At 43.3% G+C, this 72089-nt stretch overlaps 2 protein-coding genes across 8 annotated transcripts; both read left to right on the top strand.

The window, feature by feature from the left end:
- The first annotated feature begins 25423 nt into the window (after positions 1-25423).
- Positions 25424-40819, top strand: nos2b (nitric oxide synthase 2b, inducible). 2 transcript variants are annotated; one of them, XM_014214976.2, is made up of 26 exons: positions 25424-25590; positions 25864-25920; positions 26017-26115; positions 26304-26443; positions 26887-27049; positions 27218-27309; positions 28181-28322; positions 28476-28615; positions 29418-29592; positions 29816-29917; positions 32742-32936; positions 33077-33159; positions 34862-35006; positions 35344-35448; positions 35557-35606; positions 37255-37429; positions 37666-37798; positions 37929-38007; positions 38114-38304; positions 38433-38602; positions 38851-39061; positions 39244-39331; positions 39479-39600; positions 39722-39870; positions 40037-40231; positions 40345-40819. In XM_014214976.2, exons 2-26 carry the CDS (start codon positions 25864-25866, stop codon positions 40393-40395), a joined length of 3252 nt encoding a protein of 1083 aa, XP_014070451.1. In that variant the 5' UTR covers positions 25424-25590; the 3' UTR covers positions 40396-40819. The 2 variants fall into 2 exon arrangements, with proteins under 2 accessions (XP_014070451.1, XP_014070450.1); XM_014214975.2 differs by lacking the exon at positions 25424-25590 and having other exon boundaries at positions 25813-25920.
- A 4654-nt stretch (positions 40820-45473) lies between these two features.
- On the top strand, positions 45474-49916 carry LOC106613080 (28S ribosomal protein S23, mitochondrial). 6 transcript variants are annotated; one of them, XR_006771204.1, is made up of 7 exons: positions 45499-45717; positions 46029-46208; positions 46310-46387; positions 46545-46668; positions 46811-47361; positions 47449-47651; positions 49384-49916. XR_006771204.1 is itself a non-coding variant. In XM_014214978.2 (5 exons), the coding sequence occupies exons 2-5, from the start codon at positions 46042-46044 to the stop codon at positions 46946-46948; spliced, it is 507 nt and encodes a 168-aa protein (XP_014070453.1). In that variant the 5' UTR covers positions 45474-45565; positions 46029-46041; the 3' UTR covers positions 46949-49916. The 6 variants fall into 6 exon arrangements, 3 of the variants coding, with proteins under 3 accessions (XP_014070453.1, XP_014070452.1, XP_014070455.1); XR_006771203.1 differs by having other exon boundaries at positions 47449-49916; XR_001330436.2 differs by having other exon boundaries at positions 46811-47651.
- Positions 49917-72089: the final 22173 nt, after the last annotated feature.

Raw genomic sequence — 72089 nt, 5'->3', positions numbered from 1 at the left:
CAGGACGTGTACTCCAAGCATGTGTGGACCAACTGGCAACTGTCTTCACTGATATTTTCAACCTCTCCCTGACTGAGTCTGTAATACCTACATGTTTCAAGCAGACCACCATAGTCCCTGTGCCCAAGGAAGCAAAGGTAACCTGCATAAATGAATAACGCCCCATAGCACTCACGTCGGTAGCCATGAAGTGCTTTGAAAGGCTGGTCATGGCTCACATCAACAGCATCCCCCCGGATACCCTAGACCCACTCCAATTCGCATACTGCCCCAACAAATGACGCAATCTCAATCGCACTCCACACTGCCCTTTCCCACCTGGACAAAAGGAACACCTATGTGAGAATGCTGTTCATTGACTACAACTCAGCGTTCAACACCATAGTGCCCACAAAGCTCATCACTAAGCTAAGGACCCTGGGACTGAACACTTCCCTCTGCAACTGGATCCTGGACTTCCTGATGGGCTGCCCCCAGGTGGTAAGGGTAGGCAACAATACGTCTGCCACGCTGATCCTCAACACTCTTGCCACTCAGGGGTTTGTCCTTAGTCCCCTCCTGTACTAAGGACAGGAGGGGACTAAGGACTGCGTGGCCAAACACGCAGGGGGGGACCCACGACTGCGTGGCCAAACACGGCTCTGACACCATCATTAAGTTTGCTGACGACACAACAGTGGTAGGCCTGATCACCGACAACGATAAGACAGCCTATAGGGAGGAGGTCAGAGAACAGGCAGTGTGGTGCCAGGACAACAATCTCTCCCTTAATGTGAGCAAGACAAAGGAGCTGATTTTGGACTACAGGAAAAGGTGGGCCAAACAGGCCCTAATTAACATCAACGGGGCTGTAGTAGAGCAGGTTGAGAGCCTCAAGTTCCTTGGCATCCACATCACCAACGATCTATCATGGTCCAAACATACCAAGACAGTTGTGAAAAGGTCATGACAAAACCTTTTCCCCCTTAGGAGACTGAAAAGATTTGGCATGGGTCTCCAGGTCCTCAAAAGGTTCTACAGCTGCACCATCGAGAGCATTCTGACCGGTTGCATCACCGCCTGGTATGGCAACTGCTCGGCATCTGACCGTAAGGCACTACAGAGGGTAGTGCGTATGGCCCAGTACATCACTGGGGCCAAGCTTCCTGCAATCCAGACCCTATATAATAGGCGGTGTCAGAGGAAAGCCCATAAAATTGTCAGAGACTCCAGTCACTCGAGTCATAGACTGTTTTCTCTGCTACCGCACGGTAAGCGGTAGCAGAGAAAACAAAAGGCTCCTTAACAGCTTCTACCCCCAAGCCATAAGACTGCTGAACAATTAATCAAATGGCCACCGGACTATTACATTGATCCCCTCCCTCCATTTGTTTTGTACACTGCTGCTACTAGCTGTTTATTATCTATGTATAGTCACCCCTACCTACATGTACAAATTACCTTGACTAACCTGTACCCCCGCACACTGACTCGGGAGCGGTACCCCCGTATATAGCCTCATTATTGTGTTGTTTTTATTATTTTTTACTTTAGTTTATTTGGTAAATATTTTCTTAACTCTTCTTGAACTGCACTGTTGGTTAAGGGCTTATAAGTAAGGTCTACACTTGTTGTATTCGGTGCATGTGACAAATAAAGTTTGATTTGATTCAATGCTGTTCTAGATTCTGCACAGATTATTATAGAAATGGTGAATATCTCCACTGACCTGCAACATTTGCATGCTATCTTGAACATGCACGTGTTCTATGATCACATAAGAAGACATTTGTAGTTACAGTAACCCCAAAAATGTGGCCATGGATGTTTGTAAGATTACATTCACTTTGGGCTATTTACTGTATTACAGAAGTAATATTGAATTGTTTGGTTGCAAACCAAATATCAACATTTGAGGGAGATGTATACAGCTTGGATAGCCACTGGCTTAGTCCTATTCTTTAACGTGTATTTTTGGTTGGGATGGGGACATTAATCCCACAAACATTCATGAACTTGTCAACAAACCGAAATGCAATTTGAAATCTTTAAACCTTAGGCCTATACCTCTTGTCTATTTTAGTTGAATTCTGGGTTAAGTTGAAACAATAGCTTTTGATAGCTTTTTGCAAATGCTTTAGCCTAAATAGTATCATATTAAAATTATATAATTTATTTTGCTCTGTTAAACCTACATTTTTGCAAATTCAATGTATTTTACAAGTTGATTCAATATCACAATATGTTGACAAATGATGTTAATGGTGTAAATAAACAAATGCATTCAACACTAACAAGTGTCTGTGTTTCAACTGATTAAATATTTTGTTTTTCCTATTCACCCTCAGAATGGCACACATACACAATCCATGTTTCAATTGTCTCAGGGCTTAAAAATTCGTATTTAACCCGTTTCCTTCATGTACACTGATTGGAGTGGAATTAACAAGTGACATCAATAATGAATCATAGCTTTCGCCTGGTCAGTCTGTCATGGAAGATGTTCTTAATGTTTTGTACACTAAATGAAAAGGCACATTGAAAGAGTGATTCTGAAAAATCAGTGGACCTGCGTGAGGGGTGTAGGATGAATTAGGATGTTTTGAACACGCTGTTGCACAGGCAAAAGCGCAAGCTTGAGGCTCCTTTTACTTTACCCAGATTACATTTTATGGTTATGGCAGACAGACAAGAAGTCAGAGAAAGATGCAGTAAGTAGCCTAAGCAACGTGGGAAAAAAGGATGAAGACTTCATCGGCCTAACATCATGCAGCTGCACAACAGCAAACCACTGTCGACTTAACATTATATTAGTACTAGAAACAGCCTACTTTAGACCAAAGTGTTTAATTGATTGATTTGTGTCAGGAAACTACAGTCAAGCTTATTATGGCCGACTGAACTTCAATTAGGTCTGCGCATATAGGCCTATGCGATAATAAGCGCGTATTCATATGGACGTTTATTATATGCATAATAGGCTAGGAGTACCTATAGATAAAATTATAGGCCTACATATATATCGACAAAACATATAGGCCTATGTATACCATGCAATTACGTTTAGTACCTTAACTGCATATTTTTCTGTAGGCTACCCCGGCATCATTAACTTGCGATATGTTTTGCGCATGGAGACAACAGGTGCGTCTTTCTGCATGGGTTCTGTTGGCTACTTGCGAAGAATACTGTATTTTCTGAAGGTGAAAGCCAAATCATGGCACAGCTGCTCTATTTGGATAGGCGGTGAGAAATTCTGTGCATCTCTGTCAGAAATATGCTGTGCAGAAGACCATTGCAATACATGTGCGGTTATGGCCATTAGGCCATATGCGGGTAATGGGTATAGGTGTTGAATTGCCACATAAAAGGTGTAAAATGTTTAAACAGAGTATTTATGAGATTATAGATGCTCCAATATCAATATAACAATTTTTATAAAGATTTACATACTTGCAGTTGTTTTCACACCGTGAAGCAATAGAAACTTTGAGCATGCTAGAGTTTCTTCGAGCAATGTAATGACCTTCTAGCGCGAAGTCCAACGCGCTATCGACGTTGCCTTTAAAAGCATGCTCGAAAGAAACTACCAGAAACTCTATTGTAACAAGCCATGTTTGGTCATGGAATCCCCCCCATTATATATATATATATATATATATATATATATATATATATATATATTTGCAGTTCAGACCAACATCGTTGGGATTCATCAGACATATTAGTGCAATATCATACCGCTGTTGGCTATGGTGTGTTGAGTCCCCCCTGCAAACATGGCTTTGTAAATCAAGAACAGATTAACATATCCAAACTTTATATGACATGAAGGCTCCCTAAGGTACCCATATTAAATAATGTTGGACCCACATTCCAAGCTTGAATATCAATGACTGCAAAACCCATTTCAAAAAGCACAACTTCAAACGTTGAATTGGCATGTACAGATTTATTTTGGTATTAATATAATTTTTCACCTCAGAATGAAATTGGTGAAGATATAATTGATATTCCTAACACTTATTCATTCCAGGGGGTTTCTTTGTTTACTATTTTCTACATTGTAGAATAATAGTGAAGACATCAAAATGATTAAATAACATATGGAATCATGTAGTAACCAAAAAAGTGCTTAACAAATCAAAATATATTTTATATTTGAGATTCTTCAAGGTAGCCACCCTTGACCTTGATGACAGCTTTGCACACTCTTGGCATTCTCTCAACCAGCTTCATGGAGGTAGTCACCTGGAATGCATTTCAATTAACAGGTGTGCTTTGTTAAAAGTTAATTTGTGGAATGTCTTTAAGTCTTAATGCGTTTCAGCCAATCAGTTGTGTTGTGACAAGGTAAGGTTGGTATACAGAAGATAGCCCTATTTGGTAAAAGACCAAGTCCATATTATGGCAAGAACAGCTCAAATAAGTATCATTACTTTAAGACATGAAGGTCAGTCAATAGGGAACATTTCAAGAACTTTGAAAGTTTCTTCAAGTGCAGTGGCAAAACCATCAAGCGCTATGATGAAACTGGCTCACATGAGGACCGCCACAGGAAAGGAAGACCCAGAGTTATGTCTGCTGCAGAGGATAAGTTCATTAAGTTACCAGTCTCAGAAATCGGCATTTAACTGCACCTCAGATTATAGCCCAAATAAATGCTTCACAGAGTTCAAGTAACAATTGTTCAGAAGAGACTGCGTGAATCAGACCTTCATGGTCGAATTGCTGCAAAGAAACCACTACTAAAGGACACCGATAAGAAGACGAGACTTGCTTGTATCAAGAAACACGAGCAATGGACATTAGACCAGTGGAAATCTCTCCTTTGGTCTGATGAGTCCATATTTGAGATTTTTGGGTTCCAACCTCCGTGTCTTTGTGATACGCAGAGTTGATGAACGGATGATCTCTGCATGTGTGGTTCCCACCATGAAGCATGGAGAAGATGGTGTGGGGGTGCTTTGCTGATGACAATGTCGGTAATTTAATTAGAATTCAAGGCATACTTAACCAGCATGGCTACCACAGCATTCTGCAGCGATACACAATCCCATCTGGTTTGTGTTTAGTGGGATTATCATTTGTTTTTCAACAGGACAATGACCAAGAAGGAGAGTGATGGAGTGCTGCATCAGATGACCTGGCCTCCACAATCACCCGACCTCAACCCAATTGGGATGAGTTGGGCCGCAGAGTGAAGGAAAAGCAGCCAACAAGTGCTCAGCATATGTGGGAACTCCTTCAAGACTGTTGGAAAAGCATTCCAGGTGACTACCTCATGAAGCTGGTTGAGAGAATGCCAAGAGTGTGCAAAGCTGTCATCAAGGCAAAAGGTGGCTACTTGAAGAATCAAAATTATAAAATATATTTTGATTTAACACTTTTTTGGTTACTACATGATTCCATGTGTTATTTCATAGTTTTGATGTCTTCACTATTATTCTACAATGTTGTAGATTGTGTTGAGGCACAGACCTGGAGAAGGGTACCAAAACATTTCTGCTGCATTAAAGATCCCCAAGAACACAGTGAACTCCATCGTTCTTAAATGGAAGAAGTTTAGAACCACCAAGACTCTTCCTAGAGCTGGCTGCCCAGCCAAACTGAGCAATTGGGGGAAAAGGGCCTTGGTCAGGGAGATGACCAAGAACCCAATGGTCACTTTGACAGAGCTCCAGAGTTCCTTTGTGGAGATGGGAGAACCTTCCAGAAGGACAACCATCTTTGTAGCACTCCACGAATCAGGCCAGATGGAAGCCACTCCTCAGTAAAAGGCACAAGACAGCTAGCTTGGAGTTTGCCAAAAGGCACCTAAAGGACTCAGACCATGAAAAACAAAATTCTCTGCTCTGATGAAACCAAGATCGAACTCTTTGGCCTGTATGGCAAGCATCACATCTGGAGGAAACATGGCACCATCCCTACGGTGAAGCATGGTGGTGGCAGCATCATGCTGTGGGGATGTTTTTCAGCGGCAGGGACTGGGAGACTAGTCAGCATAGAGGGAAAGATGAACATAGCAAAGAACAGAGAGATCCTTGATGAAAACCTTCTCCAGAGCACTCAAGACCTCAGATTGGGGAAAAGATTCACCTTCCAACAGTACAACGACACTAAGCACACAGCCAAGACAACGCAGGACAGGTTTCGGGACAAGTCTCTGAATGTCCTTGAGTGGCCCAGCCAGAGCCTGGACTTGAACCTGATCGAACATCTTTGGAGAGACCTGAAAACAGCTGTGTAGCAACGCTTCCCATCCAACCTGACAGAGCTTGAGAGAATCTGCAGAGAGGAATGGGAGAAACTGCCCAAAAACAGGTGTGACAAGCTTGTAGCGTCATACCCAAGAAGACTCGAGGCTAAAATAGCTGTCAAAGGTGCAAAAAACAAAGTACTGAGTAAAGGGTCTGAAAACTTATGTAAATGTGATATTTCAGTAGAATTGTTTTTAACAATTTGAAAAAAACAATTTAATATATTTTAAAATAAGGCTGTAACGTAACAAAATGTGGGAAAAGTCAAGGGGTCTGAGTATTTTCCGAATGCCCCGTATGTAGGGGTGAAATACTGTTATGCTGTATGATGTACTGTTTCATCTTTTGTTTCATTTGTGATGGAAGTACCTGAATGTGTTTGGACCCCGGAAAAAGCTAATGGGCGATCTCTAGTAAATTCAAATACAAATTCCATGATAACATCAATGTCATAACTATTCTTCCCCTCCCTGTTCCTTCCCTCCCTGTTCCTTCCCTCCCTGTTCCTTCCCTCCCTGTTCCTGTTTCTGTTCCTTCTCCTCCCTGTTGTTCCCTTAGATTCCGTTTCGATTAACATCCCTAACTCTGGAATTCACTATGTCTCCACTGTTCTTATGGAGTTCTTAGCCTTCCATTCTGAAATATGAAAAAGGTCATATATTTCAGTCATCATTCATTTTGTTCTTACAGCTGATAGAATGGTAGAAATTTAAGAGAAGTCCATGTATCTTTGTACTTCTTTGGTTCCGCACTGCTCTCCTGGACTCTTCTTTCTATGCTTCTCTAAATAGTAATACTTTTTAGTGTCAAACTGCCTGAGTTTTTGTGTCACACTTTTTGACTGTGCATTAACATCTCATGAGAGGAAACATTAGGGGAGCGGCACTGCCGCCAGACCCTGATCTTACCTGCATGATTTGTTTGTTTATAGTTATATCGCTCAATTTTGTTTTGTTTTGTCTAAATCCAAGTGGATTGTATGTGGCATGTGTGACTCTCTTAATCCTAACTGCTGTAATATGTTTCTTCTCTCTTTCTGAGATATAGCTCACAATCTCCAAAACAGCATTGCCTTGCCTGAGGGTTGTTCTACAAAGTCAAAAAGGGAAAGTAAGCAGAAACAAGGCTCGAGGTGGTGTTATGAACAGACTACGGAGGTGGAGGCGGGGAAGCCGTTACCCGCTCCCAGTGATCACCCTGTCAAATGTGCGGTCATGCAATAATAAACTGCATGAGTTACCGGCAAGGGCTGCTTTTGAAGAGGACTTTAGGAGATGCAATCTAGTCTGCTTTACAGAAATGTGGCTCAAGCAGGACAACATTGATGTGAACGTTGATGGATACACCATTATTAGAGCAGATCGATAAAAAACAACATCACATAAATCAATAGGTAGGGGGGCTATGTACACTGAACAAAAATATAAACGCAACATATAAATTGTTGGTCCCATGTTATATGAGCTGAAATAAAAGATCCCAGAAATGTTCCATAAGCACAGATTTGTTTATATCCTTGTTAGTGAGCATTTCTCCTTTTCCACGATCCACATGACAGGTGTGGCATATCAAGAATCTGATTAAACAGTATGATCATTACACAGGTGGACCTTGTGCTGGGGACACTAAAAGTGCACTCTAAAATGTGGCGTTTTGTCACACAATACCACAGATGTCAACATTTTCTATGGAGTGTGCAATAGGCACTCTGACTGCAGGAATGTCCACCAGAGCTGTTGCCAGAGAATAGAATGTTAATTTCTCTACCTATATGGCGTTGTGTGGGTGAGCGGTTTGCTGATGTCAATGTAAACAGAGTGCCCCATGGTGGCAGTGGGGTTATGGTATGGGCAGGCATAAGCTACGGACAACGAACACAATTCCATTTTATCTTTGGCAATTTGAATGCAACGAGATACCGTGGTGCGATCCTGAGGCCCATTGTCATGCCATTCATCCGCCGCCATCACCTCGTTTCAGCATTATCATGGTGGCAGATAATGCACAGCCCTATCTCGCAAGGATATGTACACAATTACTGGAAGCTGAATATGTCCCAGTTCTTCCATGGCCTGCATACTCACCGGACATGTCACCCATTGAGTAAGTTTGGGATGCTCTGGATTGACGTGTATGACAGCGTGTTCCAGTTCCCCCCAATATCCAGCAACTTCACACAGCCATTGAAGGGAGTGGGACAACATTCCACAGGCCACAATTAACAGTCTGATCACCTCTATGCGAAGGAGATGTGTAGCTCTGCACGAGGCCGCGCTGCACATCTACCATGTGAGTTTGTACAGATTACCATTATTCTGGTCAATGTGCCTGAACCTAACATTAAGGAAGCTGCTGACAGGATTACAGACAATTTCAATGATTGTCTGACCAGCCAGTATTTGTGCTTGGGGATTTGAATACGCTCTCCCTCTCAGTGCACCTCCCCACTCTGCAACAGTACGTTACCTGTCCGACTTGCTCAACTCGCATCCTGGAACAGTGTTATGGCAATGTAGATGATACATACAAGGAAGTGTGCAGAGCACCCATCGGGAAATCAGACTATAACGTTATCCATCTCCTACCGAGATACAGGTAGAAGGTGAAACGTGAAAAACCTGTAGAGAAATCCATTCAGGTATGGACAAAAAGCAGGGAGGAGCTCAAGGACTGCTTTGATGTGACACACTGTGAGGTGTTCTTTGACTCATGCAGGGATCCCCAGAAGTTGACAGACAGCTTCACATCATACATCCAGTTCTATGAGTATACTGTTATTAACACAAAAACTGTCAGTGTATTTCCCAACAACAAGCTCTGGGTGTCTAAGGACTTGAAAATGTGCTTCATTTAAAGGAAGTTTGATTTTTCCTGAAAGGAGATGCTGATGCTGTAAAGGAGAAAGAAAATTAATTCAGGTCAAAAGTTTGGAAAGCTAAAAAGGACTTCAAGGATAAAGTGGAGCAGAGGTTCTGTACAGGCAATCCAAGATACGCATGGGAAGGGCTTAATGCAATGATGGGAAGAGAAAGGAAAAGAGAGAACAATAAAATGACAGACTGTTCATCCTTTGTAAATTACCTTAACTGATTTATGGAAGATTTGACACCTTCGATTTAAAGACGAATGTGAACAAATCTGTGACAGCATTCCCAAATCCTCTCCTGTCCAGATAACAGAGAATGAGGTGGCCACATCATGTTTGTGACATTTCAAGCCACACAAAGCCCCGGGCCTAGACGGACTACTGAGCAAAGTACTGAAGGTCTACCCCGACCAGCTCAAGGTAGTCTTCACACAACTGTTTTAACTCCTGTTTTAACTCCGACGTAACCGTAACTGTAGTGGTTATTACCCACGTTGCAGTATGAAGCCGAAAGGACAGTGACCAAGCGTTAGATATCCACCTAATTTTCAAACGCTTTTAAAACACGGAGCCCAAACCCAGAAACTATGGATGCAACTTTCTCCAACCTTGCTTGACATCATGGGAAAATCAAAAGAAATCAGCCAAGACCTCAGAATAATTTTTTTAGACCTCCACAAGTCTGGTTCATCCTTGGGAGCAATTTCCAAATACCTGAAGGTACCACGTTCATCTGTACAAACAATAGTACGCAAGTATAAACACTATGGGACCACGCAGCCATCATACCGCTCAGGAAGGAGACGCGTTCTGTCTCCTAGAGATGAACGTACTTTGGTGCGAAAAGTGCAAATCAATCCCAGAACAACAGCAACGGACCTTGTGAAGATGCTGGAGGAAACAGGTACAAACGTATTTATATCCAGAGTAAAACGAGTCCTATATCGACATAACCTGAAAGGCCACTCAGCAAGGAAGAAGCCACTGCTCCAAAACCGCCATTTAAAAAGCCAGACTACGGTTTGCAACTGCACATGGGGACAAAGATCATACTTTTTTGAGAAATGTCCTCTGGTCTGATGAAACAAAAATAGAACTGTTTGGCCATAATGACCATCGTTATGTTTGGAGGAAAAAGGGGGAGGCTTGCAAGCCGAAGAATACCATCCCAATCGTGAAGCACGGGCGTGGCAGCATCATGTTGTGGGGGTGCTTTGCTGCAGGAGGGCCTGGTGCACTTCACAAAATAGATGGCATTATGAGGATGGAAAATTATGTGGATATATTGAAGCAACATCTCAAGACATCAGTCAGGAAGTTAAAGCTTGGTCACAAATGGGTCTTCCAAATGGACAATGACCCCAAGCATACTTCCAAAGTTGTGGCAAAATGGCTTAAGGACAACAAAGTCAAGGTATTGGAGTGGCCATCACAAAGCCCTGACCTCAATCCTATAGAAAATTTGTGGGCAGAACTGGAAAAGCGTGTGCGAGCAAGGAGGCCTACAAACCTGACTCAGTTACACCAGCTCTGTCAGGAGGAATGGGTCAAAATTCACCCAACTTATTGTGGGAAGCTTGTGGAAGGCTACCCGAAACGTTTGACCCAAGTTAAACAATTTAAAGGCAATACTACCAAATATTAATTGAGTGTATGTAAACTTCTGACCCACTGGGAATGTAATGAAAGAAATAAAAGCTGAAATAAATCATTCTCTCTACTATTATTCTGACATTTCACATTCTTAAAATAAAGTGGTGATCTTAACTGACTTAAGACAGGGAATTTTTACTAGGTTTAAATGTCAGGAATTGTGAAAAACTGAGTTTAAATGTATTTGGCTAAGGTGTATATAAACGTCCGACTTTAACTGTATATTTTGCACACTGCCTGTGACTGTTGCTGGTGGTGAGAGAACTTTCAGTAAGCTAAAACTGATAAACTATTTGAGGTCCAGTATGTCCAAGGGCAGGCTTTGCAGTCTTGCCATGCTGTCCATTGAAAGTCAATTAGCTAGAAAGCTGGACTTCAAAGACTTGATCAGGGACTTTGCTAGCAAGAAGGCTTGGCACTGGGCTCTTGGTGAGTAAGGCTGAGCAAGGGCCAGTGATAACTGTTAAATGGCATGGCTATGACTGAGAACAAGATATATCTCAAAGTAATGGCTGATTGCCCAAAAGAATTGTTGTGCACAATCAAGACCCCGAGTGGAAGAAACCTATTGATTTGGTGATCACTTGACCTTTCCTCTAGCGCCACCATCAGGCCTTTATACAGCTGCTTATTTTCTAGTTGGTATGTATACTTAGTTCGAAAATCTGCTGCTGATTTTATTATTTTGTTCTATCATTCTATAGATGATCATGTTAATTGATTTTATTTGAAGAGGTTAATGTATATTTAAGTTATATTTATTTTAAGATATTCATTAATGTTAAGAGAATTTTCCATTCAAGAATTTTACCATTAAAATTACAATTAGACTGTAAAAGGTCTTTAGCGCATTTCTTATAGAGGGTATCAGTCTTGCATCAAATAGTGAATTCCACTGTATGCAGAATGTTGCATGCATGTCTGCACAGTGTTATATTTTCACAGCTCACTGTCAGTAAATATCAAACAGTAAATATTGGACTACAAGAGCAAGCCTGCAAAGGTATAGTTATTTAAAACTTTGAATGGGTTGATTGGGTTCTGGAGGTGTGTGGTTACAGCAATTGCGCAGGGTTGGTGTGGTCTGTGGTGGTGGGGCCTAATGTGATATCTTTTCATGGCGACGCCCCTGGCTATACATAATGTCAGAGCTCTGCCTCTGTGTTTCACAGCACTGTATATGTTTTGACTGACAGCCGTTCTGAACTTGAGCCCCACGTACAATAAGAAGTTGCACCAACCCTCCCAGAATTGGGAACTTTTGCACATTTTTAGTTGTCTAAGTGAGGGAAAAGCTGTAAAGTAAGATGACTATGTATTTTGAAAGATGAGACGTTGAAGATTATAAGAAATACCGCTTTGATGTCATACAAGCAAGCCAAACACCCGTGGGTCCAAATGTGCACTTCACATCTCCAAATCATAAAACTCATGTAATATACTGTACAGTATCAATGTTTCTGATCACTGTTTGATGTACAGTTACAAGACGACATGTCTTCATAGCCTGGGTTGCTCTGAACAGAATGAACCTATGTTTGTTTATTGTGAAGAACATTTTCCTACCGCTCTTGCATCTGAATGCACTCATGACTCCTTTCTATGCGCACCAATTACAATCTGTTCCTCTGAATTGCCTTGTGTAAGATCATATTTTATAACTTAGCTATTCATGTTGGCAATAGAACAAGCTTTCAAATCCTGCCTACTGGATTGTGATTTATAATGGACCATTTTTGGATTGCGTAAAGAAATTGTGTGATGCAGGGTTGTGTTCCAAACGAAACAACTACAAGTGTGCTTGCTCTAGTTCCTCAACGGCACAGCTAGGAGAGCAAAAAAAAAAAAACTTTATAGTTGAAGACTCTTCTTTGAGTCATAAAGGTGCATTGAAAGTGCTGAGGAACTGGTCACACTGTGGAGAGGTGTGTGGCCACTTAGAGACACCAGTTAGTCCTCGCACTCAATCCCTTGTATTTATTTTTTCTTCTGTTTCACCTATCCCACATTTTAATGTAAAAGTCTTATGCTACTGAATTCATGTTTCAGATTTCGTTATCAACAAATGCGGCGAAAAGTACAGCAAATGTAAAATAAACAAAATCAACATTAATGTTTGGGTGCTTTTCATATTTCTCTAAGAAACGATTAAATGTAGGCCAAGTGAACAATACTAAGATATAACAGTATCTTAAAACTACACACGATACCCTATAATGACAAAGCAAAAACGGGTTTTTAGACATTTGTGCAAATATCACATTTACATAAGTATTAAGACCCTTTACTCAGTACTTTGTTGAAGCTCCTTTGGCAGTGATTACAGCCTTGAGTCTTCTTGGGTATGACTCTACAAACTTGGCACACCTGTATTTGGGGAGTTTCTCCTATTTCTCTCTGCAGATCCTCTCAAGCTCTGTCAGGTTGGATGGGGAGCATTGCTGCACAGCTATTTTCAGGTCTCTCCAGAGATGTTCGATCAGTTTCAAGTGGCTGGGCCACTCAAGGACATTCAGAGACGTGTCCCGAAGCCACTCCTGCATTGTCTTGGCTGTGTGCTTAGTGTCGTTGTCCTGTTGGAAGGTGAACCTTTGCCCCTGTCTGAGGTCCTGAGCACTCCGGAGCAGGTTTTCATCAAGGATCTCTCTGTTCTTTTCTCCGTTCATCTTTGCCTCGATCCTGACTAGTCTCCCAGTCCCTGCCGCTGAAAACATCCCCACAGCATGATGCTGCCACCAGCATGCTTTCCCGTAGGGATGGTGCCAGGCGTGACGCTTGGCATTCAGGCCAAAGAGCGCAATCTTGGTTTCATCAGACCAGAGAATCTTGTTTCTCATGATCTGAGTCTTTAGGTGCCTTCTGGCAAACTCCAAGAGGGCTGCCGTGTGCCTTTTACTAAGTTGTGGCTTCCGTCTGGCCTCTCTACCATAAAGGCCTTATTGGTAGAGTGCTGTAGAGAATGTTGTCCATCTGGAAGCTTCTCCCATCTCCACAGAGGAACTCTAGACCTCTGTCAGAGTGACCATCGGGTTCTTGGTCACCTACCTGACGAAGGCCCTTCTCCCACGATTGCTCAGTTTGGCCGGGCGGCTAGCTCTTGGAAGAGTCTTGGTGGTTCCAAACTTCTTCCATTTAAGAATGATGGAGGCCTCTGTGTTCTTGGGGACCTTCAATGCTGCCAACATTTTTTGGTACCATTTCCCAGATCTGTGCCTCGGCACTATCCTGTCTCGGAGATCTACAGACAATTGGTTCTTGCTCTGACATGCACTTTCAACTGTGGGACCTTATATAGACAGGTGTGTGCCTTTCCAAATCATGTCCAATCAATTGAATTTACCACAGGTGGACTCCAATCAAATTGTAGAATCATCTCAAGGATGATCAATGGAAACAGGATGCACCTGAGCTCAATTTCGAGTCTCATAGCAAAGGGTTTGAATAAATAAGCTATTTCTGTTAAGAATTTTTTATAAATTAGCAAAAATGTCTAAAAACCTGTTTTTACTTTGTCATTATGGGGTATTGTGTCTAGATTTTGCTGATACATTTTCTTTAGAATAAGGCTGTAACGTAACAAAATGTGGAAAAAGTCAAGGCGTCTGAATACTTTCCGAATGTACTGTATATAAACATTTATGGCAATTTAGCTAGCTAGCTTGCTGTTGCTAGCTAATTTGTCCTGGGATATAAACATAGGGTTGCTATTTTACCTGAAATGCACAAGGTCCTCTACTCCGACAATTAATCCACAGATAAAACAGTAAACCGAATTCGTTAGTCGTCATCCCTCCTTCCTTCAGGCTTCCTTTTCTTCTTTGGACTTTATTTGGCGGTTGGCAACCAACTTTACAGCATTACTACAACCGACCAGTGTGGACCTAAGTTCATCTTTCAATCACCCTTTGACTTTTTCCTCATTTTGTTGTGTTACAGCCTGAATTAAAAATGTATTAAATTGAGGTTTGTCACTGGCCTACACACAGTACCCCATAATGTCAAAGTGGAATTATGATTTTCAAAACTTTTACAAATTAATAAAAAATTTGAAGCTAGAATGTCTTGAGTCAATAAGTATTCAACCCCTTTGTTATGGCAAGCCTAAATAAGTTCAGGAGTAAAAAGGTGCTTAACAAGTCACATAAGTTGCATGGACTGTTTAATAATAGTGTTGAACATTATTTTTGAAGGACTACCTCATCTCTGTACACACACACACACACACACACACACACACACACACACACACACACACACACACACACACACACACACACACACACACACACTTATCTGTAAGGTCCCTCAGTTGAGCAGTGAATTTCAAACACAGATTCAACCACAAAGACCAGGAATGTTTTCCAATGCATCGCGAAGAAGGGCACCTATTGGTAGATGAGTACAAAATGAAAAGAAAAACAGACATTGAATATCCCTTTGAGCATGATGAAGTTATTAATTACACTTTGGATGGTGTATCAATACACCCAGTCACTAGAAAGATACAGGGATTTCACCATGAGGCCAATGGTGACTTTAAAACAGTTACAGAGTTGAATGGCTATGATAGGAGGAAAAACTGATGATGGATCAACAAGATGGTAGTCACTCCACAATACTAAAATAATTGACAGAGTGAAAAGAAGGAAGCCTGTACAGAATAAAACATATTCCAAAACATGCATCCTGTTTGCAAAAAGGCACTAAAGTAATACTGCAAAAAGTGTGGCAAAGCAATTACATTTTTGTCCTGAATATAAAGTGTTATGTTTGGGGAAAATCCAATACAACACATTACTGAGCACTGCAATCCATATTTTCAAGCATAGTGGTGGTTGCATCATGTTATGGGTATGCTTGTAATCGTTAAGGACTGGGGAGTTTTTCAGGATAAAAAAGAAATGGAATGGAGCTAAGCACAGGCAAAATCCTAGAGGGAAACCTGGTTGCCTGCTTTCCAACAGACACTGGGAGATGAATTCACCTTTCAGCAGGACAATAACCCAAAGCACAAGGCCAAATCTATACGTGAGTTGCTTACCAAGAAGACTGTCAATGTTCCTGAGTGGCCTAGTTACAGTTTTGACTTAAATCTACGGCAAGACCTGCAAATGGTTGTCTAGCAATGATCAACCACCAATTAGATAGAGCTTAAAGAATTTAGAAAAGAATAATGGGCAAATGTTGCACAATCCAGGTGTGGAAAGCTTAGACTTACCCAGAAAGACTCACAGCTGTAATCACTGCCAAAAGTGAATCTGACATGTATTGACTCTGGGGTTGAATACTTATCTAAGATAGTGATTTATGTTTCATGATTATTTTTTACAAATGTTAGTATTTTGTGTAGATCGCTTACAAAAAAAAGACAATTAAATCCATTTTAATCCAGCTTTGTAACACAGCAAAATGTTTAAAAAGTCAATTCGTACATTCGGAGGGGTGTGTAATGAAGGTACCTGACCGGTGAGACAATAGCCCTGAATGTTCAGAGGCATTGAACTTTTGATGGACCGATTGGCGTTGAGGGGAAACAAAATGTCACCTGTACGTTGTTCTGTGGAGCATGACTGTACAGTATGTTTCCACTGAAAGAAGGCGATCGATTGAAGAAACAATAGGGCTATTGTTCATCAATGGGGCTGTTGTTCATGTTGTTTGCCATATCACCTAGGTCAGGGTTTCCCAACCTTCTCCTTTGTCCCCCCCCAAGACATTTCAAATGTTTGTTTTAACCCTAAACTGGCACACCTGACTCAATTAGTCAAAGACTTGATGATTAGTTGACTAATTGAATCAGGTGTGCCAGTTTAGGGTTAAAACAAACATGTGAAATGTCTAAATGGGCCAGAGAAGAGGGTTGGGAAACCCTGACCTAGGTGCTTTTCGACAGTTCTTGGCTATGTCACGGCGTGAACAGTACAGTATTTTAATATTTAATTTAATATTGCATGTGCTTTTTATATTTATTCTATATTTAAAATTGTGTGTGCTATTTTCTATGGGCTTGATTATTTCTATTGTACTGCATGATCACGTGTGATGACTTTTTCATTGCATGGACTTTTGTTCGACATTGAATAAAACTTTCCTGATGACACCTCCCACTGCATTAACTACCTGCAAAGCCATTTGCTAATGCCATTCCTACAGCCCTATAAAAAGAGACTATCAGACGTACCCGAGGGCTCTTGGATTTGGGGGTGGAAACCCTGTTGACCGCCTCCTTCCTGGCGGGCAGCCAGCTCTTGCAGCAGCACGTCCTCGTCTCCCGTCATCCCAGCAGGTCCAGACAACCAATGACTCCAGAAGTCCGACTCTTCACTGAAGGATGGATCCTTCAAAGAGCATCTGAACAATCAACTAACATTCAAAACACTCAACCTATGTATCCCAATTTTTTTTTTTAAGGGATTTAGTGAACAGAATTCCAAGAAATGTCATTCACTGGAGGTTTCCTCCGCTTATTTGATTTCAGTATCTCCTCCACCATGAGGGCTCGAGGAAGCTTGTGGCTTGAGTAAAACCTGGACTGGTCTGCACCATCTGAACTATTCTCTATCCACTCCCAACGAACTGGACTGTGAGATTCTACCCACTCCCACACTCTGGCCAATACAGTCGCAAACCCCGGGACAGTGCACAATGGACTAGACTGAGTTGTACCCACTCCCACTCTCTGGCTGATTCGGTCGCAAATACCAGGATGAAGTTCTCTGGATTGGGCTACTTGCACAGCACCGGTGTTTCTATGTCAAACGGTTTTGTTATATTTAAGCCTTCTGTGATGTTGTGTATATAAATACATTTCAACTATCTGACATGGTACAGGCGTCTTCTTTCTCTAAGCCCATAACCATGTGTGTGAAGTGTATACTTTTGTTTCAAAGTATATTTGCATAAAACTACCAAGAAACACTGTGTGACCCTAATTTAGCCCACTGCAGTAAAAGGTTAAGCTTTTTTTTGTAATGGGTTTTCAAGCTTCTGAATCTGGCGGGTAAATGCTGCCAGTAGATGGCAATGTTTCAAATAGGCCTAGCTTGTGCATCACTATCATTAGCGTGATTGGACCAAGTCAGAGCAGCTTGTGAAGTTGCTTGAGCCGTTCGCAATCCACACCGACCAACTTCAAACTGACAGCCAATCGCTGTCTGATGTGGTGCCGTACCTTCTCTACCTCGAGGCAAACTTGCAGTCAAATACTGTTGCAAAACAGTTGGCACATGTCCTCCTGAAGTCACTACATGATCGCGTCGCCTGCATACTGACTCCTCTAGCAACTAACTTCAATCCAACCCCTGCAGCAGCTTGCCTGATGGACCCATGTGTGTGGCTGGTACTGCGCTCAACAGAGATGGAGCCACTGATGAGGGAAGCAGAGTCTTTTGTATTCAGAAAATCTCAGCGTACAGCCGTGGAGCAGCAGGACCCTAGTCCCTGTGTGGGCTGCGAAAATACCTGGAAGAGGTAAAGGGAGGCATGTTTACAGAGTCACCTCTCCAGTTCTAGCAGGCAAGGATGGCTGTTTATCCAAAGCTGTGGCACTGGAATTGGTTTCTGCCCCTGCATCCCAAGCGTTCGTGGGGATAATATTCTCCGTCTGTGAACAACTGTCATCCAGCTTGAGAAACTGAACGCCCACTTCTCTGGAACGTAGAGCCTTCTTTAAGATAAACCAGAACCCACACACAAGCTGGCTGGCTATTAACTAATAATGTTTTTGTTGTAGTCAGGGATACACAACATGTTTAATATTGCGTAAACAAAACTTCATTTGTTTTTTCCCCTCTCTTTCTGTCAGATTAAGGTAAAGGTACTTGATTTTTCTTACATTTACTACAAAAAAATGTAAAAGCATTGGATTGGTATAAACATGAACGAGAGTTTCCTTCCACCATATTTCTTGCACCAGTCTAGGCGCTTATCCTTTTAAATCCGAGTCACATAAGGATTGATTGATTGATAATTTAAATTGAACCAAACCTTTGTCCTGGCCCATCACCTTATTTATTTAATACTTTCCCCCAGTGGCAAGAAGTGACGACACCCCCCACCCCCCCCCACCCCCCCACCCCCCTAACCTCCCACACATAGGATACTTTCTGTCCCTAACACAAAAAAAATACTAAAATGAAATACAAATGTTTTTATCAAAATGAAACTAAATAAAACTATTTTAAACTAATACAAATAAAAATGAATTAAATCCCAAAACTATAATAAGAATCCTAACAGTTCTTGGGTACACTATACAAAGTGTGGATATATGTCAATGGTGTGCGTACTGGGAGCGGAGTCAGGTGCAGGAGAGCAGAGAGTTGTGAACAGGTGCACACATTATTTAGACAGGAGAAACCAACAGACGGATGCCACTGCGTCGAAAACCTCCAGCTAATATGCAAAAGTGCAACACACGCAAACAGTCACAATAATTATGTTCAAACAAATAAACATACCTCGTGAATAAAACACGGAAGAAACGAACACCAGTCTAGCGCGTCAAAATTGACACGTAACACAAACAATCTCACACAAAGACATGAGGGGGAACAGAGGAATAAATACATGTAGGGTGATTGGGGAATGAAAACCAGGTGTGCAGGGAACAAGACAAAACAAATGGAAAAATAAAAAATGGAGCAGCGATGGCTAGAAAGCCGGTGATGTCGACCGCCGAACGCCGTCAGAACAAGGAGAGGAGCCGACTTCGGGGGAAGTCGTGACAGTACCCCCCCTTGACGCGCGGCTCGACCCGGAGGGCGAGGCGCAGGGCGATCCGGCCGGCGACGGTGGAACTCCCGCAGCATTTCAGGGTCCAACACATCCGCGACACTATAACCCAGCACCTCTCCTCCGGACTGTACCCCTCCCACTCCACGAGGTACTGAAGGCCCCTCGCCCTACGCTTCGAATCCAGGATGGAACGGACGGAGTACGCCGGGACCTCCTCGATGTCCAGAGGGGGCGGAGGAACCTCCCGCACCTCAGATTCCTGGAGCGGACCAACCACCACCGGCCTGAGGAGAGACACATGGAACGAGGGGTTAATATGGTAATCGGGGGGAAGCTGTAACCTGTAACATACCTCATTCACTCTCCTCAGGACTGCGGGCCAGCTTCCAGCAAGACAGGCGGAGGGGCAGGATTCGGTTCGAGAGCCAGACCCGGTCCCCCGGTGCAAACACCGGGGCCTCACTGCGGTGACAGTCCGCTCTGGTCTTTTGGCGCAGCGCGGCCTGCTGGAGGTGACCATGGGCGGCTTCCCATGTCTCCTCCGCGCGCCTGAACCAATCGTCCACCGCAGGAGCCTCGGTCTGACTCTGATGCCACGGTGCCAGAACCGGCTGGTACCCCAATACACACTGAAATGGGGAGAGGTTAGTGGAGGAGTGTCGGAGCGAGTTCTGTGCCATCTTTGCCCAGGGCACGAACGCCGCCCACTCCCCCGGCCGGTCCTGGCAATAGGACCGTAGAAACCTGCCCACATCCTGGTTTACTCTTTCCACCTGCCCATTACTCTCGGGGTGGAAACCTGAGGTAAGGCTGATCGAGACCCCCAGACGTTCCATGAACGCCCTCCAGACTCTCGAAGTGAACTGGGGACCTCGATCAGACACTATATTCTCAGGCACCCCGTAGTGCCGGAAGACGTGCGTAAACAGAGCCTCCGCAGTTAGTAAGGCCGTAGGGAGACCGGGCAGAAGGAGGAGACGACAGGACTTAGAGAAACGATCCACAACGACCAGGATCGTGGTGTTTCCCTGTGAGGGAGGAAGATCCGTCAGAAAATCCACCGACAGGTGTAACCAAGGCCGTTGTGGAATGGGTAAGGGATGTAGCTTATCTCTGGGCAGGTGTCTAGGAGCCTTACACTGGGCGCACACCGAGCAGGAGGAAATGACCAGAGGAGGGTGACGTGTGGGCCCAATAGATCAACTGGTCATGGACAGCAGACGGAACGTACCAACACCCAACGGGACACTGGAGTGGAGCGGGCTATGTACGCAACGCCTGCTCAATGTCCGCGTCCAGCTCCCACACGACGTGCGCTACCAGACAGGAGGCCGGGAGAATGGGAGTCTGATCCATGGGCCGCTCCTCTGTGTCATACAACCGGGACAGTGCATCTGCCTTCACATTCTGGGAACCTGGTCTGTAGGACAGGGTAAACACAAAACGGGTAAAGAACATGGCCCACCCTGCCTGACGAGGATTCAGTCTCCTAGCTGCCCGAATGTACTCCAGGTTGCGGTGGTCAGTCCAGATGAGGAAAGGGTGTTTAGCCCCCTCAAGCCAATGTCTCCACGCCTTCAAAGCCTTAACCACAGCCAACAGCTCCCGGTCCCCCACATCATAGTTCCGCTCTGCCGGGCTGAGCTTCTTCGAGAAGAAAGCACAGGGGCAGAGCTTTGGTGGCGTGCCCAAGCGCTGAGAGAGCATGGCTCCTATCCCAGCCTCGGACGTGTCAACCTCCACTATGAACGCCAAAGAGGTATCCGGATGGGCCAGCACGGGAGCCGAGGTAAACAGAGCTCTTAGGTGCCCAAAAGCCCTGTCCGCCTCAACCGACCACTGCAGATGTACAGGACCCCCCTTCAGCAGTGAGGTAATGGGAGCAGCCACCTGGCCAAAACCCCAGATAAATCTCCGGTAGTAATTGGCAAACCCTAAAAATCGCTGCACCTCCTTTACCGTGGTGGGAGTTGGCCAATTACGCACGGCTGCAATGCGGTCACTCTCCATCTCCACCCCTGATGTGGAAATGCGATACCCTAGGAAGGAGACGGCCTGCTGAAAGAACAGGCATTTCTCAGCCTTGACGTACAGGTCATGCTCCAACAGTCGTCCAAGTACCTTGCGCACCAAGGACACATGCTCGGCGCGTGTAGCGGAGTATATCAGAATGTCATCAATATACACCACTACACCCTGCCCGTGCAGGTCCCTGAAAATCTTGTCTACAAAAGATCGGAAGACTGATGGAGCATTCATCAACCAGTACAGCATGACGAGGTACTCATAATGCCCTGAGGTGGTAGTAAACTCCGTCTTCCACTCGTCTCCCTCCCGGATACGCACCAGGTTGTACGCACTCCTGAGATCCAGTTTAGCGAAGAAGCGCGCCCCGTGCATTGACTCAATCGCCGTGGCGATAAGAGGTAGCGGGTAACTGTACCTCACCGTGATTTGATTGAGACCTCGATAGTCAATGCACGGGCGCAGACCTCCATCCTTCTTCACAAAAAAATAAACTTGAGGAGGCGGGTGAAGTGGAGGACCCAATGTACCCCTGACGCAGGGATTCGGAGACATATAGCCGTCTTCTCCGCTTGCGACAGGGGATACACGTGACTCCTGGGAAGTGCAGCGTCTACCAGGAGATTTATCGCACAATCCACCCGTCGATGGGGTGGTAATTGAGTCGCCTTCTTTTTACAGAAGGCGAGAGACAAATCGGCATATTCTGGGGGGATGCGCACGGTGGAGACCTGGTCTGGACTTTCCACCGTGGTAGCACCAACGGAAACCCCTACACATCTCCCCGAGCACTCTCACGACCACCCCGTGAGAGCCCTCTGTTGCCAGGAAATGGTGGGGTTATGACGAGCCAACCAGGGAACGCCTAGTACCACGGGAAACGCAGGAGAGTCAATGAGGAAGAGACTGATTCTCTCCTCGTGACCCTCCTGCGTCTCCATGGCCAGGGAGATGGTGGCTTCCCTGATTAGCCCGGACCCTAATGGTCGACTGTCCAGAGCGTGTACAGGGAAAGGTCTAACCACAGGAATAATGGGGATCCCTAAACTAAGGGCGAATGCTCTGTCGATAAAATTACCAGCTGCGCCTGAATTGACGAGCACCTTATGCTGGGAATGCGGGGAAAACTCAGGAAAACAAACAGGTAAAAACAGGTGGACAACAGAGGACTCTGGGTGAGAGTGGTGCAGACTCACCTGGGGTGATGCCAGAGTGCCCTGCCAGCTGCCTCAACTCCCAGAGGGACCAACCCGGCACCGACTGGCAGTGTGCCCTCTGCAGCCACAGATGGTGCACGTGAAGGCCCCACCTCCAGCCTCCCTACGCACAGCCCATCCCAGCTCCATGGGCACCGGAGCAGGGGTGCTGGAAGATGGAACCGACAGAGCCCCCTCTGAACGTCCGCGGGTGACCAGCAGGTTATCCAACCGGATGGACAGATCCACCAGATGGTCAGAAGTGATGGTGGCATCCCTGCAGGCTAACTCCCGTCGGACGTCCTCGCGCAGGCTGCATCGGTAGTGGTCGATGAGGGCCCTGTTGTTCCATCCGGCTCCGGCGGCCAAGGTCCAGAATTCCAGTGCGAACTCCTGTGCGCTCCTCGTCCCCTACCTCAAATGGAAGAACCGTTCCCCCGCCGCTCTTCCTTCGGGTGGATGGTCGAAGACGGCCCGGAAGCGGCGGGTGAACTCCTCGAAGTGGTCCAACACAGCGTCTCCTTCTCCCCATATGGCATTTGCCCACTCCAGAGCTCTCCCCAAGAGGCATGAGACGAGGGTGGACACTCTCTCCCTTCCCGAGGGCGCTGGATGAACGGTGGCCAGGTATAGGTCCAGTTGTAAGAGGAACCCCTGGCACTGTGCTGCCGTCCCATCATACTCCCTGGGAAGGGAGAGACGCATCCCACTGGACCTGGAGCCGGAAGGGACGGGTAGAGGTAACCCCGGTTGCGCTGGTGGAGGCGCTGGAGAGACTTCCTGTCTCTCCCAGCGGTCCATGTTCTGGACAACGCAATCCATCATGGCACCGAGATGATGCAGCATTGCCGAGGGTTCCTGGACGCACTCCTCGACTCCTCTGACCGGGGTACCTGCTCCAGCTGACTCCATGGTAGGTGTGTAATTCTGTCAATGGTGTGCGTACTGGGAGCGGAGTCAGGTGCAGGAGAGCAGAGAGTTGTGAACAGGCGCACACTTTATTTAGGCAGGAGAAACCAACAGACGGACGCCAATGCGTTGAATCCTCCAGCTAATATGCAAAAGTGCAACACGCACAAACAGTCACAATAATTATGTTCAAACAAATAAACATACCTCGTGAATAAAACACGGAACAAACGAACACCAGTCTAGCGCGTCAAAATTGACACGTAACACAAACAATTACACACAAAGACATGAGGGGGAACAGAGGAATAAATACATGTAGTGTGATTGGGGAATGAAAACCAGGTGTGCATGGAACAAGACAAAACAAATGGAAAAATGAAAAATGGAGCGGCGATGGCTAGAAAGCCGGTGACATCGACCGCCGAACACCGCCCGAACAAGGAGAGGAGCCGACTTCGGCGGAAGTCGTGACAATATACAGTACAATGGTAACATCTTTTAGGCCAACCAATACTTACAGATAACTTACAATAAACCTGAATATTCCACTAACAACCATTTTATTTACTGGTATAGATGTATGATTACACCAATACAGAGCACACAGTGGTAAATAAATAAAGGCACTTGGGTGCAACTTGTTTGACTTTTTAGGTACAATACAGTTCAGAGGAGAATAACTTTTGACAGACCGATTGGGGTTGAGCTAGTTTCAATATATAAAATACCACCTCTATGTTGTTCTGTGGAGCATGACGACTGTACAGTATAAGAAGGAAGCTTTTTGCCAGCTCTCTGTCTTCCTTCACACACCAGACAATGCAGGTGAACAGGTTGTACCATAATGACTCTCAGAGTTCAGGAATGGGGATATGAGATGTTGTCCAACTTCCTTGATTCTTTTCCAAAAATGTACTCACATCACATAGTTAAACATTGAGTAAGGCAATTAGTAACCAATGTGAGAGAAGCACTTGACACCCAAGTGCTTCCTTGTGCAAGCCTGGCTCCAAATCAGAAGGAAAAATAATTTTCTCAAATACACCCTCCCTTTCCTGGTACCTTGTACATGTAGGTGATGCAACCCAGGAAGCTGTCTTGTTTCTCATAACATCAAGCGTATGACACTATTTCCCCTATGCTCCAGGAAACAACCATACATCTGGACTGCATCCCTGGCTTGATTACAGGGCAAACATGTAATGAAAGGATGCTTTCAAAAAGTGATTGAATTTATGTGGATTTACCCTCTTTATGATGTTATATTCTGTTACATAGTGGTCTATTTACATTGCCTGTACCCCAGCACGTTGACTCCGTACTGGTACCCCTGTATATACCCTCTTAAATATTTTACTGTGCTCTTTTTTATTTTCCTTTTTCCTTTAGTTTATTTAGTAAATACGTTCTTAACTCTATTTCCTGAACTGCATTGTTGGTTAAAGGCTTGTAACATTTTAACATTTTAACATTTTATTTTATTTTGATTTGATGTCTACGCTTTGCAGTTGTCATCCAAAACTAGAAAACGGGAAATTATGTGAGAAATGTCTTACAAAAATGCAATTTATTGCAAAAACACAGCATTTCCGTCATCTATCTGCTGTGTCTTGTCTGGTTATGAATCTACTGCATATTTAATGAATGCCTCAACAGATCTGTGGGAATGCAATATTGTATTTCTAAAGGGACTTTTCCCACCTGTTTGTTACAGTCTTTAATTTCTAATGGGGATTGCCAAACAATGTGTTGAAACCAAGCCAGATTCAATTAGACCTACCTCAAAAACAAGCTGGCCACAAAAATGTTATTTGTAATTCGTTATAGCCTACCTGCCTGTAACACAGCGGGGGCAGGTCCCTATAAGCCTGGCCAAGTTTCGTTACAGGCAGGTATAAATGGAAAGAACTCAGGAGGAAAGTTTTCAGAGAGGAATTGATGCTCATCTCACCTTGAGTTCAAGGTAAGAATAAATCCCGGGATTATTAGATAACTTAAATTCGAACGTTTTTAAGAGTTTATGCCACAACACTGAAAGCTATTGAGCACATTTTAACTTAAACATTTGGTTTTTCACTTTAATTAAACAAAATATTCATATTTGTTTGTTACTCAATTAACTTAAAATTATTTAACTCAAAGTAAAATAACCTATAAGCACTTACATTTTGAATCATTTAGATAAATGACATTTCCAAATATGATAATGAACTGCATTTATTTTACAATTATGAAGATGAAGCTGCTTCAGGATGATGAAACCAAAATGTCTCACCAGACTAAACCAAATAAGGTAAGAATTGAGATTACAGACGAAATAAATGTAGAAAATGTGCTAAAAGCAAGCGACATAAGTTTAACCCGTTTTTCCTGTATGTTCATCACATAGTGGGAAACGAGAGCCAACAGGTGTCCGTTTTCGATACCTGTGCGTAACGTGAAGGATGGCTCAAGTCGCAAAGACATGCTGCACCACCAGGCAGTCAAGGTGCGTTTACAGTTTATGATGCTTTGTGTGTGGCGTGGTATTGTACCGCAATTTATTTGTTTAGCTCTTTTGCTCAAATTATGAAGCTGCGCCTGAATTGTAGTGTTTTCTATTTTATAAAAGATAGAACACTATAAAATAAAGCAATGACTTTGAATTGAAACGTTCTTATTTTATTTCATATGCAGAACCAACCATGCACATCAAAAGTTTGTGAAGGTTCTGTCATGACTCCGAAGGCTCTTCTGCGCGGTCCCAAATATGCTACTCTTGAAATCCTACCTCAGGCTATCGACCTAATCAACCAATACTACAAGTCCTTCAAAATGTAAGTAATAAGTGTAATTCTTCTCTAAAGACGATGACAATTATTATTATTATTCCGAATTTGTGCAACCCATTGCCTGACACCACTAAGTGCTGAATCTGTAAAATACACACTGTTGGTTAATATTGCAAAATTGTTTAATGCCTTATAGGCATTTGTAGTTTGTAGCCTATATTTTCTGTCGTTCATTTAAGAGCCTTTATAAACCCTTTATTGTACAAGGCCTTCATAGATGCTTCATAAATTATGACTGTATGGGAAAATAGTTACTCAAGTTAGCCTTTATAGCCTATTGTACGAATTTGCTTATAGATCATTTATGAAGCATCTATGTGGGCCTTACAAAAGGTTTGTAATGGGAAAATGTTTTATCCACTCTATATTGTACTATGTGTTTGTTTTCCATGATTTACACATATCCTAATTTAATTCCAAATGCATAGCCCCAAAATTGAACACCACCTCGCCAGATTGGAGGAAATTACTATGGAGATAGATTCCACAGGAACCTATCAATTGACTTTTGAGGAATTAGCGTTTGGTGCTCGGCAAGCATGGAGGAACGCCCCAAGATGCATCGGCAGGATTCAGTGGTCCAATTTACAAGTAAGAAAACATACAAGGCAGAAGAGATACATTTATGTTTCTCATTATCTATTGGGTATCAATATCAGTATCTATTCTTGTTTGTGTTTTTCATGCATGCACATGGGCGTGTGTTCTATGTGTAGGTTAACCTAATTAATGATACATGTTTCTTGGATTGTTCTGCAGCTGTTTGATGCCAGAAAGTGCAAGACTACTCAGGATATGTTCCAGTTTCTGTGCGAACACTTACAGTTTGCCACAAATGGAGGAAACCTAAGGTAAACAAACACAGCACAAGAAAGAAAAGGGGCTAAATTAAATCCGCTGCATGGAACATCCGCATTACAGCGCGATTGTAATTGAAAGGTCATTTTCGATTGAGCCATCATATGCAGCGATAACGTGAATTAAGTCTAAGCGAACACAGCAACATTGCCTTTCAATTTAAATCGGGCTATAGCGTGCATTTTAGACGCACGGATTTAATCTATTCCTAGGTGACCGACAGCCCTACTTTCTGAGGTTGCCTAACTAATGCAGCATTCTTCGTGAAACATGAAAGGATTGGAAGTATGAGATAATAAGGCAGATGGCGGAAAACACCGAGTAAAGATAATCTCTTCAAAAGAAAACTCTCAACTCAGTGCAGTGGTGGGAAAAGTACTCAATTGTCATACTTGAGTAAAAGTTAAGTAAGATAACTTGATATAAAATGACTCAAGTAAAAGTGAAAGTCACCAAGTAAAATACTACTTGTGTAAAAGTATTTGGTTTCAAATATACTTAAGTATCAGAAGTAAATGGAATTACTAAAATGTAACTTTACTTAAGTATCAAAAGTAAAATTATAAATCATTTCAACTTCCTTATATTAAGCAAACCAGATGGCATAATTTTATTTTGTATTTTTTATTGACTTGAACCTTCAACCCTTTACTTTACTTTTATGTCAACAACAAAAATGATTAGGCTATTTATACATTTCTTCCATAGAAAACAAATAAAATTGCCCATGGGCTGCATATTGGGGAACCCTGGTATAGGTAATTTACTTTGTTAAGGGACAGTTTTTCAAGGTCCTTCCATGAATATTTTAGTTTGTCCATACATGTTATTACAGATCTTCTTCTTGTGTCTTATTTATTTCAGGTCTGCGATTACCGTCTTTCCTCAGAGAAAGGAAGACGGGCATGATTTCCGGGTGTGGAACGGCCAGTTGTTGAAGTATGCAGGTTACCAAATGCCTGATGGCAGTATCCAGGGAGACCCATCCAGTGTAGAATTCACTAAGGTACTATATCTAGTAGCTTTAGCCACCATTCTCTACCCCAACTATTTCAATAACATCCACTCAAACATCTAAGATAGAGCTCAGATACTGTATGTGTTCATTTGAAAAGATACATTTTTAAAAGTTAGTTACTTTTGTCCTGTGTTCTTAAAGATCTGTATCCAGCTTGGATGGAAACCTCAATACGGCCTCTTCGATGTGTTGCCGCTAGTCCTACAGGTCAATGGGGAGGACCCAGACCTTTATGAAATCCCTCCACACCTGATCTTGGAGGTTTCCATGGAACACCCCCAGTGAGTGACTTGTTTGGTTTCTATTGGATGGTTATCTAAACACACTTTTGAGAACAAATACAAGGTCAAGCCTGCAGAGAGTTATCATAGCTATTCCACTACATACAATGACTTTCATTGGCAAAGAGATGTTGCTTGGTTACAATACCACTACATAACAGTTATGTTATGACACACGTGTATGCAAATCCGTTTGATTCCATACTAGATTTGCCATTGATTGCATTCATCAGAGATACATAGGATTCAGACCATCAGGCCTCCATAGCCATGGTGATGTTTTTAAGTAGTAGTTATCTAATTAAGTCAATGTGTTATGTAGCTGCCTGGGTAAATTCAAACCATTGCCCACAGTCGCTCAAGAGCTTGAATTCTAAAATAGTTTTTTTTAAATCAGCCGTCTGGAGCTCTTGAGGAACGGAGCTGAATGGGAGAGAGTGAAGAGCTCTATAGAACTTGTCTGCAAGGCAACATTCCTTTATCCAAATAGCTTCCCAAAGCCAGCTCTAGGAGGGCCCAATGACCTGTACCATTTTCTTTTATTTAAATGTCTAACCACTCCAAAGTGGTCCTTCATTCGTTTCACTGGACACAATACTGAATTGATTCAAGTGTTTCAAGCACCTTTGGTAGAGTGAGCACAACTGTGTGTATGTAACTCATTGTGTATGAAAAAGATGTCACATTGAGGACAGAATGATTCACTACAGAAACTAACCACATCTATCCTAGTGGTGGTGTTTTTGGGCATCCTCTTTTATATATTATTAGCAAATATATTGTGTTGATCTTTCGTCATTAGGCATAAGTGGTTCCAAGACCTAGGACTGAAGTGGTATGCTCTGCCTGCGGTGTCCAACATGCTGATGGAGATTGGTGGACTTGAATTCCCAGCCTGTCCCTTTAATGGCTGGTACATGGGCACTGAGATTGGCGTGAGGGATTTCTGTGACTATCAGCGTTATAACATCTTGGAGGTAAGACTCACTTTCATAGGTAATCACCATGGCTACAGCACAGGGTCGTGCTCAGCACGATTAGCAAATGTTTTGAAATGGAGGAGGTAACCTCATCAGCAATAACCAAAAATATAATTTTCTGTTTAAAAATGTTTTCTTGTTTCACGCCTCTGCAACACAATTCTGGCTGACTTGACAATGATGCAATGGATGAGAATCTTTTGGCTTCCTGTCCGTACAGGAAGTGGGTCGCAGGATGGGCCTGGAGACACACAAGCTGTCCTCACTGTGGAAGGACCAGGCCTTGGTGACCATCAATGTTGCAGTCATATACAGTTTCCAGGTAACCTTCACATATACAGGGCCAATTCAAAGGCATGTTATTCTTTTTTCTCATCTTATTCAACTGTTACCATGCTCCTGCCTGCAAAAAAGATAGCTCAGATGTACGAGTGCCTTTTGAATGATGTTATTCCCAGTATAAATCCCAAGTTATGTTCTTGTTGTTGCTGTTGTTTAGTTATTTTTTTTAAAATATCTACAATTTTCTAATCAAATCAAATCCATTTTTATTTGTCACATGTGCCGAATACAACAGGTGTAGACCTTACAGTGAAACGCTTACTTACAAGCCCTTAAACAACAATGCAGTTTTAAGAAATAAATACATGTTAAGAAAGTATTTCCTAAATAAACTGAAGTAAACAATAAATAAATACAAATAAAAATGAAAAAAAGACAAAAATAGAAAAATAACAAATAATTAAAGAGCAACACTAAAATAACAGTAGTGAGGCAATATACAGGGGGTACCGGTACAGAGTTAAAGTGCGGGGGCACAGGTTAGTTGAGGTAATTGAGGTAATATGTACATGTAGGTAGAGGTAAAGTGACTATGCATAGATAATTAAACAGAGAGTAGCAGCAGCGTAAAAATGGGGGGGTCAATGCAAATAGTCTGGGTTGCCATTTGGTTATCTGTTCAGGAGTCTTATGGCTTGGGGTAGAAGCTGTTAAGAAGCAGTTTGGACCTAGACTTTGCGCTCCGGTACCGCTTGCCGTGTGGTAGCAGAGAGAACATTTTACGACTAGAGTGGCTGGAGTCTTTGGAAATGTTTAGGACCTTCCTTTGACACCGCCTGGTATAGAGGTCCTGGATGGCAGGAAGCTTGGCCTCAGTGATGTACTGGGCCATACGCACTACCCTCTGTAGTGCCTTGCGGTCGGAGACCGAGCAGTTGCCATACCAGGCAGTGATGCAACCATTCAGGATGCTATCGATGGTGCAGCTGTAGAACTTTTTGAGGATCTGAGGACCTATGCCAAATCATTTCAGTCTCCTGAGGGGCAATAGGCATTGTAGTGCCCTCTTCATGAATGTCTTGGTGTGTTTGGACTATGACAGTTCGTTGGTGATGTGGACACCAAGGAACTTGAAGCTCTCAACCTGCTCTATGAGAATGGGGTGTGCTCGGCCCTCCTTTTCCTATAGTCCACAATCATCTCCATTGTCTTGATCACGTTGAGGGAGAGGTTGTTATCCTGGCACCACACTGCCAGGTCTCTGACCTGTCTCATCATTGTCGGTGTTCAGGCCTACTGTTGTGTCGTCAGCAAACTTAATGATGGCTTTGGAGTCGTGCTTGGCCATGCAGTCAAGGGTGAACAGGGAGAACAGGAGGGGACTGAGTACGCACCCCTGAGGGGCCCCCGGGTTGAGGATCAGTGTGGCAGATGTGTTGTTACCTACACTTACCACCTGGGGGCAGCCCATCAGGAAGTCCAGGATCCAGTTGCAAAGGGAAGTGTTTAGACCCAGGGTCCTTAGCTTAGTGATGAGCTTTGAGGGCACTATTGTATTGAACACTGAGCTGTAGTCAATGAATAGCATTCTCACGTAGGTCTTCCTTTTGTCCAGGTGGGAAAGGGCAGTGTGAAGTGCAATAGAGATTGTGTCATCTGTGGATCTGTTGGGGCAGTATGCAAATTGGAGTGGGTCTAGGGTTTCTGGGATAATGGTGTTGAGGTGAGCCATGACCAGCCTTTCAAAGCACTTCATGACTACAGACGTGAGTGCTACGGGTCAGTAGTCATTTAGGCTGGTTACCTTGGTGTTCTTGGGCACAAAGACTGGTGGTCTGTTTGAAACATGTTGGTATTACAGACTCGGTCAGGGACAGGTTGAAAATGTCAGTGAAGACACTTACCAGCTGGTTTAACGCATGCTGGGAGTACACGTCCTGGTAATCCGTCTGGCCCTGCGGCCTTGTGAATGTTGACCTTTTTAGAAGTCTTACATCGGCAACAGAGAGCGTGATCACAAAGACGTCCGGAACAGCTGTTGCTCTCATGAATGCTTCAGTGTTGCTTGCCTCGAATCGCGAATCGAAGTCATTCAGCTCATCTGGTAGGCTTGTGTCACTGGGCAGCTCACGGCTGTGCTTTCCGTTGGGGTCCGTAATAGTTTGCAAGCCCTGCCACATCCGACAAGCATCGGAGCCGGTGTAGTAGGATTCAATCTTATTCCTGTATTGACACTTTGCTTGTTTGATGGTTTGTTGGAGGGCATAGCGGGATTTCTTCTAAGCGTCTGGGTTCGAAAGCGGCAGCTCTACCCTTTAGCTCAGTGCGGATGTTGCCTGTAATCCATGGCTTCTGGTTGGGTTATGTACGTATGGTCACTGTGGGGACGACGTCATCAATGCACTAATTGATAAAGCCAGTAACTGATGTGGTGTACTCCTCAATGCCATTGGAAGAATCCCGGAACATATTCCAGTCTGTGCTAGCAAAACAGTCCTATAGCTTAGCATCTGAGTCATCTGACCACTTCCGTATTGAGCGAGTCACTGGTATTCCCTGCTTTAGTTTTTGCTTGTAAGCAGGAATCAGGAAGATAGAGTTCTGGTCAGATTTGCCAATGGAGGGTGAGGGAGAGCTTTGTACGCGTCTCTGTGTGTAGAGTTTTTTTCCCTCTGGTTGCACATGTAACTTGCTGGGAGAAATTACGTAAAACGGATTTAAGTTTCCTTGCATTAAAGTAAGATGCTTCCATCCCATAATATTTTGCCAGAGGATGCTACACTACAATGACAATGGTTCAGCCATCATCTGGAGTTTTCCTTGAGATAAATGCACTCCTTTTGTCTCATTACTGTATGCTGCAGAAGAACAAGGTAACCATCACAGACCACCACTCTGCAGCTGAGTCCTTCATGAAGCACTTGGAGACAGAGTTCCGACTGCGCGGCGGCTGCCCTGCAGACTGGGCCTGGCTGGTTCCTCCCATGTCTGGCTCCCTTACCCCCGTCTTCCACCAGGAGATGGTCAACTACATCCTCTCTCCCTTCTTCTACTACCAGGTAGATACTGAGACACCATCCTGTATTGTGCATAGTATCTAGGCTATATAATTCACCTGGTTAAGGTCCACCTTACAGAATTACAGGGCAGTTGCTATATGATCGTATGTGACTGTTGTTGTTGCTGTTGTTGTTTGAAGCCTGACCCCTGGACGACCCATGTCTGGAGAAATGGAGAGATGTGCCTGAAGAAGCAACAGATCAGCTTCAAAGCGGTGGCCAGGTAACCTTCCAGGGACTATGACACCCATATCTGTAATGATTTATAAACATATTCATGAGTTATAAATTATAATGCAGTCCTAATCATATCATTGACATAGCTATACAGTGCCTTGCAAAAGTATTCATCCCCCTTGGCATTTTTCCTATTTTGTTGCATTGCACCCTGTGATTTCTATTGATTTTTATTTGGATTTCATGTAATGGACATACACAAAATAGTCCAAATTGGTGAAATGAAAAAATAACTTTTTCAAAAATTTAAAAAATAAATAAATGAAAAGTGGTGCATGCATATGTATCCCCCCCCTTGCTATGAAGCCCCTAAATAACATCTGGTCCAACCAAAATCCACCTGTGTGTAATCTAATTGTCACATGAACTGTCAGATGATCTCAGTATATATACACCTGTTCTAAAAGGCCCCATAGTCTGCAACACAACTAAGCAAGCGGCACCACCAAGCAAGTGGCACCATGAAGACCGCGGCACTCAGGTCAGGGACAATATTGTGGAGAAGTACAGATCAGGGTTGGGTTATAAAAAAATATCAGCAACTTTGAACATCACATGGAGCACCATTAAATCCATTATTAAAAAATGGAAAGAATATGGCACCACAACAAACCTGCCAAGAGAGGGCCGCCCATCAAAACTCACGGACCAGGCAAGGAGGGCATTAATCAGAGAGGCTACAAAGAGACCAAAGATAACCCTGAAGGAGCTGCAAAGCTCCACAGCGGAGATTGGAGTATCTGTCTATAGGACCACTTTAAGCCGTACACTCCACAGAGCTGGGCTTTATGGAAGAGTGGCCAGAAAAAAGCCATTGCTTAAAGAAAGAAATAAGCAAACACGTTTGGTGTTCACCAAAAGGCATGTGGGAGAATCCCCACACATATAGAAGAAGGTACTCTGGTCAGATGAACTTGAAAATGAGCTTTTTGGCCATCAAGGAAAACACTATGTCTGGCACAAACCCATGGTGGTGGCAGCATCATGCTGTGGGGATGTTTTTCATCGGCAGGGACTGGGATATTGGTCAGAATTGAAGGAATGATGGATGGTGCTAAATACAGGGAAATTCTTGAGGGAAACCTGTTTCAGTCTTCCAGAGATTTGAGACTGGGATGGAGGTTCACCTTCCAGCAGGACAATGACCCTAAGCACACTGCTAAAGCAACACTCGAGTGGTTTAAGGGGAAACATTTAAATGTCTTGGAATGGCCCAGTCAAAGCCCAGACCTCAATCCAATTGAAAAGCTGTGGTATGATTTAAAGATTGCTGTACACCAGCGGAACCCATCCAACTTGAAGAAGCTGGAGCAGTTTTTCCTTGAAGAATGGGCCAAAATTCCAGTGGCTAGATGTGCCAAGCTGATAGAGACATACCCCAAGAGACTTGCAGCTGTAAGTGCTGCAAAAGGTGGCTCTACAAAGTATTGACTTATTTCTTGTTTGTTTGACAATAGAAAATATTTTGTATCTTCAAAGTGGTAGGCATGTTGTGTAAATCAAATGATACAAACCCCCCAAAAATCTATTTTAATTCCAGGTTGTAAGGCAACAAAAAAGGAAAAATGCCAAGGGGGGTGAAAACTTTCGCCAGCCACTATAAATACATATAATGGTTGAGGTTGAGCTAAGCCATGCTCATAATGCATTACAAAGTATTATCATTCATGTCTGGTTCCTTCCTATAGGGCGGCGCTCTTTTCTTCAACCCTCATGAGCAAAGTGCTGGCTAACAGGGTGCGTTGCACTGTCCTGTATGCTACTGAAACAGGGAAATCACAGACATTGGCCCAGAGACTGAACTCCATGCTAAACTGTGCCTTCAACTCCAGGGTAGGAGATCTATCTCATCTCTATAAAGGCTGATAGAGGGCCTACTGCCTCAGGCTAATGTCCTTCAGGGCATTTGTGTGTTTTAACCACTGTGAATAAATGTAAAACTCTAGTTTAATTGGAATCTATATGTATGTGAGGACTATATTGAGCTCAGTAAGAGTTAATTTACAGAACACGTAACGGGGAGTTAGCAAGTAGATGTGCTTGTATAATGTATAATGCTTGTATAATGTACAATAATGTACAATCTGTTGATGTCTTAAGTCAGTAATGTCCTCAAAATTGCCCAGAATGTTTACAAAGTTAACTAAAGCTGCTCTGTATATCTTTAAAGTTGCTCTGTATGGAGGACTATAACTTCAGTGACATGGAACAGGAGAGCCTTCTGGTTGTGGTAACTAGCACCTTTGGGAATGGAGACTCCCCTGGAAATGGAGAGGTGTGTTTTTGTGTTTCGGTATTTTGAAGATATTAACAAAAGTATTTTCCCCCACATTTATAAAATGTAATGTCTCAATATTCAACATGTTAATATTTCTTTCTCTAGAGTTTTAAGAAACAGCTTTTCTCCTTGCAGTATCTCAGGAACAAGTTAAGGTAAGTAGTATCTCAAGCATTTCTCTCTGCATTGTCCTCTCCGTATTGGGCTGTACATGTAGAGTGCCTTCCGAAGCAGACCCCCTTGACTTTTTCCACATTTTGTTACGTTCTAGCCTTATTCTGAATTATTTTTTTATTTTTTTATCCTCAGCAATCTACGTACAATAGCAAATAATGACTAAGCAAAAACAGGTTTGAAAACTTTTTTGCAACAACAAAAAAATAAATGCAGAAATAACTTATTTACATAAGTATTCAGACCCTTTGTTATGAGACTTGAAATTGAGCTTAGGTGCATCCTGTTTCCATTGATCATCCTTGTAGTCCACCTGTAGTAAAATCAATTGTTTGGACATGATTTGAAAAGGCACACACTTGTCTATATAAGGTCCCAGAGTTGACAGTGCATGTCAGAGCAAAAACCAAGCCATGAGGTCGGAGGAATTGTCCGTAGAGCTCCGAGACAGGATTGTGTCGAGGCACAGTTCTGGGGAAGGGGACCAAAACATTTCGGCAGCATTGAAGGTCCCCAAGAACACAAGGGCCTCTATCATTCTTAAATGGAAGAAGTTTGGAACCACAAATACTCTTCCTAGAGCTGGCCGCCCGGCTGAACTGAGCAATCAGGGGAGAAGGACCTTGGTCAGGGTGGTGACCAAGAACCCGATGATCACTCTGACAGAGCTCTACAATTCCTCTGTGGAGATGGGAGAACCTTACAGAAGGACAACCACCTCTGCAGCCAAAAGGCAGCTAAAGACTCTCAGACCATGAGAAACAAGATTATCTGGTCTGATGAAACCAAAATTCAACTCTTTGGCCTGAATGCCAAGCGTCACGTCTGAAGGAAACCTGGCACCATTCCTACGGTGAAGCATGGTGGTGGCAGCATCATGCTGTAGGGGTGTTTTTCAGCGGCAGAGACTGGGAGACTAGTCAGGATCGAGGGAAAGATGAACAGAGCAAAGAACAGAGAGATCCTTGATGAAAACCTGCTCCAGAGCGCTCAAGACCTCAGACTAGGGAAAAGATTCACCTTCCAACAGTACAACAACCCTAAGCACACAGCCAAGACAACGCAGGACTGGCTTCGGGACAAGTCTCTGAATGTCCTTGAGTGGCCCAGCCAGAGCCCGAACATCTCTGGAGAGACCTGAAAACAGCTATGCAGCCACACTCCCCATCCAACCTGACAGAGCTTGGGAGGATCTACAGAGAAGAATGGGAGAAACTCCCCAAATACAGGTGTGCCAAGCTTGTAGTGTCATACCCAAGAAGACTCAAGGTTGTAATTGCTGCCAAAGGTGCTTCAACAAAGTACTGAGTAAAGGGTCTGAATACTTATGTAAATGTGATAATTCTGTTTTTTATTTTTTATAAATTATCACAAAAAAATAAACAGTTTTTGCTTTGTCATTATGGAGTATTGTGTGTAGATAAAGGAAAAACAACAACAATTGAATCCATTTTAGAATAGGGCTGTAACCTAACAAAATGTGGAAAAAGTCAAGGGGTCTGAATACTTTCCGAAGGCACCGTACATATCTTTAAGATGTACTCATTTGTTGAAGTTGCAGCTTGACTACAGTTTCAGAGACATCTCTTTAGTTTTGAAACTGGTCTTATCTCCTCTCTCCTCCCCCAGGTACTGTGTGTTTGGGCTGGGCTCGAGGATGTACCCACAGTTCTGTGCATTCGCCCATGCCGTGGATGCCAAGCTGGAGGAGCTGGGGGCAGAGCGGGTGACGCCCACTGGAGAGGGGGATGAACTGAACGGACAGGAGGAGGCCTTCTCTTCCTGGGCTCTCACCGCTCTCAAGGTAGGCGGACAAGGGAGGATGTCACTCTCTTAAGTGGATCTTAGCTACGTGTCGATGATCCTGTTTGCAGTATATTTTATAGCATACATATTAACATACTCCTGGTATGTCTACTACAGTAGTATCATTACAAAATATACCTGTTATGATATTTACTCTCATAAGCATTTGCATATCATATTGATCTACGTAGTGTTTTGAATCATTGAGCCTAAGGACCCTTTCTCTGCTTCCAGGATGCTTATAAGGAGTTCAACATCCAGGGACAGCTGAGTCTGCAGCTCCCTGGGGCAGAGCGATTCTTCGAGGCCTGGGACCCACTGAGATACCGCGTAGCACTGGAGAGCTGCCCCCAGGACCGCATCACAGGTACTACACATGGACCAGGGGATGGACATTTGACAAGGGACTGGTGTAGCACTATAAACCATTATAAACTAGTCTTGTATTTCAGTCAGCCAGTTGTATGTGATGATTTTCATTGTCCTCTCTTTCACAGCACTTTCAGCCATTCACTCTAAAACTGTCTTCCCTATGAAACTGAAGAGCAAACATAATCTACAGAGCCCCCATTCAAGGTTCAGTTCTTGTCATCTAGCATGTTATTATTGCAATTCTTTCAATGTTTTTGACAGGACTCAATTTTGACAGGGTTTAATTCAGCATTGTCATTCTTGTTTCTAGCCGGTCCACCATTTTGGTGGAGTTGGAGAGGGAGAGAAGTGCAGAGGTCATGAACTTTGCTCCAGGAGACCATGTTGGTGTTTTCCCAGGGAATCTCCCTCAACTGGTGGCTGGCATCCTAAAGTTCCTTCCCCAACCACCCCAAACCAACCAGTACCTACGACTGGAATACCGTTCTGACACCTGCCGAGGTACAACACTATTCATTAATAATGGTGCTGATTGAGTTAACCACGGTAAAATCAGATTTTTGTGAGGAAGACATGTCTTCGAAAAATTTCCGCTATTAAAATTACTCTGCATTTCTATTTCCCAAAAGATGATGAGAAAAACTGGCAGACTGTCGGACGCATCCCAGCATGCCCTTTGTCTCAGGCACTCACCTACTTCCTGGATGTGACCACGCCCCCCTGTCAAAACCTCCTCCACAAGCTCTCTCAGTTGGCGAAACAGGACGGGCACCGCCAGCGTCTACTGACCTTGGCCAAGGTAACTTCTGTTTGTCTCCAGGACTAGTGTTCATTATTGTCTTTGAAATAAAAATTAAATATATCATGAAAGAAGAGGTTTTGACGTACCACCTATTGGAATTGTATTGAATTGAAGAAAATGTAAAAATCATTGGTTCCTGTAGCACTATTTCATACATAGAACTCTGTAAGCCTATGCTCTTACCAAAAAATAATATCAACTGATGTTTTGCAAGTTATTTAGCTTCTGTCTTCATTTGCCATCAGGACTCTAAGGAGTACACGACCTGGAAGATGTTCCGTGTTCCCAACTTCCTGGAAGTCCTGGAGGAGTTCCCGTCTTTAGAACCCTCTGCAGCTTTCCTCCTCAGCCAGCTGCCTCTGCTCAAGCCCCGCCTCTACTCCATCAGCTCCTCCCCTCAGCTCCACCCCAACGAGCTACATCTCACTCTGACAGTGCTCAACTATCACACACAAGGTACAGTAGATTTTACATTTTTTTACATTCAGTAAACACTCTCTTCCAAGGTACAGGACAGGGAAAATCAACTTAGAAATGACAATAGAGCAGTTATCAAATGCTTTGAAAGGAATTTGAACTGCTATCTCTTGGCTGGGAAAGTAACTGTACTGTATTTTTCTGTAATGGTCTTACACTAGATGGACAGGGTCCTCTTCACCACGGGGTCTGCAGCACCTGGCTGGATACCATTAAGAAAGGAGACCTGGTACCATGTTTTATCTACAGGTATAGAACATATTGTAACATACTGTATGTCAGTAGGCTGGTACACTCTTCAATTGCACAAAATGCTAGGTTGTGGCCTATCCCCAGTAAAATTTATTGAGATTTTATTTAAAGTGAAGCTAACTGATTATGTGTTACTGTTTACAGTTCAGGTGGGTTCCACCTCCCAGCAGAGCCCAGCACTCCAGTCATTCTGGTGGGGGCTGGCAGTGGCATCGCGCCCTTCCGAAGCTTCTGGCAACACCGGCTACACGACATGAAACACCCAGGTAGTGTGTGCCTGTCTGTGTGCCTGTCTGTGTGCCTGTCTGTGTGCCTGTCTGTGTGCCTGTCTGTGTGTCTGTTGATACAAGCTCTCTGACCTTAAGGGCTATGGTTTTGTCTTGACAGAGTTCTCTGGAAGTCCTATGAGCCTGGTGTTTGGCTGCCAGAGTTCGGAGACTGACCATTTATACAAAGAGGAGACACTGGAGATGAGAAGGCGAGGGGTCCTGAAGAGTGTTACCTCCGCATATTCCCGCCAGCCAGGTCACCCAAAGGTACTGTTGCATCATTTTGAAACAAAGCATGTACTGAGTGAGCGTTTGAAAAGCTTGATTGAATCAGATTGGCTTGAGATTCAATGGAAGATTGAAGCTTTAAATGTTTCCTATTTCCCTGTACTGTGCCGCCTATTCCTAACTTTTGGCCTCTGTGTGTGAGCAGGTCTATGTCCAGGATGTCCTGAGGGAGAGGATGGCAGAGGAGGTGCTGAATGTGTTGCACCAGAAGGAGGGCCACTTCTATGTGTGTGGTGGTGTGAACATGGCCCAGGGAGTTACTCTAGCAGTACAGGAGATTCTGAGCAGCCAGCTTGGCATCACCCTCACCCAGGCAGGAGAATACCTGGCCCAACTAAAGGTTGGTTCACTTTCCTCTCAATCATTAATATGAATGCCATGATGCCTCTTAATCTAGTTCCAATGCTGTAGTAGGTGGACAGTATTTTACAATGCTTGTTTCTTTATTTGCAGATCCAGAAAAGGTACCATGAGGACATTTTTGGAGCCCAGTTTCAGAAGTGAGGCTCTGCTGGCTTGTGGGAATAATCTCAATGGACGGAGAAAGATCTAGACATAACATGCATTTTTCTCTATTCCTGTGATGCCCTGTTTTTGTTTTTGGTGATAGATTAGGATTGTCACTTTGGAAAATGTTTGTAGCTGTTGGTGGTCCCAAGCATACCACCTAGCCATCCTTTGGCCCTCTGCCTGAAAAATGTCACTTTAAGTATATTTCAAAGAGATGATAATAACATTCACATGATGATATTAAAGATTGATTATAGATGCATAGGTTTTAAGTCTATGTACCGTTTGTACAATATAACGGAATGTACAGGAATGTGGGATTGTTGAATCTGAATTATGAAAATGTTTAATATGCTTGTAAGCAGAATGTGTTTTACATGTTGTGAACATTAATTTAAATAAAAATCATATCACATAATCATTGTAGTCAGAGGCGATTTTTAGCATGTACCCCTTCACTTTTCTACATTTTGTTACGTTACAGCCTTATTCTAAAATGTATTAAATAATATAAATCCTCAGCAATCTACAGCACACACAAGACCCCATAATGACAAAGCAAAACAGGCTTTTAGAAATGTTTGAAAATGTATACAAAATTAAAAACAGAAATACCTTATCGACATAAGTATTCAGACCCTTTTCTATGAGACTCGAGATTGAGCTCAGGTGCATCCTGTTTCCATTGATCATCCTTGAGATGTTTCAATTGATTGGACATGATTTGGAAAGGCACACATCTGTCTATATAAGGTCCCACAGTTGACAGTTCATGTTAGAGCAAAAACCAAGCCATGGGGTCGAAGGAATTGTCCGTAGAGCTCCGAGACAGGATTGTGTCGAGGCACAGATCTGGGGAAGGGTCCCAAAGCATTTCTGTAGCATTGAAGGTCCCCAAGAACACAGGGGCCTCCATCATTCTTAATGGAAGAAGTTTGGAACCACCAATACTCTTCCTAGAGCTGGCCGCCTGGCTAAACTGATCAATCAGGAGAGAAGGGCCTTGGTCAGGGTGGTGACCAAGATTCCGATGGTCACTCTACCAGAGCTCTATAGTTACTCTGTGGAAATGGGAGAACCTGCCAGAAGGACAACAATCTCTGCAACACCACCAATCAGGCCTTTATGGTAGAGTGGCCAGACGAAAGCCACTCCTCAATAAAAAGCACATGACAGCCCACTTGGAGTTTGGCAAAAGTCCCCTAAAGACTCTCAGACCATGAGAATCAGGATTCTCTGGTCTGATGAAACCAAGATTTAACTATTTTGAATGAATGCCAAGCATCACGTCTGGAGGAAATCTGGCACCATCACTACGGTGAAACATGGTGGAGGCAGCATCATGTTGTGAGGATGTTTTTCAGCGGCATGGACTAGTCAGGATCGAGGCAAAGAATGGAGCAAAGTACAGAGAGATCCATGATGAAAACTTGCTCCAGAGTGTTCAGGACCTCAGGCTGGGGCAAAGGTTCACCTTGCAACAGGACAACAACCCTAAGCACACAGCCAAGACAACGCAAGAGTTGGCTTCGGGACAAGTCTCTGAATGTCCTTGAGTGGCCCAGCCAGAGCCTGAACCCAATCAAACGTCTCTGGAGACACCTGAAAATAGCTATGCCGCAAAGCTCCCCATCCAACCAGACAGAGCTTGAGAGAATCTGCAGAGAAGAATGGGAGAAACTCCCCAAATACAGGTGTGCCAAACTTGTAGCGTCATACCCAAGAAGACTCGAGGCTGTATTCTCTGCCAAAGGTGCTTCAATTAAGTACTGAGTAAAGGGTCTGAATACTTATGTAAATGTTATATTTAAAAAAAATAATCTAATATAAATTAGCAAAATGTCAAAAAATATATTTTGGTTTTGTCATTGTGGGGTAGTGTGGGAAGATTGACGGGGGGGGGATCATTTAATCCATTTTAGAATAAAGCTGTAACGTAACAAAATGTGGAAAAAGTCAAAGGGTCTAAATATTTTCCGAATGCACTGTAAATCTTGGTGGGGCAAAAAATGTTTTAAATGCATGTCAGCAAAGCCACTACACAACACAACCCTAAACAATACATTCATTGTACTCTAAGGGTGTCAAACGGTGCCCACAAACTGTTAGGGCCGACATAAAGCTGTCCCAACAGCAGAGTCCCAACAGCAGGCCCAACACCTTACCACTGCTACACCTGGCTATAAGAGGAGCCTTGTCTGACAGCGAAACAGTTCATTCAGCCTCATTTACTACCTTTAAAAAAACAAAGCGGATATGGCTGACTTGCTTAAACAAATGTGGTTTCTACTGACAATTGAGATGTACAAACTATGGAATAAGGGGATGACGAGCGGATAAGAGGCAATCTGTAATTTAGATTAAGTCACTAATGAGAGAGCTAGGACGTACGGAGTCAATATAACTATTTGTTCAGCACTTTTGAAATGTACAGTGCCAGAATACAGAACATGGGCCGTTCTTACAGTAAAACTTCCTGTATACCAATTCAGAACAGTAGGCTGAATTATGAGGGGAAAAAGGACCAAATTATTAGGGTGAGGCACATGGGCTACTAACAGCTTACTTCACAACATACACTGAGTATTACTTTCTTAGCTACAGTATACATATCATTACCAATGTTGAATGTTTATGCATTTAAGCTTGGAAAAGAGACCCTTAAACATAGAGTTGGACCACACACCCACTCCACTGAATAGCAGGCTAGTGGTTGCAGTTAGCCACTGATTCCTTCAAAATCACTCATTGTTGAATTTGAGATTTCCAACTTGTTGTGTAATGTTTATGTCCAATGGCCAATGAGCACCGATACGCTTTATCTGTCATCTATTTTCATAATTTCTCTTCATATGACAAGAATTGAAAAGGATTTGCCAGTAGATTGTCGACTTGATTCATGATGAAGACAGCTTTCTTGCTAGCTAAGATTTTGAAAGTATGATGTTGACATGATCAGTCCAATCAAAGCTACGGTAGATATAACGTGATTTGAATTTATTCTCTTGCCAATGACCTTGACCCTTCTTGGATGGGCACGTCTAATGTAACTCTATGGCAGCGCCCAAGGGGCTTGAATTTTCGAGCTCTCCTTGTACAGTAGATTTTGCGGTGACTAGTGTCCCCATGAGTGACAGAACACTGAGCCAATCACGGCGCAACTAGAGAACATTACCAACCCCTACACTGTTTTCTGCTGGCCGCCCCATCGCCACAGAAAGCACTGAGCTAGGCTAAAACACCAGCATTTTGGATCTGCCTTACTCAAGAAAGCAAAAAAGAGACCCTGTTTGTATGCGGCTTTATACACTGCTCAAAAAAATAAAGGGAACACTTAAACAACACAATGTAACTCCAAGTCAATCACACTTCTGTGAAATCAAACTGTCCACTTAGGAAGCAACACTGACTGACAATAAATTTCACATGCTGTTGTGCAAATGGAATAGACAACAGGTGGAAATTATAGGCAATTAGCAAGACACCCCCAATAAAGGAGTGGTTCTGCAGGTGGGGACCACAGACCACTTCTCAGTTCCTATGCTTCCTGGCTGATGTTTTGGTCACTTTTGAATGCTGGCGGTGCTTTCACTCTAGTGGTAGCATGAGACGGAGTCTACAACCCACACAAGTGGCTCAGGTAGTGCAGCTCATCCAGGATGGCACATCAATGCGAGCTGTGGCAAGAAGGTTTGCTGTGTCTGTCAGCGTAGTGTCCAGAGCATGGAGGCGCTACCAGGAGACAGGCCAGTACATCAGGAGACGTGGAGGAGGCCGTAGGAGGGCAACAACCCAGCAGCAGGACCGCTACCTCACCCTTTGTGCAAGGAGGAGCAGGAGAAGCACTGCCAGAGCCCTGCAAAATGACCTCCAGCAGGCCACAAATGTGCATGTGTCTGCTCAAACGGTCAGAAACAGACTCCATGAGGGTGGTATGAGGGCCCGACGTCCACAGGTGGGGGTTGTGCTTACAGCCCAACACTGTGCAGGACGTTTGGCATTTGCCAGAGAACACCAAAATTGGCAAATTCGCCACTGTGCTTTTCACAGATGAAAGCAGGTTCACACTGAGCACGTGACAGACGTGACAGAGTCTGGAGACGTCGTGGAGAACGTTCTGCTGCCTGCAACATCCTCCAGCATGACCGGTTTGGCGGTAGGTCAGTCATGGTGTGGGGTGGCATTTCTTTGGGGGGGCCGCACAGCCCTCCATGTGCTCGCCAGAGGTAGCCTGACTGCCATTAGGTACCGAGATGAGATCCTCAGACCCCTTGTGAGACCATATGCTGGTGCGGTTGGCCCTGGGTTCCTCCTAATGCAAGACAATGCTAGACCTCATGTGGCTGGAGTGTGTCAGCAGTTCCTGCAAGAGGAAGGCATTGATGCTATGGACTGGCCCGCCCGTTCCCCAGACCGGAATCCAATTGAGCACATCTGGGACATCATGTCTCGCTCCATCCACCAACGTCACGTTGCACCACAGACTGTCCAGGAGTTGGCGGATGCTTTAGTCCAGGTCTGGGAGGAGATCCCTCAGGAGACCATCCGCCACCTCATCAGGAGCATGCCCAGGCGTTGTAGGGAGGTCATACAGGCACGTGGAGGCCACACACACTACTGAGCCTCATTTTGACTTGTTTTAAGGACATTACATCAAAGTTGGATCAGCCTGTAGTGTGGTTTTCCACTTTAATTTTGAGTGTGACTCCAAATCCAGACCTCCATGGGTTGATAAATTGGATTTCCATTGATTATTTTTGTGTGATTTTGTTGTCAGCACATTCAACTATGTAAAGAAAAAAGTATTTAATAAGATGATTTCTTTCATTCAGATCTAGGATATGTTGTTTAAGTGTTCCCTTTATTTTTTTGAGCAGTATATATATATTTTTTGCAAACTGATATGTGACACGTGTTAATGCCGAAATAACATGCAAAACAGGCATAATAATTTTGCTAAACAGGTGGGGCTCCACCTGCCCTGAATGACGGGTCGCCACGGACTGTAGTTGATGCCTTATTGAAAGCCTCTTGTTCAGAGTGTCAGTGACCGCAGCGCTTAAAATGCAGACGATCTGGAACCCGCCCCATGTTTTTACAGTTCGCTTTCGGTGCAGTTTATCCCTGCAGAAATTACATGCGGAAGTGGTGGTCGTCCATGCTGGTGAAAATAGGCTCTGTAGTTGGTGGTTGCTAACTATGATCTTAGAGTTTACTGTATAATTACCTAGCGGCATTTTACACGCATAGTGTAGTTAAATTCAAGTCAATTATGGCAGGAAGTCGACTTGAAAAATTCGGAACCGTGTTCACGCGGTAGGTTCAAATGTCGTGTTGCTAATATTAGCCAGCATAATTTTGGTGTCAAGGTTACTGGAGGATACCATCTAGTTTTGTAGACCCTTTAGAGTTTGCTATCTAGCTAATGTTAGGTAGAAACAATTTTCTTTGATGGTTGAGTGACTTTTCTGCAACTTGTAGCCAATGCTATCTAGCCTATGGTTCCGCATAATATAAATGAATGCTAACGTTAGCTAGCTCTTTGCAATTGATAAATTGAGAGTGCATGGGATGCATTTGCTCCATTGTTCACGTTTTTGCTGATGGCTCACTGGTTTCTTTTTCAGAGTCAGAGATCTTATGCGTTCTGGAGTTGTCAAACAGTCTGACAAGCCCATTTGGTATGATGTATACAAGACCTTTCCACCCATGAAGGACCCACTTTATGTCAGACCAGTGGCCAAGATATATGGGAAGAAAGAAGAGGCTGTGCCAAACATCTTCTACAGAGAGGATGAAATCAGAGCGTAAGCTAATTAAACTGTTTACCTTAAACTTTTTACTGTCATTCAAAAGCTGTTAGGGATGGAAATGTCAATTTGTTGATCAGCACCAGACTCTCTTCCAGGAAATTTTACGAGATGTATGGAACAGGGCCCAGAGTTTTTGATCTCTCCAAATCCAGCTTTGTTTCAACATGCCAAAGGTATGGGCAGATTTTCACAATTAATCACATTGTTGGTTTGTTAAGTTTTGGGATTCCACATGTCTGTAATGCTGGATCCTAACTACTGCAATTCGATTATTTTATATATACATACATACATACACACACGTGTGTTTTTTTTTCTTCCTTTTTGTAGGTTTGTGGAGAAGTACACAGAGTTCGAGAGCCAGGGAGAGCTGGAGAAACAGTCTCTGTTTGAGGAGACTGGGAAGGCTCTCCTTGCTGAGGGCTTGGTGTTGAGGAGGAGGGGTACTCCTGCGGTGAGTAGACTGTTCAAATGATACAACTTATTAATTGTAATGCTGTCTGCCCTTTTCCCAAATACTGTATAGTACTAATCGCTTACAATCATGAGACCTTCTGTTAAACTGACTGGCTGCACTTTTGCCGCTTGGCCTGCAGGTGGCGTCAGAGACCAGGAATCCAGTGTTGGGCATGAAGCTGACAGACATGCTGGCGGAACAGCAGGCAGATGCACCTGGCGGAACACAGACACCAGGAGAAGAGAAGCCAACACAAGCACCAGTGACTCCACAGTAGGCCTCTGCAACATGGCTTCAACCACACTCTTCACCTAGGTGGAACCAACCATCCACCTCCACTGACTATAAAAAGGGGACTTTCAGTATCTGTCCAACACTAGACATACTCCTCAGTCCAGACTTTCTGAACAATGTGGATTAACAAGAAAGACTTCTTGTTATGGGTGGGCCTGGGCAGCTTTCACGACCGTCCATCTTGACTGCAGGGTTTTGTGTGGTGGTGTGTAGGAGTCAAGTTATTGTACATTTTTGGGCTGGAAACTTGTAAGATTGATGTTATGCATACGGCTGTAAATGTATATTGTGTGTGTCTACATGCACTGTACGTCCAACTGGTTACGTTGCAGTGTGTTTTCAGACTTTCGACAGGCCACGCCTGTTGATATGAGATGATGATGATCAATTAGCATTGTGAGTGATGGGTAAAGTAACTCTATATTCTAGAATGTGGCCTATTTTCCTTTTTTCCTCTGCCATTCATCCTCTGTTATGTTTCAGTCACGCTGCAGAACATTCATGCAAGACAAGCAAGCTGTGAGTGAGAGTTGATATTGCATTCTCCATTTGCTGCTGTGACAGTGTAATTCGACAGTGCCTGCCTGCCTGAGCATCTGGGATGAAATGGCGATATTAATGCCGTATTGCTTCACAGAGAAATACCACTGATCACATAACCACATCAGCCGACTGGGGATGAGAATGTGAGTAAAGAAGCATCACAGGTGCCATATTAAAATAAATGCAAGGTCAAATCTGTGGAAGGTATTCCACCAGATAGGAAAGGTTTGACATCAACACCTATACACTGATAATTAAACTATATTTTAGGTTAGTGTCTACTGCTACAATTCAAATAAGCACCGCACCAACATTGCATCCTGTTCTGAACATTATCTTGGCATATATGTATTTTTCAATATGTATCTCAAACTACCAGAATAACATTAAACAGTAACCAGTTATTAGAACTTCTGCAGGTTACCCTTTCTCTTCTCTCTAATCAGGATAATCATCCTTCTTCCTGTTCTCACCACTTGTAGAGGCATTGATCCGCTATATGACCTAGCAGCCCTGCAGTTCAACTGCCATTTGAAAATAAATCTAAAGAGGGCTTATATCTAGAGCCTTGGCTTTGATGTGGAACAGCACTGGTCGGAGTTATTTGCTCTGGAAAAAGCTAGCATCCATGAGCGTTTTCACAGTACCACAGTTCCCCCTTCTCTTTCCTCCATCGTCTTTTCAAAAAGATGACCTTGGAGGCATTTCTCATTATCAGCTGTCTTTCTGTTTATCGAAAGGGAAAACTGTCCATCTCACAGTCTATTCTGCGCTCGCACAGAGAGGAGAAATGATATCAACACCATAATGGAATGGGTGATTGTCTGCACACAGTCAAAGCGAAAGCAATTCTGTGGCGGCAGGATGGCAAGACGGTCTGAGGGCCTAATGAACAGGAGGGAGGGATAGAATTGGGGAGAGATGTAGAGGAGGGAGCGAGTCAGGTTGGGAATGAGACGAACAATCCTTGTCTGTCTGCCGTGTCCACAGGCTGAGGGGAGAAACGGACACTCAGTGGGGTGTGTTGGCAACCTGTGGCTTGACGCAATCCTTAAAGGTGTTGATTTTGCACTGTTTTCCTTTTATCTTATTTTAAGTGTTAAATAATATATACTGAACGAAACTAAACAATTTCAAATATTTTACTGTTACAGTTCATAGAAGGAAATAAGTCAATTGAAATAAATTCATTAGGCCCTAATTTATGGATTTCACATGAATGGGCAATGGCCATTTCAGAGCCAGTCCCAGCCAATCAGAATGAGTTTTTCCCCACAAAGGGCTTTGTTACACACAGAAGTACTCCTCAGAACCACACCCCCTCCTCAGATTATCCCGTAGGTGAAGAAACCGGATGTGGAGGTCCTCGGCAGGCGAGGTTGCACGTGGTCTCTGTGAGGCAGGTTGGATGTACTGCCGAATTCTCTAAAACGGTGTTGGAGGCTTACATTTTCTGGCAACAGCTCTGTTGGATATTCCTGCAGTCAGCATGCCAATTGCATGCTCCCTCAACTTGAGACGTATGTGGCATTGTTTTGTGACAAAACTGCACATTTTAGTGGCCTTATATTCTCTCCCAGTTCAAGGTGCACCTGTGTAATGATCATGCTTTTTAATCAGCTTCTTGATATGCCACACCTGTCAGGTGGCTGAATTATCTTAGGCAAAGGAGAATTGCTCACTAACAGGGAAATAAGCTTTGTGCATTTGAAAGGTTTCTGCAATCTTTTATTTCAGCTCATGAAACATGGGACCAACACTTTTTACATGTTGCGTCTATATTTTTGTTAAGTATAGTTTCTGTAGAGGGGTGGGTGAGCATGTAGCCTGCTGAATATTCTGACATGCTTTTTGTATGTGTTGTATGTTTGTAAGTTCCAGGTGGAGAAATGTGATGAGCAATCTTCGTTTTAAGATGGAATTAATACAATGAACTTTACGATGGAGGCCTTTAAAAACTGGAGAAACACTGTCTGTGTAGATGACTTCTTGGCAGCACCCCCAAGATTTCTCTATTTCCTTTCAAAATGTATTTTCAGGCAGGTAATGAACTTTTTTTCCCCTGCCAGACTCCTGGCAAGGATCTCTGGATACAAATGATTCCAATTGAGCATGGGCTGGAATTTAATTGATCAAAATGCCATTCTCTCTGTCACTGGAGTGTGAGCGTGGATAACATTTTACTGCTTCTGGCATAGATTTCTAAAGAAGCACCATTTTTGGGCTGTGGAGGAGAGACTAGATGCCAACAACAGCATTTAAGGGTGAATTATGTGAAAAATGTTTGGGCTGAGCGTGCTGGGTTAGGGCAGTGTCCTGTGTATATGTAACCACAACTTTTCTTTGTTGTTTACACATGGCTGGTTGTCAAATGTGATCCGTGATAGAAAATAAAACTGAATTAATTATATGTAATCATTTATTTTCTCCTTGAAATGTTGGTTAGCCTAGGTTGTGTAGATCAGTAAAATAAATAATTGAATGTGTTCTATTTCTGGTTTGTAAGAGGCTGTAGAATGTATATAGTCAGTGTACATACTGCACCATAGCTTATATACAATAGAATATTCAATAAGCCATTCAATGGCTGTATTTAACATTTTCCATATTCATAAATGGATCGAAATGGAAATGTCTTTCTCTTCAATTCTTTATCCTACTCTGTCTTTGTCTTCCTGCTCTATGGCAGTGCTGTCACAAAGATATCTAATCTCGTTGGCATTATACAGTCAGTGTCTGAAAGCGCCTTAATTGTTTTTGCCTTTCTATTGCTTACAATAAAGCCAGGCTTGTCAGTCACAGTGGGTGAGGGAGTTTGATTTATTTTTATTTTATGTCATGTTTTATTTTTCAATTTGATATCCTGCATACCCAGTAGCCATTATGATGTCCTTATCATACCATCCTTTTCCACCTTAGCCGCCTAGCCTATGCTAGGAAAAATCCCTCTTAAGCTTGGATGAAAGTTTTACAGTTTTTCACCTGATGTGTAGTTTTACCTGGACGAGCTATTGATTTGGGCTGGACAATTAACACTACAACAGTTCATACTCACAATGCATTCATATGTTCATCTTGCATATGAAGGGTATGTAAACATGGAAAAATAGGTGTACAGACATCCAGAATTCAAATCAGCAATCCAATTTCAGTGGTCATCAAATTTAAATGGACTCAGACAGCAAGCCTAATTAATGTACTTTGCTTCTGTTTGTGGACCGACAGATTGACAGCTGCATGTACAGAACACACTGGAGCATGTCGGCAGCTCACACTCACTTTTTCTAGGACCAAGAATCAGAGCCCTATACTACGAATGTAGTTTGAAGAGTTAGCAGGTAACTGGTTAAACTTGGGATAACCGGTACCATGAAAGTGGCTCACCTTGTAGCCAGGTACATTTCTATGGCAATGAATCCTTAAGAGCTAACTTGATCCGGGACAGGTTAACTCAGGGCTATCTATACTGAACAAAACTATGAACACAACATGTATAGGGTTGGTCCCTTATTTCATGATGTAAATAAAAGATCCCAGAAATGTTCCATACTCACAAAAAGCTTATTTCTCTCAAATTTTGTGCAGAAATTGGTTTACATCCCTATTAGTGTGCATATCTCCTTTGTCAATATAATTAATCCACCTGACAGGTGTGGTATATCAAGAAATTGATTAAACAGTATGATCGTTACAAAGGTGCACCTTTTGCTGGGGACAAAAGGCCACTCTAAAATGTGCAGTTTTGTCACACAACACAATGCCACAAATGTCTCAAGTTTTGAGGGAGCATGCAATTGGCCTGCTGACTATAGGAATGTCCAACAGAGCAGTTGCCAGATATTTTAATGTTCATTTCTCCACCAGGCTTGTTTTAGAGAATTTGGCAGTACATCCAATCGGCCTCACAACCACAGACCGTGTGTAACCACACCAGCCCAGGACCTCCACATCCGGCTTCTTCACCTGCGGGATCGTCTGAGGAGGGGTGGGGGTGCTGTGTATTTCTGTCTGTAATAAAGCCCTTTTGTGGGGAAAAACTCATTCTGATTGGCTGGGCCTCTGCCCTCCCAGGCCAACCCATGGCTGTGCCCATGCCCAGTCATGTGAAATCCATAAATTTGAGCCAAATTTATTTCAATTGACTGATTTCCTTCTATGAACTGTAACTCAGTAACATCTTAGTGTTAGTATTTTTGTTCAGTATACATTTATCCTGAATTTACTGTCTGAGCCTTGAGTTGAGGACCAATTAGCCTAAATCAGATTCCCTTCCTCTAGCAAAGATTGCATCATCATCCACTTAATTTGAGGAAGACAACTTATTACATATTTTATTAATCAAATATGTTTTGGGTGTTAAAATACATTACACATTTACGTCAGTAAAACTTTAGTATTAATACTATTATTTTATCAATGGGGGTGTGGGGAAAAAAATATTTTGCGCATTGATTACCACACCAAAGTAGTAAAATAAAGACATCACATTTAAAAGTCTATTTAATACTAAAGCCTACTTCATTTGCAAGATAACTTTTCTTTAAATGTGATTTCGGCACAAATTAAAATGTGGCACTGATTTACCCATGTGGGTTGATGTTTCAGCATCATCTCAATAACGAGTTCAGCGTTCGACTAGCCACGTGCGACATGCATGTGCAGTTACAAGCTTGGAGTGAGATGGGTCCAGCTGCGACGTCATCTCAGCAATCATCCCTCAGGAATAGTCAGGAATAGTGAGGGTTAACCGCACCATATAAGGAGAAGTAGGGGTTTCGAAAGGAACCATATGGAGAAGTGGGGGTTTCGAAAGGAACCATATAATTAGAAGTGGGGTTGACAAAGCAAAAACATTATTATTCAATTTAAAAAAAAGATTTAAAAAATGATATCACATATACATAATTATTCAGACCCTTTACTCAGTACTTTGTTGAAGCCCCTTTGGCAGCAATTACAGCCTCCAGTCTTCTTGGGTATGACGCTACAAGCTTGACACACCTGTATTTGGGGAGTTTCTCCCATTCTTCTCAGCAGATCCTCTCAAGCTCTGTCAGGTTGGATGGGGAGTGTCACTGAACAGCAATATTCATGTCTCTCCAGAGATGTTCGATCGCGTTTAAAAGGTGCCATTCAAGACATGGTTAGAATTTTCGAAGACATTTCATGGATGCAAAGATAACGGTAAGAAATGTCAGTTATGCAGAAAAAGAGTAGATTCACTCACTGTGAGCTGTGTCTTTGAAAGTTACCTACTGATAGCCATATACTATATAATGTTAAGTTTTTCATAATGTAAATGGTAGATAACGTTAGCTACCTTAACTTATAAAAAAAGGCATTAATTTTACAATGTATTATTTATTAATACAATTTCAAATAATAATATCACATCATGGCGGTTCTAGTGTTTTTTTGTATTTTTTAACTTTAGTTGTCCAGGCAAGTCATTTAAAAACAAATTCTTATTTACAATGACGGCCTAGGAACAGTGGGTTATCTGCCTTGTTCAGGGGCTGAACGACAGATTTTTACCTTGTCAGCTCGGGGATTCAATCGAGCAACCTTTCGATTACTGGCCCAACGCTCTAACCACTAGGCTACCTGCCGCCCCAGGATAAAAGACTCCTTTCGAAATCCCCACTTCTCCTATGGTTCCTTTTGAAACCCCCATTTCTCCTTATATGGTTCCTTTTGACACCCCTACTTTCCAGAGGAAAGACTGCTCTGAGAGATGACGTCGCAGCTGGACCCTATTGGCTAGAGTTAGCGGCACGCTGACGAGCAATATCCGCCATCGTAATAGGCTACGGATGAAGCCTGAGCTGGAATGGGAAACTACCTGGAGCTGGCTAGCTTTAGAAAACCCTGAGTAGATCTAGCTTGCTTCGTAGTATACCCCTCTAGCTGTGTTGACTCCGATGATGAGATATTGATTGGCTGAGAAGTGTCATTGTTGAATAATAACCCAGGGTTATGAGGATTTCACCAACTTTAGAGAGAGAGATAGCTTTCTCCTCAGCCACTGGGTGGCATCCCAAGTATTTCTTCGTTTTTGGGGTCTACCCACACTCATGCACACACATTCACATTCACATTCACATACACAAACCACACACACACACATACAACACAGTTCAGTGAGTAATTGTCATCTGTGGCAAATTGAAGGGCAGATGCTTGTTCCACCGTACTTTCTATTTAAATTATCTCGTCAATATTTTTTTACGAGGCCTTGGTTTTCCTCCTCCTACCTGTGACTGAGTTTGGATTTAGTGAATATATAATGAATATGAGAAAAATGAAGACACCTGATTTATCTTTTGTTGCATTATTCACAGTATAAGTACTTTGCAAGGGAGAAGGGTTCACAAAATGTCTAATGTGGGAGAGCATGCCTGTCATTTGTGTATGTATAGCAGGCATTTTAAGACATCCTCCTTGGAAATACTGCTTTTTCTCAGTTTACTTCAGTCGCAACATCCTTTTTAAGGTCATTTTCTCCAGTCATCCATCAGCAGACAGTCATCTATATTTCATTCCCCAAGGCACCATAACTCCTCTGCCAGAGAGCATAGCCGTGGGATGTTGGGTTGCTGAGGGTGCTACAGCATCCCCTGATAAATCAATAAAAAAAACGGAGAATAAATAAATAAATCCAACAAATTAATGAACTGGGCCTTTATTACTGATGTATGAGATGAGTAAAAAAACTTTGCGACAAAACATCTCCTCAGCAGTCACTAAGGTTCAGGGCAGGGTACTGGGTGGAGGCCGGCTGGTGGTGACTGTTTTAACAGTCTGTTGGCCTGGAGATAGAAGCTGTTTCTCGGTCCCAGCTGTGATGCACCTGTACTGTCTCCACCTTCTAGATGGTAGCAGGGTGAACAGGCTGTGGCTCAGGTGGCTAGGTCCTTGATGATCTTCTTGGTCTTCCTGTGACACAAGGTGCTGTAGTTATCCTGGAGGGCAGGCACTGTGCCCCCGGTGATGTGTTGGGCTGACCGCAGCACCCTCTGGAGTGCCCTGCAGTTGCGGATGGTGCAATTGCCATACCAGGCGGTGATATAGCCCGACAGGATGCTCTCAATGGTGCATCTGTAGAAATTCATGGTTGTCTTAGGAAGCAATCCACATTTCTTCAGCCTCCTGAGCTTGAAGATGCGCTGTTGCGCCTTCTTTGCCACGCTGTCTGTGAAGGGGCCATTTCAGGTTGTCAGTGATGTGTACACCAAGGAACTTGAAGCTTTTGACCATCTCCACTAAGGCCCCGTCGATGTGGATGGGGGTGTGCTCTCTCTGCTGTCTTCTGTAGTCCACGATCAGCTCCTTCATTTAGTTGAAATTGAGGGAGAGGTTATTTTCCTGGCACCACCTAGCCAGGGCGATTTTAGTATGTAAATCTTAGTGGGGCAAAAAAACAACAAGTGGGATGCATGCCAGCAAAGCCACTACACAACACAACACTAAACAATACATTAATTGCACTATACCACTGCTACACCTGGCTATCAGCGGAGCCTTGTCTGGCAGTGAAACAGTTCATTCAGCCTCATTTACTGCCTTTAAAAAAAACATAGCTGATATGGCCGACTTGCTTAAACAAATGTGGTTTCTACTGACAATTGATATGTGCAAACTATGGCATAAGGGAACAACAAGCAGATAAGAGGCAATCCGTAAATGCGATTAAGACATTAATGAGCGAGCTAGGACGGACGTAGTCGATATAGCTATTCGTCCAGCACTTTTGAAATGTACAGCGACAGAATTCAGAATATGGGCCGTTCTTACAGTGTTCTCCCTGTACAACATGTCATAACCGTAGGATAAATAAAGGGGGCATCTAAGCAGACAATGAAAGCTCTTTCAATATTCAATGATTACATTTCTCAAAAAAAGGCTATAGGCTGCATGTGCACCACCAAGTCAGAACAGTAGGAAATGAAAAGGTGAAAATAGACCAAATTATTAGTGTGAGGCACATGGGCTACTAACAGCTTACTACACAACATACACTTAGTATTACTTTCTTAGCTGCAGTATACATATCTCCCTGGCATATTACATAATTTATGCAGCAGCATACAAGACATGTTTGGACTCACCTTGTTGTGATGTGCTCACTTGAACAGGAAGGTGGCGAGGTGGTCCTTCGTGGGCAAATTTTGTCTTCAAACTTTGTCATCAAAGTCTGGCATTCTCTGGATTTGTGGTGCTTTCAAGACAACTGGGAACTAAAAAAAAAATATTTTTGAATCATGATGATGTCAGTGATCTTCAGGTGGAGACAGTACAGGTGCATCTAGAAAGATGCCTGAGTTCCCGATTTACAATTCCGAGTTGGATGAAAGTTCAATACGTATTTTCTCAGTCGTAGCTCGTTTTTCCCCGAGTTCCTACAACTCACTAAAGTCCGATTTTGCAGTTCCGAGTTAACAGTTGTTTTGAGCGCAGCACAATCATTCTTCATTGACAGCATGGCCAATGTTGAATGTTTATAATTTTAAACTACAAAAAGAGAGCCTTAATCTTTGACTTGGGACCACACACCCACTCCACTGAATAGCAGGCTAGTGATTGCTTTGCAATGCTTGCAGTTAGCCACTGATTCCTTCCGAACCACTCATTGTTGAATTTGCGATTTCCAACTTGTTGTGTAATGTTTATGTCCAATGGCCGATGAGCACTGATACGTTTTATCTATCATTTCTCTTCATTATTTCTCTTCATATGACAAGTATTAAAAATAATTTGTTAGTAGATTGTCGACTTGATTCATGATGATGACTGCTAGCTAAGATTTTGAAAGTATGATGATGACATGATCAGTCCAGTCAAAGCTACTGTAGATAAAATAAGCAAAAAAAGAAACGTCGTCTGTGGTGGCTAATTTCTGCATTACCAAATGAGGAGTTACAAACACACCAGTCTGAGTTAAACTACATATTTAATAATTAAGATACTTTTGCAAAAGCATCTTTGACCTTCAATAATGCACTCTCTCGAATGAACCAGGAAGGTCACTATACAACAATACAAAGAGCTTTTTATACCCATGAATCCACCCCTTCAACGTACATTGACGAACCACAAATCTTAGGAACAGTTCACAAAGGTTAAGTTTTGTATGAAAAGATATCTATAAACCACAAGACAGCAACTGCTATCTCAACAGTGTTCATTATATAGATCGGTGTCTGGTCTCTCTAGAACCGTCCCTCCCTGGTACGGTATAGAACAAAACCATTAGCTCATGTCCTCTGGAATGCTTTTTAGGCGTTCTTATCAAAATACATCATAATTCTCCTCTGTAAGTGCTATCTCATAGAGGCCCATCCTCAGTAAGACACCTCTTGTTCCCACTCCTGGACAAGCTCACTGAGGGGAGTGACCTGCGCACAGACATTGTGGAGACAAATAATTGGTTCCCCATTAATCACACCATCCCTTCACATGGTTTAAGAATAAGTAAAGACACATTCACATATGAAGACAATATTTCATTCTGTCCTCCTCTCTTGCTGATATTCTGCATAGCAACAGAGACATGTAAAAAACAAGTCTGACCTCTCCCCTCTCTGGGCCCCAAGTGACTGAGCCCCAGCTAAGGGAAACGTGCAACTGAAAGACACCAGAGTCCAAAGGACACTTTCTAATGACAAGTATCTCACATAAGCATATTATACTAATAAAACATCTTAATTATCTATGTTACCCAACTAATTCTGATTCATCCACCACACCTCTCATTGTCAACTGCATTTATTTTCAGCAAACTTAACATGTGTAAATATTTGTATGAACATAACAAGATTCAACAACTGAGACATAAACTGAACAAGTTCCACAGACATGTGACTAACAGAAATTGATTCATGTGTCCCTGAAAGGGGTGGGTCAAAATCAAAAGTAACAGTCAGTATCTGGTGTGGCCACCAGCTGCATTAAATACTGCAGTGCATTTCATCCTTATGGACTGCACCAGATTTGCCAGTTCTTGCTGTGAGATGTTACCCCACTCTTCCACCAAGGCACCTACAAGTTCCCAGACATTCCTTGGGGGAATGGCCCTAGCCCTCACCCTCCGATCCAACAGGTCCCAGACGTGCTTAATGGGATTGAGATCTGGGCTCTTCGCTGGCCATGGCAGAACACTGACATTCCTGTCTTGCAGGAAATCTTGCACAGAACGAGCAGTATGGCTGGTGGCATTGTCATGCTGGAGGGTCATGTCAGGATGAGCCTCCAGGATGGGTACCACATGAGTGAGGAGGATGTTTTCCCTGTAACGCACAGCATTGAGATTGCCTGCAATGACAACAAGCTCAGTCCAATGATGCTGTGACACACCGCCCCAGACCATGACGGACCCTCCACCTCCAAATCGATCCCGCTCTAGAGTACAGGCCTTGGTGTAATGGTGTCTGTGAGTATAACAGAACTCATATGGCAGGCCAAAACCTGAGAAGATTCCATGCAGGAAGTGGCCTGTCTGACAAGTTGTGTTTCATCTTGGCTCTTTTTATTGAAGACTGAGGATCTTTGCAATAACGTGACACTTCCTACGGCTCCCATAGGCTCTCAGAGCCCGGGAAAAAGCTGAACGATATCGAGGCAGCCTCTTGCTGAAACACATTATCGCGTTTGGCAAGTGGCCGATCAGAGTACTATGGGCTTAGGCGCGTGCCCGAGTCGACCGAATGCTTTATTTTCTTTCGTCTGTTTACCTAAAAGCAGATTCCCGGTGGGAATATTATCGCTTTTTTATGAGAAAAATGGCATAAAAATTGATTTTAAACAGCGGTTGACATGCTTCGAAGTACGGTAATGGAATATTTAGAATTTTTTTGTCACGAATTGCGCCATGCTCGTCACCCTTATTTACCCTTTCGGATAGTGTCTTGAACGCACGAACAAAACGCCACTATTTGGATATAACAATGGATTATTTTGAACCAAACCAACATTTGTTATTGAAGTAGATGTCCTGGGAGTGCATTCTGACGAAGACAGCAAAGGTAATAACATTTTTCTTATAGTAAATCTGACTTTGGTGAGTGCTAAACTTGCTGGGTGTCTAAATAGCTAGCCCTGTGATGCCGGGCTATCTACTGAGAATATTGCAAAATGTGCTTTCACCGAAAAGCTATTTTAAAATCGGACATATCGAGTGCATAGAGGAGTTCTGTATCTATAATTCTTAAAATAATTGTTATGCTTTTTGTGAACGTTTATCGTGAGTAATTTAGTAAATTCACCGGCAGTGTTCGGTGGGAATGCTAGTCACATGCTAGTCATATGCTAATGTAAAAAGCTGGTTTTTGATATAAATATGAACTTGATTGAACAAAACATGCATGTATTGTATAATATAATGTCCTAGGGTTGTCATCTGATGAAGATCATCAAAGGTTAGTGCTACATTTAGCTGTGGTTTGGGTTTATGTGACATTATATGCTAGCTTGAAAAATGGGTGTCTGATTATTTCTGGCTGGGTACTCTGCTGACATAATGTAATGTTTTGCTTTCGTTGTAAAGCCTTTTTGAAATCGGACAGTGTGGTTAGATTAACGAGAGTCTTGTCTTTAAAATGGTGTAAAATAGTCATATGTTTGAAAAATTTAAGTTTTTGCATTTTTGAGGAATTTGAATAACGCGCCACGGGATTACACTGGCTGTTGAGTAGGTGGGACGCAAGCGTCCCACCTAGCCCATAGAGGTTAACTCAGTGATGTGTGTGTGTGTGTGTGTGTGTGTGTGTGTGTGTGTGTGTGTGTGTGTGTGTGTGTGTGTGTGTGTGTGTGTGTGTGTGTGTGTGTGTGTGTGTGTATATATATATATACACATATATGTGTGTGTGTGTGTGTATGTATGTGTATTTTACATTGTTTGCAAATTGATATGTGACACGTATAAATGCCAATATAACATGCAGAACAGTACGAGACTACATACAGTATGAGGCAACATACCGTATATGAACGTGCAAAAGGACTAGCTTCTGGCATTAGCCACTGAGTTTCTAATTATAATAAAGACCGACACAGTCCCTTAGCACGGTAACGTTCTGTGTTCCATTAACTAGGTTACATTAGACCAACTGGGAAACTGGGTGGGCTTGGATGACAACCCTGTTTGTCACACTGAACAGTTTGCTTGACCTGGCTCTAAAACCTGCACCTGCACCTGAATTGTATTGTTATTTTTTGACAAAACCACTATGCGATATGTAAAAGAATATGAATTAAGTTCAAAGACTTGTTTTTTCAGTGTGTGGAGAGCATTCTCTCTTCCTTAGTGCTACTGCCCTGGCTCTATGCGCACACATCATGTTGATTGAGTGCAACAACCATCTCCTACTGGGCAACTGGGAAGCATTCATCTTTGACATGTCCAATACCACCGTTGTCCACATCAGTCTAGTTGTTCAAGCAAGCACTAATCCAATAGTGGAATGGGTGGAGAGTAACAAATTGTATGTTGAATGCAATTTAATGAATGTGTATTTTCACCAGTGAAAAATGGGTCAAGTGGGTGGGAAAAAGGAAACTGAATGGCAGCTTTCTTTAATTCGACATATGAGGGACATACTTCAATTAACTCTGTACCAGTGTGTGTGTATGTCTGTGTTTGTGGGTGCATTTGTAAATCTGTCTCTGTCCTCATGTTTAGACCCTTGTCTTAGAATGAAAGTTAAGTTGCTGGTAGTGTGTGTGGTTGGCTAGCATTAGGGCTGAAGTCCTTCATCGCCAAGGCCCAGGTGCAGACAGACAATAAGAGGCGTGAAAGTAGTAAATTCAGAGGAGCGGAACGGTCGCTCAAAGAGAGGGAGGGAGAGGGAGGGCGACAAGGAGGGAGAGGGGGAGGGAGAGGGAGGGAGAAGGAGGGAGATCAGGTTAAATTAGAACGTTTTAAGGGGTTGGATTTGCGGTGACTTGCCCCCTCCAAACAAAACCCAGATAAAACGGGAGAGTGAACACATCAGCCGAGTACCCATGACAACTGAAGAGGAACAAATGCCGCCTGCTCCTTTCATCCCCATTTACTGCGGCAAATGCCACAGGATGTATTATGCAGATACAGTAGTCACATACACGCCAACCCAGAGAGCCAGCCATTCAAAGAGCTGAGATGTTCAATTCAGAGCCTCAACTCTGTGGCTGGCTGTGGTGAAGTTTTAGACAGGTGTCCATCTGTCTGGGTTATTGACAGAGGTGGGACCAAGCCATTGTTTTACAAGTCACAAGTAAGTCTCAAGTCTTAGCACTCAAGTCCCAAGTCTCAAGTCAAGACAGGCAAGTCCGAGTAAAGTCTCAAGTCAAGACCGACAAGTCTCAAGTCCTAAACTTTGAGTTTCGAGTCCTAAACAAGTCATAATGTGCTCTTCACCAAATGTAATACCATTTCATATTTTTAAGAAGAGTAATAGTTAGTATATTACATTTACGCAAATCATGAATGCTTCTAAAAATATATATATTTATTACTGTCCAAATAAACTTTATATTTCCATGGAAATACATGGGTAGCCATGAGAAAGACCCCCCCCCACATTGCAATCGACTATCGAGGATAGGGCGATGTAGGCTTGTACACAATCGCCCAACTTTAACACACACACACGCACACGCACACACTGTGTGTGTGGTTACAGTAAGCTAACATATGTCAATGGTTTAAGGAACAGCAGTAACATCAGGCAGGATTTAGGCTACCAACTGCCTGGCCAGTTGTAGCTTTATCTTGGGTGCAATGATCACGTTCCCGCACTGACTGACTGTGTGGAGGCTCATTGATTTAATGTTATGTTAGCCTACATGATACACCAGTAAAGTTATAAATTATATAGCTGTCGGCTATATTAGCCATGACTTACCGTTCTTTGCGCAGCTTCAAATGTCCAACAAAGTTGGAAGTTGTTATGCCTCAGTCTGTAATTTTCTTACCACATGTTTTGCAAGTTGCAATCCATTTTTTTGATGAGTACAGTGTAGTCTTTATATCCAAAAATAATAATTTTGGGTATCATCTTTCCAAGGACTCCATCTGAATTCACCCACCGACATTCCTCTGCACTGCCACGCACAACTTTATCTCTGCTGGCATAATTTGATTGGCTGCTGTCCGATTCAAACTGTAATCTGTTAAATGAAGAGTTGATGCGCTGCACACTTTTTAATAGCATCATTTCTATTATTTGGGCTTGGGGAGGGTATCAAGTCAGTTCGAGTCAAAAGGCTGAAATCCAAGTTAAGTCACGAGTCATTGGTGTTAAAACTCAAAATCGAGTTGCAAGTCACCATATTTGTGACTCGAGTCTGACTCGAATCCAAGTCATGTGACCACACCTCTGGTTATTGATATATTAAAAATACAATCTGGGATATTTCCATCTGGTCATTGATAAATACCTTAATTAAAGTATTATAACTGTCTTGCGTTAGACCTACAGTGCCTTCAGATAGTATTCACTCCCCTTGACTTTTTCCATCATTTGTTATGTTACAAAGTGGGATTGAAATGTATTTAATTGTAATTTTTTTGACAACAATCTACAAAAATACTCTGTCAAACTGGAAGAAAAAGTATAACATTTGTAAAAAGCTAATGACAAATAAAACACAAATATAGTGTGGCTCAGTTGGTAGAGCATGGTGTTTGCAACGCCAGGGTTGTGGGTTCGATTCCCACGGGGGACCAGTATGGAAGAAAAAAAAAGGTGTGAAATGTATGCATTCACTACTGTAAGTCGCTCTGGATAAGAGCGTCTGCTAAATGACTAAAATGTAAATGTAAAAATGTTATTCAACCCCCTGAGTTAATTTTAGCAGCGATTACAGCTGTGAGTCTTTCTGGGTAAATCTCATTCTGCAAGCATGCATGTGTAACGGAGGTGGAGCTTTGCACACCAGGATTGTACATTATTTGCATATTATTATTTTTTAAATTCTTTATATCTGTCAAGTTGGTTGTTGATCATTGCTAGACTGCCATTTTCAAGTCTTGACATAGATTTTCAAGCCGATTTAAGTCAAAACTGTAACTAGGCCACTCAGGAACATTCAATGTCATCTTGGTAAGCAACTCCAGTGTATATTTGGCCTTGTGTTTTAAGTTATTGTCCTGCTGAAAGGTGCATTTTAAAAAAGAAGACTGAACCAGGTTTTCCTCTAGGATTTTGCCTGTGCTTACCTCTATTCTGTTTCTTTGTATCATAAAAAAAACTCTCTAGTCCTTGCCAATGACAATCATAATATGATACAGCCACCACCACGATTGAAAATATGAAGAGTGGTAATCAGTGACGTGTTGTGTTGGATTTGCCCCAAACATAATGCTTTGTATTCAGGACATAAAGTTAATTTCTTTGCCACATTTTTTGCAGTTTTACTTTCGTGCCTTATTGCAAACAGGATGCATGTGTTTGGAATATTTTTATTCTGTACAGGCTTCCTTATTTTCACTCTGTCATTTAAGTTAGTATTGTGGAGTAACTAAAAGGTTTTCTCCTATCACATCCATTAAACTCTGTAACTGTTTTAAAGTCACTGTTGGCCTCATGGTGAAATCCATGAGTGGTTTCCTTCCTCTCCGGTAACTGAGTTAGGGAGGATGCCTGCATTTTTGTAGTGACTGGTTGTATTGATACACCATCCAAAGTGTAATTAATAACTTCCCCATTGTCAAAGGGATAGTTGATGTTTGCTTTTTTTTTACCCATCTACCAATAGGTTCCCTTCTTTGTGAGGCATTAAAAAACTCCCTGGTCTTTGTGGTTGAATTTGTGTTTGAAATTCAGTGCTTGACTGAGGGACTTTACAGATAATTGTATGTGTGGGGTACAGAGATGTGGTAGTCATTAACAAATATTGTTAAACACTATTATTGCACACACAGTGAGTCCATGCAAAGTATTATGTCACTTGTTAAGCTCAGGCTAAATTCAAAGCTGTAACACAACAAAATGTGGAAAGAGTGAAGGGGTGTGAATACTTTCTGAAGGTATTGTATGTGTTCACAACACCAGGCCTACAGTACATGTGTATCGGAGGTGGTTCGTCTGTGGTTTGAAACCAATTATCCATAGTTAGATGCATTTTGTCATTTGGGTGAAGTGTCCCTTTAATAAAATGTTGAACGCTTATTCATATCATTCTGCATGCATGCAGTGTCTGAAGACAAACAAAGAGGACCGCTGGTCTGGTTCGTCTCTGTCACCCGGACGGTAAAGGACATCCCCATAATCAATGGCAGGTTGGCTCCTCTGGGGGATAGAGCCCTTTTCACAAACCCTGTTTGTCTTACTCCTCCGCAAGCAGCTCAGGCTTGGAAGAAAGGCTGTTATACCAGTGTACTGGTCAGGGTATTGATTGGAACCTGCTTGTCTGTTGTTTGTTTATTGTTTATTTATTTCTCTGTGCAGGGAGTCTAAGCGTGAGACCAAATCTCCATAACTCGAGGACAAGCTCCAAACAAATAAGGTCATGTTTCTTGTACTGCTGGTCTTAAAGTACAATCTCTCCGCAGTTCTATTTCCCCGTGGCTTGTGCATCTTTTTCATTGGAGAACTTCGTCAGAAGCTTAAATGAGCATTGTGCCATGTAGACATTTAAAGATGCATTTTGCACGATTTTCTCATTTGAAGATTATTATAAAAACTCATGCAGTGGTGTTGGTAGGCTGTCTATCTATTCATGTCTGTCTGCAAGTAGAATTGGCAGGCTGACTGTGTCCATGACTGGGTAAAGGGTTAAAAGGTTTCCTGCTGGGTTCTGCCTCCTCACTGTCGACGTGTGTGATCCAGGTCAATGTAATTTGCTCTGCAGGCTAGTTCATTTCAGACGGCATTAAAATGCACAGGCTCGCTCTGGGCTGCATTGCATCTCTCTGCTCCCCCCCAGGCTGTTCCCTCTCCCCTGTCACCTACAGCTAACCTTTCGCATGATACAATTCAAAATAATTGGCCTGATAATGAATCCTTGTGAAATGGCGTCCTAATGAGCGTAAATTGCATACAGCGGCTTATGCTCGCTTTTTAAAATCTCATCAGAGCTCACGATTAAGCTTGAAAAGGACTGGGCCTGGAGAGCTCTCAAGGCCCAGGCAGCACATTAAAGTCTCTCATTTAGCCACGTCTCTCTCTGTGCCTAACTTCCACCAAAGTGTTTATTTCTAAATAATGATGGAAAAGGGGCTCTTGACAGATGGAGCAGGCATGAGGTGGTGGAGAGAGGGCAGCTTGGGTATATACTGTAGCACCATGCCTGGTGGTGGAGAGAGGGCAGCTTGGGTATATACTGTAGCACCATGCCTGGTGGTGGAGAGAGGGCAGCTTGGGTATATACTGTAGCACCATGCCTGGTGGTGGAGAGAGGGCAGCTTGGGTATATACTGTAGCACCATGCCTGGTGGTGGAGAGAGGGCAGCTTGGGTATATACTTTAGCACCATGCCTGGTGGTGGAGAGAGGGCAGCTTGGGTATATACTTTAGTCCATGCCTGGTGGTGGAGAGAGGGCAGCTTGGGTATATACTGTAGCACCATGCCTGGTGGTGGAGAGAGGGCAGCTTGGGTATATACTGTAGCACCATGCCTGATGGTGGAGAGAGGGCAGCTTGGGTATATACTGTAGCACCATGCCTGATGGTGGAGAGAGGGCAGCTTGGGTATATACTGTAGCACCATGCCTGGTGGTGGAGAGAGGGCAGCTTGGGTATATACTTTAGTCCATGCCTGGTGGTGGAGAGAGGGCAGCTTGGGTATATACTGTAGCACCATGCCTGGTGGTGGAGAGAGGGCAGCTTGGGTATTTACTTTAGTCCATGCCTGGTGGTGGAGAGAGGGCAGCTTGGGTATTTACTTTAGTCCATGCCTGGTGGTGGAGAGAGGGCAGCTTGGGTATATACTTTAGTCCATGCCTGGTGGTGGAGAGAGGGCAGCTTGGGTATATACTTTAGTCCATGCCTGGTGGTGGAGAGAGGGCAGCTTGGGTATATACTGTAGCACCATGCCTGGTGGTGGAGAGAGGGCAGCTTGGGTATTTACTTTAGTCCATGCCTGGTGGTGGAGAGAGGGCGGCTTGGGTATATATTTTTGTTTTTTTGTTTGTTTAGTTTTTTACCTTTATTTAACTAGTCCAACGGTTACTAGTCCAACGCTCTAACCACTAGGCTACTGCCAGTAGCTGCCCTCTCTCCGCCTGGTGGTGGAGAGAGGGCAGCTTGGGTTTACACTCTTAGAAAAAAGGGTTCCAAAAGGGTTCTTCGGCTGTTCCCATTTGAGAACCCTTTTTGGTTCCAGGTAGAACACTTTGGGTTCCATATAGAACCCTCTGTTTAAAGGGTTCTACTGTACATCCAACTCAAAAGGGTTATACCTGGAACCAAAAGGGTTATACCTGGAACCAAAAGGGTTATACCTGGAACCAAAAGGGTTATACCTGGAACCAAAAGGGTTATACCTGGAACCAAAAGGGTTATACGTGGAACCAATAGGGTTATACCTGGAACCAAAAGGGTTCTACCTGGGAACAAAAAGGGTTATTCAAGGGTTCTCCTATGGGGACAGCCGAAGAACCCTTTAGGGTCTAGACTGCACCTTTTTTTCTGTGAGTGTACTGTAGCACCATGCCTGGGGCTCTGAGACACTCTAACCTGGGGTATCATCACATCCTGGAGAGCTGGGCTGCCACGGTACACACACACACACACACACATGTCCCAAAACCACAGCATCGAGAGCCCCTCCCCTCCCTGTTCATCCATTAGCGAACTGCCACCACATTTGCACACAGCGAACTTGGGGCAAAGAATAAGCAAGAAACCAGACTGTAGCAGCAAGAGCCTTTGACTGTAGCTGCAGCTTACTGCAGGCTATAAGCAGGAGACAGCGGGGAGGGAAGAATGGGAGCTGGATGCAGTAATGAGCTAACAAGCAGCACCAGAGAAGGATTGTTTTTAAGGGAACTGTTACACTATGTTGCTGCCAGACTCAATATTGACATTTCTTTAACAATACACCACTGGGCTCTTTGTTCTCTTTGTCAGATGGTACGGTGTGCCAAGCTTTATACAGAGACACAGGCATCCATTTTAATGGAAGGCTTTGGGAAGTTATGTGTGTATGTTTTCAGTTTGGATAACATCACATCCTCCTTTGTCAGGTAATTGCTGATTGTCCAGAGCTGTAACCATTTCAAAGCCAAAAGCACAGTTTGTTCTATCTCGTTCTTGATAAAGAGAGATAAAGGTTATACAGATCTTAACATGTATTGCTTTATTTCTCAATAACTAGCTCTCCCCTCATACACAACAACACCATCATTTATTCACACAGTTCCAACTAGCCCTCCCCCTCTCTCTAATGATGTAACATCTTTAACCAGTTAGATATAGTTTGCATGGGCGGAAAGTTTAAATGGGGAATTGAATTGTGTTTGGAACAACATGCAGATTTCTGTGCAGTCATAGCTGCTGATTATGATTGGTTTGTTATTGCTCTCTAGAGCATAACAAATCGCCATTACGTTGTTTTACTGAGACTGATTTAATTGTCACATTGTCACAAAATTAATTATCTGTCATTTATATTGATGCCATAAGTGCAAATAAAGGGTGCACCTGCTGCCTCTGGCACCGCAGCTAAAAGTACACCCAGACCTGCTCCAGACCTGCTCCCAGACCTGCTCCCAGACCTGTTCCAGACCTGCTCCAGGTCTCCCATGATTGGGAAGGAGGAGAGGAATTTGATGTTAACACTAAGGTGCTCCTACAGGCACCTACTTCTCTCCACAAAGCTGCAGTGAAAAGCAGTAGCCAGCTGTGTGTGTGTGTGTGTGTGTGTGTGTGTGTGTGTGTGTGTGTGTGTGTGTGTGTGTGTGTGTGTGTGTGTGTGTGTGTGTGTGTGTGTGTGTGTGTGTGTGTGTGTGTGTGTGTGTGTGTGTGTGTGTGTGTGTGTGTGTGTGTGTGTGTGTGTGTGTGTGTGTGTGTGTGTGTGTGTGTGTGTGTGTGTGTGTGTGTTTCCCCTCGGTGGCTCTAGTTTAGTTGTGCCATGGGTGGTCAGACTGTGGTGAGAGACCCCATCCTTCCAAGCAGATAAAGAGGCTAAAGTGCTGGAATAGATTGTTTAAGTGCCGGGTCAGGTCTGCTTTTCGTCTACTGCTACAAGGACCTCTTGGCTCTGGCAGGTTTTTCATCAAATATACAGTAGGGCCACAGCGGAGAGGGAGAGGAGAGGAAGAGGAGGAGGAGAGAAGCAGCTAGCCTCTCGTTATTTCTGAGATTAACTCCATAGCAGCGCTCAGTGAATATCAATTCTATGTATGTCTTTTTCTGCTAGTGCAGATTTGATAAATGCCTGCTATTCTCCTCGTCGTAGTGACTTTAGCAAATTTAATTTCTGAGTGGTGGTAGAAAGGTGGTATGTCTATATTCTGGCTCTATCCATCTCTCTGCCGGCTCTACCTGTCCTTGAAGATACTCCCATGTGAAAATCAGTGGTATAGTGGACTGTAAAGTCAAGTGAACTCGGATTAATCACATTTTATTTTGTGAATAGCAGTTTCCCGCCTAATACGTATTTTTTGTATTAGGGTTTACCTACCTATTTTTATTTTTTTACCTCTACATCCCTGATGAATATACAGGGTGGGCCAGTGGGTACAGGGATGTCGTGGAAGGCAAGTGGGTACAGGGATGGAGCAGTAGTAGAAGGCCAGTGGGTACAGGGATGGAGCAGTAGTAGAAGGCCAGTGGGTACAGGGATGGAGCAGTAGTAGAAGGCCAGTGGGTACAGGGATGGAGCAGTAGTGGTTGGCCAGTGAGTACAGGGATGGGGTAGCAGTGGATGGCCAGTGTGTACAGGGATGGAGCAGTAGTGGATGGCCATTGGGTACAGGGATGGAGCAGTAGTGGATGGCCAGTGGGTACAGAGATGGAGCAGTAGTGAATGTAGTGGGTGGCCAGTGCGATTTGAGAAAAGGGCCAATCTCTAGGATGGCCTTTTCCCTTTCAAGAGCCATGTGGCCTATTTCTGTGATGCAACCGAGGCCAACCGATTAATATGATAACACCTTCACAGCTTGGGCTGGCCAGAACATTTTTCGCCCCTGAGGAGCTGTCAATAATGAGCTTGGGTCTCCCAGTAAAGCCCACCGTCCCCCTCCACGTGACAGCAGAGAATACATCCTTCATCCTTCAATTTTCATTCCATATTAATGTTTGTAAAGAGTGATCCGGCCGGCCGTCTCTGGTGGGGATTGGCCACTCTGAGGGGTCCAGTAATGAGAATCTTTAATATGGCCTATCTCACCTGGCTGCTGATGAGATTGTTCCTGCTAAACTCCCAGTATGAGCTAAAATACTATTTACTTTTTAACATCCATGCTGGCTGGCCGGCAGAGGAAGGACAAGTTATTTCTGCCCTTGTTGAGAAGTCTCTGCCTCATTGGATTTGGTAATAATAACCTTGGAGGGATGATACAGGAGTCTTCCATCGCCCACTTGTCTATTCCTGAGAGGTAACTAGCATTTTCAGGTCCTCTCCAGAGTGTTTCCAAGTACAGTGTTGGTTGGCGTACAATTGGGGGCTCCAGCACAGCAATCATCTCATAAGTAATGTGACAGTATCGTGCCTCAGTAATAAGGGGAAGAAGATTTTTAGCCCCCCCCCCCCCCCCCCATGAATAACATGAAACATTTAAACCACCAGAGAAGGAGGACGGTGATAAAGCAGCCCTTAATAATTATAGTGTTAAATAAATAATGCCGCCTCGCCTGGATCTGTTCTTCCTGTGTCTTTTTATTTCTCTCCTGTCCTCCTCTCTCTCATTCCCACGCTCCAATCTTTCCACCACTACTGATCAGTTCCTGAAGGACACAACAGGGATTTTCTGATGGCATTGTTTCCTGGCTGGGAGAGAGTTCTCTTCCCAACCACTTTTTCCTCTTTTGTCCTCGATGAAGAGCTTTGGGATAGTCCCGTGTGGCTCAGTTGGTAGAGCATGGTGTTTGCAACGCCAGGGTTGTGGGTTTGTTTCCCACGGGGGACCAGTATGGGAAAAAAATGTATGAAATGTATTCACTACTGTAAGTCGCTCTGGATAAGAGCGTCTGCTAAATGTAAAAATGGGACAAAATTATTACCAAGTATTTCATTTATTTTGTTTGAGCCTGTTAGAGGTCAAGATTGAATGGCAGTCTGACTGTTCGGATTAGATGATTGCAGCTTCCAAACTCAGCCCTGGACAGGACAGATAAATTCAACATTGATATCCAACTGTAATGAGCCATAAAGAAGCACACACGCAAACAGTGCAGCTTTCTGAACATAATAAGGACTCCATGTGGAGATGGAAAGGCTCTCTGCTATAGGAGACAAACGTTTTTGTACATAATACACACTCCGAAAAAATACCTGTTTACACGTAACCATTGTGTGAAATGTGTTGTACATCTGTTGTTCAATCAGAGTGTAAGGGCAGTATGTCCATCTTCCTGCCTGTCTGATCAATTTCCTTTTTGTTCCAGATTGACTATTTCCCCCTAAATGCTTATTGATGCAAACTGCTTAACATGCATCTTCCTGTTTTCCCATGTGTTCACCTTTCACTTTCCCCCTAACCGTGCCATGCTCCTTCAGGCATGGGTGTTTCTGTTGAGATTTAAATCTTCAGATTTTTTGTGAGATAAAGTTGCCAGGCCTTTGTGTGTGTTCATCACAGCCTTCTCCCAGAGCTGGGGCCCTAACTTGACATATCCTACAGAGCTTTGAAAAGCATTGCCTTTAACTCGTGGAGGGCCAGAGCAGAGAGAAAAAGACCCATCACAGGCACAGAGAATAAAACCTAAAAAAGCAGCATTCCTTTTTCTATTTTATTCCCCTGTCCTTTCTCCTTCTGATAGGTGCGGAGTCGAGGTTGTCAGTGATAATCTTATCTGGCTGTGATGGGTAGCAGAGAGGGACAAAAGAGGCCAAGGCATGCTGGAGGTCTGATGGGCTGCTGATTGCAGAGCTGTCCAGTAGAAAGGAGGTTTCCATGAAGATGATGAATGACATGTGTCCTGGGCGATAGGCCGACCCATCAGGAGCCTGATGAATAGTCACGTCTCAGTGAGACAGATGACAGACAGGCCCCAGATTGAAATGTTAACCTCCTACTGTATTCACTCTCCTTCTGCAAATATGGTTTGGTTTAGAAAATGTTTAAGAGGTGACTTAAAGGATTAAAGCTAGATGACTACATATGGTGAGTTAGAACAATTAAGTGAAACACTGAATAAAGACCACAATAGATAGAAATTAATATAGATACTAAATTCTGTATATATACAAATACATTTTGGAAGGCTGCAAGTATTTGTGTCATTTGGAGAAATGTTCCTTTTTTATTTTACAAGACGAGCAAATTCCATTTTATAAGAGTGCAATAGCTAGAGAACAATTTGAAATAACACACGTATGTGACGCAAAGCTTAATACCCCATACTTCATACCCAGCCCTAAGTCCCATTCCCAGGTTCACCCTCCTGGCCAGTAGAGAGACGCAGACAAGCCAGTGATACTGTATGTAGCCTACCACGGCTGTGCTCACTGGCACACAACACACAATAGGGTGCCTAATGTTTCACTAGTGTCTGACTATGATAGATGATCCGGAAGAGATGTGCAGCCCTGCAGAAAACCCTGTCACAGCTGCAGCACAGGGCCTGAGAAATCAGGTATTTTTTTTAGAAAAGGCTATTCTTCCTGCTGACTTTATACTCAATTAACTTGTTTTGATTTACCTAACTGGGAGGTGGATTTATTGTCTCCTTTACAAGCTGTACTTTATTTAATTTAGGTGTATATGAGGAAATTTAGAACTCTCATTACTGGTGTTTATTTCTCTTTGATTGCGATCTTCAGAACGCTTCAGGGGCTGAGCTCCACATTACAAAGGTAGTTTCATTGTGGTGGGTGGAGAGGTGGCATTAGTAGTAAAACAAGCTCAGTAAAGCTGTTTAAGAGTTGCTCATTTGTTTCGTGGCCTAGCGGTTAAGAACGTTGGGCCAGTAACTGAAAGGTCACTGGTTTGAATCCCCAAGCCGATTAGGTGAATCATCTGCTAATGTGCCCTTGAGCAAGGCACTTAACAGTAATTGCTCCTGTAAGTCGCTCTGGAGAAAAGTGTCAACTAAAATAAAAATGCAAAGTGGAGAAAAATAAGCAGTTGGGAGGTTGTTGAATAGTTACACTAGTTTTCACAGTCAAGTAGTTATATTCACAAGTGACACAACATACAGTGTTGCATACTTCCTTTTTGTTGTCAGAACAATGGAAAGAAGCTGTGCATTAACAATATCAGAGGCTCTTCTCCCCACAGGCCTGTCAGCTGTGTTACTTCTGGCCTTGTCTTTCCACCTACACTGTGTAAGGCTGTAGCCCGCATCTCATTCAGTCTTTTGTCTCAGCGAGCCATGCCTGCACCTGATCGTCCACCCTCCACCCCTCTGTCATAATTCAGGCGCGGGTTGACATTGGATCCCAGGAGCTGTGCACTGACTCTGAGACTGAATCACAGCTTATTGATTATCTTCCAG

Source organism: Salmo salar, chromosome ssa09 (genome assembly GCF_905237065.1).
Source record: "Salmo salar chromosome ssa09, Ssal_v3.1, whole genome shotgun sequence".
NCBI lineage: Eukaryota > Metazoa > Chordata > Actinopteri > Salmoniformes > Salmonidae > Salmo > Salmo salar.
This window is presented reverse-complemented; position numbering and strand designations above follow the sequence as displayed.

What these genes read in the sequence shown, in the direction of transcription:
- LOC106613080 (XM_014214977.2), top strand. Translation starts at nt 45,674, where the DNA reads ATGGCAGGAAGTCGACTTGAAAAATTCGGAACCGTGTTCACGCG. An exon ending in AGAGAGGATGAAATCAGAGC is followed by an intron (nt 46,209 to 46,309) that starts GTAAGCTAATTA and finishes ACTCTCTTCCAG; the next exon opens with GAAATTTTACGAGATGTATG. An exon ending in TTTGTTTCAACATGCCAAAG is followed by an intron (nt 46,388 to 46,544) that starts GTATGGGCAGAT and finishes TCCTTTTTGTAG; the next exon opens with GTTTGTGGAGAAGTACACAG.
- nos2b (XM_014214975.2), top strand. Translation starts at nt 25,813, where the DNA reads ATGACATTTCCAAATATGATAATGAACTGCATTTATTTTACAATTATG. An exon ending in AGCGTTATAACATCTTGGAG is followed by an intron (nt 29,593 to 29,815) that starts GTAAGACTCACT and finishes CTGTCCGTACAG; the next exon opens with GAAGTGGGTCGCAGGATGGG. An exon ending in AGCTTCAAAGCGGTGGCCAG is followed by an intron (nt 33,160 to 34,861) that starts GTAACCTTCCAG and finishes TCCTTCCTATAG; the next exon opens with GGCGGCGCTCTTTTCTTCAA.